General features: G+C 36.7%; 6 protein-coding genes, 1 long non-coding RNA gene, 1 other non-coding gene and 1 pseudogene across 10 annotated transcripts; 3 read left to right on the top strand and 6 right to left on the bottom strand.

Moving 5' to 3' along the window:
- Nucleotides 1-1041: 1041 nt before the first annotated feature.
- LOC103932608 (ras-related protein RABH1e) lies at nt 1042-3843 on the bottom strand. Its single transcript, XM_009342236.3, has 6 exons — nt 3653-3843; nt 3456-3526; nt 2591-2679; nt 2090-2201; nt 1615-1705; nt 1042-1443 (listed from the first exon to the last, which is right to left on the bottom strand). The coding sequence occupies exons 1-6, from the start codon at nt 3767-3769 to the stop codon at nt 1300-1302; spliced, it is 624 nt and encodes a 207-aa protein (XP_009340511.1). The 5' UTR covers nt 3770-3843; the 3' UTR covers nt 1042-1299.
- An 11642-nt stretch (nt 3844-15485) lies between these two features.
- On the bottom strand, nt 15486-16966 carry LOC103932606. The gene is made up of 3 exons (XR_665021.2): nt 16828-16966; nt 16378-16566; nt 15486-16277 (listed from the first exon to the last, which is right to left on the bottom strand). It is a non-coding gene; the product is annotated as an uncharacterized LOC103932606 (long non-coding RNA).
- LOC103930472 (BTB/POZ domain-containing protein DOT3-like) lies at nt 15649-19599 on the top strand. Its single transcript, XM_048581940.1, is given in 8 exon segments — nt 15649-15708; nt 15710-15825; nt 15943-16012; nt 16118-16786; nt 16788-17014; nt 17122-17380; nt 17451-17579; nt 18637-19599. Coding segments are annotated over 8 exon segments (1899 nt in total). The 3' UTR covers nt 19006-19599.
- A 97-nt stretch (nt 19600-19696) lies between these two features.
- LOC103930484 lies at nt 19697-20397 on the bottom strand. Its single transcript, XM_018643300.2, has one exon. The coding sequence runs from the start codon at nt 20213-20215 to the stop codon at nt 19697-19699; it is 519 nt and encodes a 172-aa protein (XP_018498816.2). The 5' UTR covers nt 20216-20397.
- Nucleotides 20398-20872: 475 nt separating this feature from the next.
- On the bottom strand, nt 20873-24248 carry LOC103932604 (UDP-N-acetylglucosamine transporter ROCK1). Its single transcript, XM_009342233.3, has 6 exons — nt 24026-24248; nt 23652-23927; nt 23191-23389; nt 22963-23106; nt 21903-21977; nt 20873-21400 (listed from the first exon to the last, which is right to left on the bottom strand). Exons 1-6 carry the CDS (start codon nt 24154-24156, stop codon nt 21239-21241), a joined length of 987 nt encoding a protein of 328 aa, XP_009340508.1. The 5' UTR covers nt 24157-24248; the 3' UTR covers nt 20873-21238.
- A 20065-nt stretch (nt 24249-44313) lies between these two features.
- On the top strand, nt 44314-50962 carry LOC103932603 (annotated as a pseudogene).
- A 2836-nt stretch (nt 50963-53798) lies between these two features.
- LOC103932602 (oxidation resistance protein 1) lies at nt 53799-57422 on the bottom strand. 2 transcript variants are annotated; one of them, XM_009342231.3, is made up of 8 exons: nt 56974-57418; nt 55962-56491; nt 55784-55856; nt 55382-55459; nt 55233-55296; nt 54403-54490; nt 54169-54253; nt 53799-54051 (listed from the first exon to the last, which is right to left on the bottom strand). In XM_009342231.3, exons 1-8 carry the CDS (start codon nt 57106-57108, stop codon nt 53968-53970), a joined length of 1137 nt encoding a protein of 378 aa, XP_009340506.1. In that variant the 5' UTR covers nt 57109-57418; the 3' UTR covers nt 53799-53967. The 2 variants fall into 2 exon arrangements, with proteins under 2 accessions (XP_009340506.1, XP_048437896.1); XM_048581939.1 differs by lacking the exons at nt 53799-54051; nt 54169-54253 and having other exon boundaries at nt 54433-54515; nt 56974-57422.
- Nucleotides 57423-57475: 53 nt separating this feature from the next.
- Nucleotides 57476-57548, top strand: TRNAR-ACG. Its single transcript has one exon. It is a non-coding gene; the product is annotated as a tRNA-Arg (tRNA).
- A 1876-nt stretch (nt 57549-59424) lies between these two features.
- On the bottom strand, nt 59425-61759 carry LOC103932601. Of its 2 annotated transcripts, none has more exons than XM_009342230.3 (4): nt 61470-61735; nt 61280-61353; nt 60386-60827; nt 59425-59983 (listed from the first exon to the last, which is right to left on the bottom strand). In XM_009342230.3, the coding sequence occupies exons 1-4, from the start codon at nt 61584-61586 to the stop codon at nt 59711-59713; spliced, it is 906 nt and encodes a 301-aa protein (XP_009340505.1). In that variant the 5' UTR covers nt 61587-61735; the 3' UTR covers nt 59425-59710. The 2 variants fall into 2 exon arrangements, with proteins under 2 accessions (XP_009340505.1, XP_048437895.1); XM_048581938.1 differs by having other exon boundaries at nt 59925-60103; nt 61470-61759.
- Between the last annotated feature and the right edge of the window lie 9471 nt (nt 61760-71230).

Below are 71230 nucleotides of genomic sequence, written 5' to 3'. Positions count from 1 at the left end.
GTCATAAAAACCTTTGTCGATAAATAATTCTTCACATGTATTCCAAATATTTCTTCGGCTGATTTGCCAACAATGATGGCATTGGTTTCGTCTATGCCATGGAGAAAGGTCATCGGTGATGCTAATTTCTCCCAACCGCCCTTTTACAACTACATTGCACTTCTGTGGCACATATCTTACTGACAATAGTTCCTATTTGTGCCACATAAACAATTTTAACGTATCTATTAATGGATTCTGACGGTAGAGAGTAATATGAGACACAAATTTAGATTTCAAGAGAATGAAGTGACAATTTGAATTTCAAATAGTTAAGTGAGGCTCGAATTGAATTTCAAGAATGTAGATGTGATTAAGCCAATTCATTAACTATTCTTGGCCGCAACCATTCTTCTTCTTCTTCTTTTTTTTTTTTTTTTTTTTTTTTTTCTTCTGATAAATTTAGGTTTTCCTTTTCTAAGTCATGTTCTCCTAGATTCTAAGGTTTAAAGAAATCGTGGTTACCCACTATTCGATCTTAATTCAATGGTAGATAAAAAGTATAGCAAAAAAGTTAAATGATGATCTACTGTTAAATTAAGTTCGAACAATGAGTGACAACTATTTCTTTGAACCCTAAGGTCTAAAGAGACTTTGCATTTCTACAATTTCTATGTTTAATTTGTACTTAGTTAAACCCATTGCACCATATATCCCTATCAAAGATATTGCCAAGTCAACTATCTAATCATTCTTTTAATTTAGAGTTTGTCTTTAGTAGTCCGGACTACTGAGTAGTCTAGCTTGTTATCCATAAAATTGGCAAGACAAAATAGTATTTCCTCAATTCATTCATTCATGATCGTTCATTTCTACTATCGAGTAGTTCGTACCATTGAAAAAAAATGGCGTAATTTATTAGAACAATAGTTTCATTTTCAATATATCTTTTCGAAAACCGCAATTTGACACGGGTTCTGGCATGCTTATAGACGATTTCCTTTCTTAATCTCTCGATATTTCTACTCCAAAACAGACAGGGAGCATTTCGCAATTCGCATATACTGCAAGAAAAAATATATGTTGTAGGAAATATAACAAACAATCCAAGCTCTCATATACTAAGTAGGTTAGAACAGAAGAATTGCTACCTCTAGTTTCCTATGAACACTTAAGAAAACCGCCTGATACATGACGGAACAGAAAGCATCGACGCCACTTCACACTGCTGTAAATATATCTGTTACTTGATCACCACGTTGGCTGGATTTTGATTATGCTACTTGCTTTCTCTTTTCCTTCGAATAAATGAACGGCCGCCTAGCACGCACAGCCTCCCCCTTGCTGCTCTGTTTGGGATGAGTTAACAGTCGCCCTTAGATTTACATCGACCATGTCTTCCTGTTTTGTGGAAGAAAGGGTTTCCATCCCTGGCAATGCAGCCGCAATTTTACGGAACAGAGGCTGCAATTTTGCAATTGTAGTAGTCAAACAAAAATGTGGGAAACCAAGAATACTTGTATCAGAAGAAATCACACTAAATAAGTTAAGACAATTATCATGTCAATGTAGTATAAAAATCCTCCTGGGAAATATACCTCAAATAAAATTGATCAGTAATTTATTTATCTTTACCTTGATGTTAAATCCTGCTTTTGCACTAGTTTCAATGAACATGACTCCGAACTCACGAGATTTTGAATCTCCTTCCTCTATCGAGACTTGCCTGTTCGATCAACAAAACCGTATAGTCAGAACAATTTTGAAAATTTAATAAATTAAAACAAACGAACTACTTAGTATTGTTTAAGTGACTGGATAAACTCAACAAATCACTCCAACGTCTATTCCATATGCATTGTAATAAAGCAAGAATTGTATTGTATTCAAAATACAACATCAAATGGTGGCCTGGATTTCTTATCGCCTTAGAAAGATTGAATGGTAATGGTTCACTTGCAGAAGAAACACCTATATGGACCGTGTAGGTTTTGGTTCTGTACATATGTCTAAGTGCTTAAGATGGACTGAAACTAAAATTGTTTAATCAGCACAAGTACAACATTACTGTTTGCAAAATGAAGGGGAAGGGAATAATTTTAGCCCTCACCTTTTATCAACGAGATCAGTCTTGTTCCCCACAAGCACGATGATGACATCAGTCCCCCGTTCTGTCCGTACTTCCTCGATCCACTTATTGGTGTTCAGAAATGACTGTCTATCTGCATGTAACGGTTCAGCAAGGAGTTCAGAAAACAAAATGCGTCTGTATGAGGAGTAGAAAGTAAGGGCAAATGATGAATTGATCAACGAGTTTAATGCTCCATGTTGTAAGGGCTGTGCAACGAGACAAGAGTGCCCACATACATGGATGTGCAACCGCACAGAGGCAGAAGGAAAGAAAGTTGGTTTTTCTGTGTATCTGATTTCCAACCATCCAATTTTTTTTAACACCGAAACAAAATTGTTTAGTGTTTACCAACTAAGAGGCTCAGTCATGACAAACGAGCTCTATAGTTTTCCGGGTGAAACTGAATTCAGATTGAAAGAGGAAACTTTTGAATTGACTATATGATTCTAAAAAACCCAACTTCTCTTGATCAATACTCACTGGCTACATCATAGACGATTACAGCAACAGAAGAATCCCTGATATAGCTTGGAATCAGACTCCTAAATCTTTCTTGCCCTGCAGTATCCCTGTAAAGTAACAATACCATGGTTCAGAAATATGAAGACCCTAAACAAACATATTATGTACATCATGTAAACAAAAACAAACTAACAAAGCAACGAGTGAGTTACATTAACAAGCCCTAACATTTTCTTCACCAAATACTCATAGAAAGAAACACGAAATAGGACAATATATTTGCTTGTCAACTTAGACGTACCTACACATTTAGAGTCAAGCAACAAAAACCACTATGATCAGGTCTTATCAGGTGTGCAGGAAACAAAACATTACAAACCGACGGCGGTATAAATGAAAAAACAAACATCTAATTTTGAAGAAAGCACTAATTCGTTACAAATAAGTGAATGGAAACCGTGTTAAGAATGCTTAACACGGTTTCCATTCACTTATTTGGCTCCAAATGATGCAGCACAATCAAGATCTTAATCACTGTCATCCCCATCGGATCCGAGCTTAATATACGTATTTTAGGATACATGCCACATCCACCCTATCTCTCCCTCACGCAGAGCAACATCCAATACATCAAAATTACTCTTATAAACAAATTAAAACACTACAAAGACACAATTATTCGTATCGTAATGTGTACGTATGGATGGCACGCAATCACATCGCAATCGACAAACAATCGGGTCAGCCTCAAACAAATTGACATGTACATTATTTTGATTACAATCAACGTCCCCCTAATTAACTAAATAATCATTTATTTAATCAACCCATAAATCACAATCTTAATTCCAAAATCAACCGCAAATTACACAGGAATCTGTACCAGAGCTGCAAACGAACTGTCCGATCTTCAAGGTACATCGTTTTTGACAGAAAATCGATTCCAATCGTAGCCTGCAAGCAAATAAAAACAACATTACACGAAAATATAAAAAAGAAAAAAAGAAAAAAAAACTGATCGATCGATCGATCGAGACGAAGACGAACAAATTGGAAAACTGCAAAAAATTGGGAATTGACCTGATAAGTGGTGTCGAATTTGTCGTACATGAAGCGGGTGATGATGCTGGTTTTGCCGACGGACTGGTCGCCGAGGAAGACGAGCTTGTATTTGGCCAGAGGGGATACCGTCGCCATTTTCTAGATTGATTTGATTAATTTTGTTTCAGCTCCCTCAATTCGTTTTCGTTTTCGTTTTCTTCCGACTGCTTTTTTGGATCTGAATCCAAAATATTGACTCTGCGTTATGTTATTTTTTTCGATTTTTTGAGTTGAACGTGTTTATATAGGGGGCGAGGGGAAACCGCCAACCACGACGAAACCGGCAAAAGTCAGAAATCTTTGATATTTTGTTTACTACCCGAATTTGCCCCTCATCTCTTCTTAAATTTACGTACCTACCCGTCACCACTCGATGACTGTTAACTACTCTAAAGACTCTTGTGAACAGGCGACATTGGGTGCAAGGTAAACGTTGTTGCAACCATGCGACTAATAATTTGAGTGTGTCATGCCTCTTGTTTTAGTTATGTAAGAATTTTTTTTATCTTAAATGCATTTCAAATTCTACTTCATTTAGAATTGTGTATATTCAATATTTCCGAATGATACATTGTTTATCTCTACTCGAGAAGAGATTTTTTTGTTCAATGGTCAAACTACGGCCAAGAGAGAATGTGGGACCAGAAAAAGGGTTTGGTGAGCTTGAAAATAAAGAAGATAGAGCATGTGTGATTAAGCGTCTCTTGTATTATTGAAGTGAGATTTTGCCTTCCCCTTTCACCTGCATTGAAAAAGCAATGAAGATTCACCAACTCAAGTGGGGTGGCACCGGACTATTCACATATCGGCACTAAAGTCTAAAGAAATGCCAACAAAATGTTGGCCTTTTCGTGCATATACCTTCAATTTCTTTAGTTCAAATTGAAAAGGTGATGTATATTTTACACCAAACCGCATGTATGCATGTGCATGAACGAGTCGCAAAGACTCGCAACGTGCAAACACGACGTTGTCCATGGAAGTAGGATCTCAAATTAAGATCCAACATCGAAAACGAGCAATAAGCTTGAATGCTGCTTTGTAAATTAAGCTAAGCTTTTGAAAAACCAATGAGACCCAGCATTTAACAATCTAACAGTATAATGTGCCAAACCTAGCATTTTTTAAACTAAACAAAATTAATAAAGGAGAAAGTTGCAGAAACCTTTAAGGTTAATCAGCATCTCTGCCTCTTACCGATAAGGTCTATAGTAAGGGTGATCACGGTTAGGCTTGACATAAAAAATATAACCCAATCAATTAGTATTTAACGGTTTAATTTGATTTGGTTTGACTAATACCCCTATTGAAACCAAACCAAATCAAACTATTGTTAATCAATTTGGTTTGGTTGGTTTAAGCCCATTCCAACCGACAATAAAAGACGTCCAAAATTTGAAGAGTGCTAATGTAATTTTTCTAAACATCCACACATCACACACATCCTACCCGATGGTGGTACCTATAATAGGGTGTGGTAGCGCCAATATTAGGGTATGGTGGTTAAGGTAAAGGTAGCAATGCTAGTGGTGGTTGGGGTGTAGAGGTAGTAGTGATGGTGGTGGTGGTGGTGGTGGCGGTAGAGACATTGTTGGGTTGGCGGTTGCAACGATGGTGGTGGTGATGGTAGCAATGGTGGTGTTGGTGGTTGTAGTCGTAGGTGGTGGCGACTATGGCAGTGGTGGGGGCAGTAATGGTGAGGGTAGCTACAACGATGGTGATAGTGGGGTGTGGTGGTTAGGATGCAGATCTAGGTAACAATGATATTAGGGGTGACGTCAACCAATGACGGTGGTGGTCGTGGTGGAGGTGACGATTATGGCAGCGGCGGCGGCAACGATGGTGGTGGTAATGCAAGTGGTTGCGATGGTTGTTGTGGTGGATGTGATGTTGGGGGCAATGGTGGTGGTAACGATTGTGGTGGCGGTGATGGTGGCAACAATGGTGGTGATAATAGTGTGGTGGTGTCAGATCAGTGGTTATAGTAGTAGGCATTGCCGATCACTTTGCTTTCCAAAGGAAATTTTTTTTGTAGAAGGATATATAATGTCATTTTAAACACTAATAACGCTATATGAGGAATTTAAAATATTCATAAAATGCTCACTCTACTGTTTACGAAAAAAGCTTTTCAAAGCAACCTAAAACTGTTTTTAAAAATTGTTGTTTAGAGGTCATTACTTTTAATATATGCCGACAATTTATTTTTTTACCAAACACTTTTTTTTTATATAATAACTTTTAAGTAAAACACTTTTTGGTGAAAAGGTAAAACAATTATAATAATAGTTTGTGTAATTTTAAATTAATTAAAATTATAGAAAAGTAGTTTGATCAAATCTCTAAGACTATCTCCAACTATTGGGATAAAACCTAAAATTTAGGTTTTAAATTGACCCAATCCTTCTCTAATGGTTAGGCCTAAACTAACTCAATCATTCTCCAATAGTTGGGTCTAAAGTAACCAAATCTTTCTCCAATGGTTAAAACCTAAAGGCCTTAATATTTGGTCTAAGAAATTCCAAAACCAAGCATCTAGATCAAAATGCCCCTAATTTTTTTACTGGTGCCTCCTTTTGGATTTCATCTTGCTTATTTCATTTTCCTTGACCAAAGGTTATTTGAACATACTCCACATAAATATTTAGGGAAATGATAAAAGCACACTTTTTTTAACTCCTTACACATTTTAGTTTAATTTTGGCTCTTATTTTTGTTTGATTTGTTCTATCTAACGACCAAAAATAAAGAGAGGTTGTGTTAAAAGCTAAAATAAGTGTGTGAAAATCACCTTTCAAATACTCAATGTGAAGGGTCTATTTTATCTTACTATACAATTATGCTTAAAGACTAATGAATTTAGTATAAAAAAAAATTCAATTAATTCAACATCTGAAATAACATAAACCCTAACCCTATCTTTGCAACCCTTGTTACATTCGTGTTAAAGCCCTTAACCACTCTTCTTCTTACCATAATAACCCTAACTATATTAAAGACACTTTTAGAGTGAATAACAAAGTAACAACTATTCTTTACGAATAGTGGGTCAGTTTGAAGTTTTGGAACCTCCCGCATGAGTCGACTTTTTGAGTTTCATTTTTTCACTCATTTGGTTGTGTGGTAATTGTGAATAGAGGTGACATTTTCGACCCAACCCGTTAATCTGATCTAACCCAATCTAACCTGTTAAACTTAATATTTGGGTGGATGCTCAATAGGTTGGGTCATTAACGGATGGACTCATTAATCACCCATTATTTTATGGATTATTCTGGTCTACTCGCGAACCCATTAACACCCATTAGTTGAGGATATGTATGTGATTTCATTAAAAGAAAAACTAATCTCAATTTCCTTCTTAGATCCATACTCCTCCCGCAGTCACTCATCCCTCTTCCGAGCAAACTCAACCTCCACGTGGTGGTGCAAGCAGGGACGAAGTCAAAGATGTGTATGGATGGGGGCATCCATTTCTGTTTTCCTTCAAATAGTATCTTTGTAGGCGAAGTCAGGCATATTGATACTATAGGGTTCATATGTAATTTAGAGAATTCATAAAAATTTATAAATTAGTAGTTAAATTCAAAATTGTAATGCCCAAAACGAATTAATGAAGTATACTCATATATATATGTATGTAATTTAGAGAATTCATAGAAGAAAAATTTATAAATTAGTAGTTGAATTCAAAATTGTAATGCCCAAAACGAATTAATGAAGTATACTCACACACACACACACACACTTTGTGGAGTGAAGTTTTTATGTCAAATTCTGATACTTGATTAGTTGAACTCCAACTATTATGAAACTCCCAATTTTAATTGAGTTTGGTTGAAAGGGGAGGAGAAGAACATGAAGAAGACGAAAACAAAAAATTGCTTTGCGGTGGTGGGGATGAGTTTTGGGGGCATTAGGGACCTAGGTTAGGAAACAGGGGATCCAAAACTATTAATTATTATTTTAGTTGTCATCACGTGGTCCATCTCGGCCTATTTTTTTTAAGGAAATTTTAACAAAAAGCTTCCAGTACTGTTCATTTTAATGAAAAACCACATTTTTACACTAAAAAGTCAATCTTGGTACTATTCACTTTACCCTTTATTTTGTCTTTATCGTTAAAACTCAAAGTTTTCAAGCCCTTTTCATTAGTTTTCCTTTTTTTTTAGTTGTAGCTTAATTAGAGCTGATAACTTAGGATGTAAAATTGTACACTTTTTTTTCTAAAAAAACTGCCCCTCTAGGCCTATAGTAGCTCCGTTCATGTGTGTAAGAACCTAACTCATGACCCAACCACCATTCTCATCATTTGCGGCTCTTTAGCACACGATTCCGCCTTCCTGTTCTTATAGCAGCTGAAGCGCCACCACTCGACCGTGATAGGAAATGTAATAAGTGATCGGCTTAATCATTTAGTAGAGGCTTAATCATTTAAGATGGGAGTTTAGTTGTTAATTAGATAATTAGTAGAAGTGCGAAATGGCACTAGTGGAATAGTGGACTTGTGTTAAAGGCTCATATGGAGCTTGTGGGACTAATGGTCATTTGAATTGAAAAATATTATTACAAAAAAATATCAGGAGCTCAGCTTCCTCTTCCTCCTTATTTTGCCATTATTCCATTCCAATTCTCTAAGCTACTTGCAAGTTTGAGATAGGGTATATGAGGTTGATCCTTATCATTGGTATCAGCCTTCTGATCCTGGTTTCCTTCTTGTCTGCCCTGCCACACCACCAATTCCAAGTTTTCTACCATGGATTCTCATATAAGTACAGTGGAAGCTACCATCACTGACCTGCCTCAGATTATTCAGATTGCTATTTCCACCAACAATGCTTCCTTATCGGCGTCGTGGGAGCTCAAATTGCAAGCGTTCTTCGAGCAATTTCGCTGGAAGCAAGTTTTTATCGGTGAGGGGGGTGGCAGGGCAACCTTCAGATCCGTTATCGTAATCCGCCATTCTAGTTGCTCCTTCTTAGATCTTCACTGATGATGTTGATTTTCGTAGTATTGAGACACTTCGCCATCATAGACGAGACACTTGTGATAGGGGAGGCCTTAATCCTTGTCCTTAATGGCAACAATGACTGGATTTCCCTCGTTTCAGTGACGGCAATGATCCACTAGCCTGGATCTACAAAGCTAAACAATATTTTTCCAACTATGCCATTCCGGAGCACCGAAGGTAGTTACAATCTCAATCCATTTGGATGGTGAACCACTACAATGGTTTCGATGGAGGATTTGTTTGCATTTAACACCTACTTGATCGGAGTTCACCAAGGCCTTTTGCCAAGAGTTTGGTCCCACTGAATTCAAAGATAGCATTGAGTCTCTTTCAAACTTCAGCAATTAGGTACTCTGAAGGATTACATTATTGAATTCTGTAAACTTACAACTAGATCTGGTGATGTTGGTCCTGTGATGCTTAAAAGTTGTTTCTTAAGAGGTTTAAAACGAGAAATGTAGTATGATGTTAAGTTGTTAAGGCCTTCTACTGTGCATGATACTATTTCTATTACTCTTCAAGTTGATGCTAAATTCAATGCACTCAAACCAATGTTCCCTAGACCTGCAACTATTTTGAAACCACATGCTCCAGTGTTACCCGAACTCCCTGCCCCTTAACCTAGAACTCCTACCTTGCCTTATAAGAAACTCACTCCTGAAGAGGTTCTGTGCAAGAAGGAAAGGGGAGACTGTTGGTTCTGTGAAGAAAAATGGGTTAGAGGTCATAAATGTCTCTATAAACTATTATTGATGTTGGATGTAGTTGATGAAGAGTTAAGGACTGACAATGAAGAAGGTGTTGTAGCTCTTGAGTTGTTGCACATGGAGTTAAGTGAATGTGCATTCTATGGCACACCTGCCAAGCAATCAGTGCAAACAATGAAAGTTGAGGGTCTTGTGAGGAACCAAACAGTGAGAATTTTGCTTGATTAAGGAAGTACTCATAATTTCTTAGACTCTAGATTAGCTAAGAAATGGACTTGAGTAGCTAAAGGTACTCAAGCATTTGAAGTAATGATTGCCAATGGGGGAAAGATTAAGGGTAGTGGTTGTTATAAAGATGTCCCTCTATTATTGGGTGGTTATGAATGCTTCGCTGAATTATTTTCCTTACCACTGGGAGGTTGTGACATGGTTTTGAGGGTCCAATGACATACAAGTTGCATCACAATGTTCCTCCTACACCTTTGGTACAAGAAATTTCAATGCAGTAGCTTGATAAGGAATCTTATAACTTTAATTTGGGAATGTTATTGTACTCTATGTCCCGGGAAAAACTAGAAGCCTCTAACCTCACTCTTCTTCAATTGCAGTAGTTGGAGGAGATTTTGAGGCAATTTGAGAAAGTTTTTGCAGTGCCTACTACCTTACCACCTCCTAGAGACCATGACCATAAAATCCCATTAATTCCTGGTGCAAAACCACCCAACATATGACCATATCACTATGGCCCGATTCAAAAGTCTGAGATTGAGAAGGCAGTTCAAGAAGTTCTAGATGCAGGATTCATAAGGGCAAGTCATAACCCCTTTTCATTTCCAGTTTTCTTAGTAAGAAAGAAAGAGGGTAGACGGAGAATGTGTATGGACTATAGGGAGTTGAATGCCATTACTATGAATGACAGATATCCAATCCCATTCATTGATGATCTACTGGATGAATTGTTTGGGGCCAGATACTTCACTAAGTTGGATTTAAGGTCCGGCTGTCATCAAATTTGGATGCACCCATCAGATGTTGAGAAAATTGCATTTAGAACTCATGCAGGTCACTATGAATTTCTGGTTATGCCATCTGGACTCACCAATGCTCCTACTACCTTCTAAAACCTCATGAATGATCTTTTCAGGCCCTTTCTTAGAAAATTTATCTTGGTCTTCTTCGATGACATTTTGATCTATAGTAAAACATGGGAGGACTACTTGCTTCACTTGCAAGAAACCTTTGCAATTTTGCATCAAAATCAACTATATGTGAAAAAGAAAAATGTGTTTTTGGTCAAAGCACAATGGAGTACTTAGGCCATATTGTGTCTAGAGAAGGAGTATTAGTTGACCCTAGAAAGGTTAAGGCTATACTTGATTGGTCAGCTCCCACCACTGTGAAACAATTGAGAGGGTTCTTGGGACTAACGAGCTATTACAGAAAATTTGTGCCAGGATATAGGAAAATTTGTCAACCTTTATATTATCTTACTAAGAAGGATAGCTTTGTATAGTCTCCCTCAGCTAATGAGGCTTTTGAGCACTTGAAGAGGGTAATGGCTTCACCATAGGTCTTGACTTTTCGTAATTTTTCAAAGCCATTCGAGTTGGAGTGTGATGCTTCTAGTAATGGGATAGAAGTTGTCTTGCAACAAAGGGGTAGACCAATGGCTTTCACTAGCTAAGCATTGAGGCCAAGGAACCAAGCTCTTTTTACATACGAAAGAGAACTCATTGCTATAGTGCATGCTATAAAGAAATGGCAGAACTACTTGCAAGGAAGACACTTTATCATTAAGACTGATCACATTAGCTTTAAATATTTCTTGCAGCACAGAGCTAACACTGCTTTCCAGCAAAAATGGGCTTCAAAATTGCTTGATTATGATTACGAGATTCAGTACAAACATGGCTAGGATGATGTGGTTGCTAATGCCCTATCTAGGGTTCCAACACCCAATAAATTCTCTGATGTGCCTGTGGAAGTGTTACTTAATATGCTAGAGTGTAAGGATATCACATATCCATATTTTGGATGGCTAGATGAACTATGCAGAGGGTTGGAGCCTAATCTATGGGTTAAAAGTAAGTCGCAAGAGGTGGCATACTCCATCACAGATCTTTCACAGGGCACTAATTCCAAGTTAAGCACATTTCACATTGATAATGGGTTTCTGAAGTACAAAGGCAGAATTGTTCTAAGACCTACCTCTAGTTGGAAGTCCAAAATCTTGGAGGAACACCATTGCACTCCCACTTTTGGTCACCAAGGTGCTCAAAACGTATCAAAGGCTCAAAAGGTGCTTTTATTGGTAGGGAATAAAGCAAAATATTAGAAATATGTATCTAAGTGTGCTATCTGTCAACAAAATAAATATGAAACCATAGCTCCACCAGTTTTACTTTAACCTCTTCCCATTCCAAAGAAAATATGGACTAGCATCCGCATGGATTTCATTGTGGGGTTACCTAACTGGAAGGGCAAGACAGTGATCATGGTTATGGTAGACATATTATCTAAGTTTGCCCACTTTGTTACTCTATCCCATCCATACACAGCAGCTAGTGTAGCCCAATTATTTGTGGACCATGTGTTTAAACTCCATGGCATCAGTTAGTGACAGACTCTGTGTTCCTCAGTCAGTTCTTGCAAGAGTTCTTCAAATTGCAAGGCTCAAAACTGAGCATGAGTTCTGGATACCATCCCCAAAGTGATGGACAAACTGAAGTTATGAATCGGTGCTTAGAAACCTCCTTAGGCTGAGTGGAGTTATAACGCACCTATACCACACATCTACCAAAGTCACTCCCTTTGAAGTTGTTTATGGTATTCCTCCTCCACTCATTACTACCTATGAAAGGGGGGCACAACTAAGTTGAAAGTGGTGGAACAAGCATTACTAGAAAGGGATAAGATGTTGGCATTGCTGAAATCTAATTTGGAATGGGCTCAAACTCGGATGAAGCATCAAGCAAATAAACATCGAACTGAGAGGGAATTTATTGTGGGAGATTGCGTATATTTGATATTGATACCTTATTAGTTGCAGTCATTAAACTCCATGCCTTTCACAAGTTGCACCCTAAGTTCTATGGTCCATTTGAAGTGTTGGAAAGAATTGGCAAGGTAGCATATAAACTCAGGCTTCTAGAGGGCACAAAAATTCATCATGTTTTCCATGTGAGCTGCTTGAACAAGAAGTTGGGTTCTCAGACCATTCCTATTGCTGCTTTACCAGAGCTAGTCATAGATAACTTGGAAGCTAAGAAACTAAACGAAGCGCTGCAGAGGCGCATGTACAAGAAGGGAAATGTTGCAAGAGTTCAAGTCTTGATGCTTTGGGAGGGTTTGACAACCTAATGAAGCCACTTAGGCAGACTTTGATGAATTCACTGCCAAATTTCGAGATTTTGTTTGTTAAACCTTGGGGACAAGGTTGTTCTTCAAGGGAGGGGTTAATGATATGAAATGTAATAAGTGATCGGCTTAATCACTTCGTAGAGGTTAATATGGGAGTTTAGTTGTTAATTAGATAATTAGTAGAAGTGCCAGATGGCATTAGTGGAATTGTGAAGTTGTATTAAAGGCTCACATGGAGCTTATGGGACTAACGGTCATTTGAATTAAAAAATATTATTACAAAAAAATATTGGGAGCTCAGCTTCCTCTTCCTCCTTCCGTCACTGTTCCATTCCAATTGTCTAAGACTTGCAAGTTTGAGATAGGGTATCTGAGGTTGATCCATATTAGACCGGTGGCCAGGAAGTACTTGCTAACCATCAAGAGAAAGTAGTTAGGACATTCTCAAGTCGGTACACCTCCCCATTTTTCATTTTCTTCATCCATTTATATCAAATATTTTTTTTTTCAATTATATAAAAATTGAAAATTTTGAGTTATATGATGGTTGGAGTTTTTTTATTGTGCAGATTGGGACCAAGATAGTGGGAAGATTCTGAATGTTGGTGATTGTTTGGGAAGCTTCACAATGTTTGACTAGAACTCATCACATGTATCAATCCTTGAAAAATAAACTAAAAACCATTATTCTCCACCAGCAAACTTTGCAAGTAAACATGGAAGAACTTTTGCGCCATCGAACATCCGCTCTACTTTTCTTTTAACTCTTTCACTTTTAATTCATTTATGCAAAATTTAAAAAAAAAATGTTAATGGGTGAAATGGGTGACCCATTAGCTTAATAAATTAGGTTTGGACGACCCATTAAGTTAATGGGTCGTGTTGAAATCAAGCAAACCTAATAAAACCGACCTGTTTACAAGTCTAAGAGGGAATGCATTTGGTCAACCAACATAAAAAAATGTCAACCTAATTCCATAGGTAGTTATTGAAATACCTTGAAAAAGTCTAAGATTTTGACATAGTACGAAGCTAGTAAGGATTACAAGCGTAAATCCTTGAAGGATAAAGTTCTGGAGTGCACCAGTTTGATAGAAATCCCAAAGAATAATTTGATTAATTGATTAAAAGCTTGAAAGATCATTACAAATGAGAAGCCAAATGACTTAAATAAACAAATTACCACCTGCCATTTCATAAGGTTTAGGTAATTAAAATGAAAGCAAATGACATTAATCAGACGAAAAACCAAAAGTCCAATTTTAATTACAAACATTAAAATGTTGTTTTGGAAGCTGAATACATTGTTTTTTACCTTAAACTTGACAGGCTTATGGTTACCATTAGTCTTATTCTTCTTGCCATTCTCTTTGAATCCATATTTTACGGCCCCATAACAGACACAACAAACCAAAGTTGCGTCAATCCAGATGATACAAAAAATTCAAAACATCCACTTTCGGGATATGGCAAGAGCAAATAATCTATTAACACATAAATTACCAATTCTCCAATTACTTTTCTCGATTTCTTGCCGCTTCTTTTTTAATTTTATTGCATGTGAACTAATCTAATAGAAGACGTGACACATAATTGAGCGCAATGACGTTTTATGATTCATACAGCTAACCCACTTAGTTGGATAAGGCTTTGTTGTTGTTTTATCAAATTTTTTGGCAAACCATCACCGGACTAAACATTCGACACCCAGATTCCAACTCTACCAAGCACCTTCACTCTCAAATATGACTTTAAGCACAAGATTAAGAGTTAAATTTGTTGATAGGAAAGTTTACTTTTGGGAATATATTGTGATGGTGGCGATTTCAGTGGTGTGCCGATTTCTTGCTTGACATGGGGTCGGTTGACTTATCTGTTTTTTATGTGGCTGTATTGTTGAAAAGGAAATTAGTACAACTTGTTGGCATAGATCTGGACAAGTTAAATACAATCCACAAGGCATCCACATGGAACCCTTAAGTAGATCGGATGTTACATCAACACTTACAATCATTCTCTGTAAACATGAGATTCACAAAAGTTATACAAGATATTTGCGTAACTCTTATTTTGATCTCTGATTTAAAATTGATATAACTGATCTTTGAGCTTGTCCGCTATCAATTATTTTGGTTATTCTATGGAAAGTTTTTGTTAAATAAGGAGAAAATGACAAAAAATATTCTCAACTTTTGTCACATGATTTTGACTCATTGTTTATTCAATTGAGGGTAACTTTGTCATTTTGGTCCTCATTTAACAAAGATTATTCATGAAATGACCAAAATTATTAACAATGGACAAACTCAAGGATTAGTTCTATCGATTTCAAATCTCAATGACCAAAGTGAGGAGTTATGCCAATTTTAAGGACTATTTTGACCAAATATTTATATGTGTGTGTGTGTGTGAATGGGTAGTAAGAAAGTTTGTCAAAAAAATGTGTCCCCCGATTCTTACTAATATATTGATGGAGTAAGATTCTCTCCCCTCTTATTCCTCTTCTCTCCCCTCTTCTCACATTTTGTTTTTTATCTTTTATCTCTATAAAAATTAATATAAGATATTAACGTGACTTAACCGTAGCCATTCAAATAGGAGACATAGAAAGGAAGAGAGATTAGGAGAGAGACGATTCCTCCTATATTGATAGCCACACAACCATCTGTTGGTCGCTTCCATGATTACATGGCAGATAATAGACCGGTCAGAGCTGATAAACTCACATTCTCCATCTCTTTCAAACAACATAACATTTAGAAATTGTTAGTCCCAAGCCAGCAACAATTAGAGAACGGCACTCCACCAACCCTCATAAGGAGTAGATCTACATTCTTCACAACCACATACTCACTTCTCATTCATTTATTCACATCACATCCCCACTCTCTTATATCATGTTATTCCATCCAAATCTCTCTACCGTCTCTCATAACATATCTGGCCAAAAGCGTCGCCGTGAACATGTCCCTAAATCCACCGCAAATTCCAGAGGCCGAGGCCGATTACGAGGGCTCCGATGAACTTCACGACCAGCGCATCGTTGTTCCTACCAAACACATCACTATAGCCTGGTAGCTTCGAAAAGAAACACACTGTCATGGTACAAGGAGAGAAAGTCTTGTCTAAATTCTAACTCTGCATATATTCCATAACGAGTAAAGACATATTTATTTGGTGGATTCGTGCAGGTTTATCAATTCTCATGTCCCGACAGACCTAACCATTCAAGTTCAAGGCATCACCTTCGACGTCCACAAGGTAAACTTACAGAGCAATACAAACATGCACGGCTCGAGTCATAACTTCAACACACAACTACACAGTAGTCATAAGTTCATGGTTCATTTCTCTTTGTTTTTGCAGTATCCTTTGGTATCGAAATGTGGCTACATAGGTCGATTGGAAATTCATCCTTCACCTTCAAATTTCAGTTATGACCTCAAGCTTGAAAACTTCCCCGGCGGATCAGAAACCTTTGAAATCATTTTAAAATTCTGTTATGGTCTTCCAGTGGACTTGAACCCTAACAATATAGCTCCGTTAAGATGCGCCTCGGAATTTCTAGAAATGACTGAAGAAGTTCAAGATGGAAATCTCATTTCTAAGACTGAAGCTTTTCTCACCTTGGTTGTCCTTTCTTCACGGAAAGACACCATTTCTGTGCTTAAATCTTGTGAAACTCTCTCTCCGTGGGCTGAAAATCTTCAAATTGTCAGACGCTGCTGTGACTCAATCGCTTGGAAGGCTTCCAGAGAAAACGCCATTGGGGATGCAGATGGTCAAGAAGGCTGGTGGCTTAGCGAAGTGTCTACCTTTCGAATAGATCATTTCATGAGGACTATAGCAGCAATAAAGGCAAAGAGTAACAGACCAGAGTTTGTTGGTAAATGTATCGTGCACTATGCAGAAAGATGGTTGACAGGCGTGGATATAGAGTTTGAAGGACTAAGAGGATATGGGCTTGGAAAAAATGACATGCAGTTTAGTGTATTGAATAGGAGGAAGGAGGACAGGGGTTACGAATACAGCAAGGCAGCAAAAAGCAATTATTGAAAGCATAGTAAGCATACTACCTCCTCAAAACAAAGCTCTTCCATGTAAGTTCTTATTGCAGATGTTAAAGTTGGCCATGCTGTACTCTGCATCGCCAGCGTTGATTTCAGAGCTTGAAAAGAGAGCCGGGATGATGTTAGAAGATGCCAATGTGAACGATTTGCTGATTCCTAGGTACTACAATGCAGATCAAGGGAAACTGGTTGAGTGAGTATTCTGCATTCTTTATTTACTATGAATTGGAAACATACAATAGATCCTACCGGCGTAACCAACCTTCATGTTCTTGTTAATTATCATAATGTGTAGTACAGTTCACCTGAAGAATGCACATTGCATGACATTGAAGTTGTGCAACGGATTGTGGAATATTTCTTGATGCATGAGCATCAAGAACAGCAACAGAAGACTGGTGAAATTGCTGTTAGTAAGCTGTTAGACAACTACCTATCAGAGATTGCAGGAGACCCGAAACTCTCCATAATCAAGTTTCATGTAATGGCGGAATTACTGCCAGAAAATGCTCGAACATGTGATGATGGACTTTACGGAGCCATTGATACCTATCTAAAGGTTACCTTCTCACCTGTTTCTCTAGTTTTACCTTATTTATAACCTAAAATCTTAACCCTTTTTCTTTCAGACTCATCCTACGCTGCCTGAGCATGACCGGAGAAGGCTATGCAGAATAATGAACTGCAATAAACTATCACTTGATGCGTGCATGCACGCTGCACAAAATGATCGACTGCCTATGAGAACCATTGTCCAGGTAACATTTTTCAAGTTTCGAATTGGCCCATGCTGAAACTTAGTCTAAAATGTTATGATATCATTTATATCCTTAAGGAATCTAGACCTTCTACCATGACAGATCTAAACGCTTGCATTCCAATTAAATTCAAAAATATGTATATTTAAAGTTTATCATGTAGTAACAAGAAAATGAAATGTAACCCAAGAACCTCCACCAACCAGAGACTAAGGGACTTGTAGTTTATAAGCAGCACAATCAATGAAGCTAATTAGAGACCTTTGAGAAGATGAAAATACATGGCAAGAGAAAACTAAAAAAAAAAAAAAACATTAACTACGACTACAAATTGAAATAAGTGCCTCATTTTTTGTTGCTTAGCACAATTTTTATGCACGCTGAATTCAAAGAGTAAACATATAGGCATCCGGCTAAGTGATGAAAACATGAGATGGGGCTCAGGCAGGTCTCAGGTTGAATAATCTAGCAATTGGAAGGAAAGACTTCAATGTCACACAAAACATGCTAGAAACAGAGTATTGTATAACAAAGTAACCGAACAAATTTCAAACTAAGAGTTCTCTAGTGAAATTTGAATTACACTGTAACCAGAAGAAAAAAATTGAATTACACCAGCGTGATTAAATATATAGCAGCAAAGACCATCCAAATATAAATTCCAATCTGAATCTCTAATACGAACCCTAATTAGATATTTAAATCTTGTATTGGCTAAATTGATTGATGCATGTCAAAGATCACTCAACTGTTGCCCCTTTGAAATGAAAGAAAAATTACATCATTTGAATAGAATACCTAAAATCATCAAATAAACAGAAAATTTCAAAAACCTTAATTCTAATAGCATTCCTACAAACAGGGAAAATACCGTTCTATATATACCCTTATCATAATGGAGAAGTAAAATCCTCACAAAGGCGTAGACGCTTAACTGAGAACTTCGGCAACCATTACATTTATCACACATGGAACCCATAATCTCAGAGCCAACTAGAACGTGGTCCATCAAAATTGACATCTCTTACTGTAGAAAGCAGTTATGTAACATGTGCAGGTTCTGTTCTCAGAGCAAGTAAAGATGAGGACAGTGATGCAAGATAAGGAATCACCAAGTGGCGATAACTCTGAACAGGAGAGGAACCACTCATCAACAGATGCAGAGATTAAAAATCTTAAAGCAGAACTTGAGAATGTAAAAGTAACGATGGCAGAGCTGCAGAGGGACTACTCTGAACTGCAACACGAGTATGAAAGGATAATAAGCAAAAAGCAAAAGAATGTATCAGGTTGGAGTTTGGGATGGAGAAAAATCAAGAACTCTTTCCATACAAAAGTTGAGGAAAATGAAACTGGAAACAACCAACAAAGAACCAACCCATCTAGACGCAGAACCACCTCCATACAAAGGTCGTCAATGTCCTAAACTGCATTAGCCTAAGAGGCACAGACATTCCACACGATGTGGGAGTTACGCCTTCAAGACCATCATTTGTATCAGCTAGTTTGTTTACGAGCACTTGGGGATAGTTGATAATTCGTAATTGCATACCTATACGTAATGTATCAAATATACATTAAAAGAAATAAAGAGAACATGTCTGAAGTTTTCCTATCATTACACCTTACTTTTCCCTACAATAATCCTGGCTCCCATAGAACACCTGGCTCACTATATCCTTTGCTACAACTAGAAACCTGCAAATTTTCAGAACTGGATCGCAAAAGGCGACGAAACATTTTTATGGACAAATATAATAAACTTGTTGAGTAGCAGCCGTCATTTTTTTACACCTTACACCGATTGCCAACCAAACAAAACACATTTCTTTCATATCATATGTCATAATAATCCCATTAAATTCCGTCCTCGACAATTTCAAACCTTATGAACAACTACCAGGTTAAGTAAAACACATAACCGCGCAATATAAGACAAGATTAACAATAAACATAACACCGAAATGCTCCTTTAATCGAACACCAAATGCTGCAGTCCTAGCAAAGAGAGGTTCACTAGCAAAATAGCCACTAAATGGCCATATAATTCATCAAACCCTAAAATATCACAAATTCGAAATCTCCAAATAAAAACCCTAAAATCTCATCAAACCTGCCTAGCGAAATCTCATGTTGCTCCAGGGAAACTTGGCGGCACCCTCGCCGAAAACAGCCGAACCCTTATCGCCGCTCTTACCCCTGCGAGCGCTCTGCGGCTGCTGCTGCCATTCCTTGTTCCCGTAAAGCCAATGCTTCTCGGTGTCGCCCTCTTCAACGACAGCAGACTTGGACTGGTTGACCGCCTGCTGCTTGCGGTCTTGCTGGACGATTCCGATGGGATAGAGGTCCCGGGAGAGGGAGAGGGGGGCCTTGAGGGTGACGTAGGCCTTCTTGTAGTCGGGCTTTGCGATGAGAAGTCCGCCGCGCTTCTTCTTCTTGCCCTCCATGTTTAGGGTGCGGACCTTGTCGACCTGGAAGCCGTAGAGGGACTCCATGACGCGCTTGATTTCGATCTTGGAGGCCGATGGGATGGTTTTGAGAGCGATTTCTGTGATGTTGGTGAAATCGTTGGGCATCAAAAGCTTGATGGGTAGGTTCGCGAAGTGGACTACCCTCCTTCCCAATCTGCTTCCCATGTCGAATTTCTCTCCTCTCTGAATTTGGTACGATGGAGCAGCCGCGGGTGAAGAGCTTTGTGTGCGTGAGAGGAGCTCCGTGCTTCACTTTTCATTTCTCAGTGGAAGTGGGCCTCAGTTGACGACGGAGCCTAAAACAAGGTTGCAACGGCCCAATAATACACGCATGAATCACCTGCCGACGGTCAGATATGATCATTGGATGTCGTTACAACATATCTTAGTGTTAATGGGTTGTGTACTAAGTCATTACCAATCTTGTATTACAAACAAATAATAACAACGAAGTCTTATCCCATTAAGTGAGATCATTTATATAAATTCTAGAACGTTATTGCGCTCCAAGTATCCCATGTCTTTTCTTAAAGTGTCTGTTTATATCTTCTGATGCCTTCCTCTACCCTTTTTACCAGGAGTCTCTGTCTCATAATCGTATTTTCTAATTGAAGTATATGGAGGTCTTCGTTTTACATGTCCAAAACGACCTTAACCAATTTTCTTTCATTTTATCATTAATTGCGACCACTTCTATTTTATTTCAGATATTCTCGTTCTTAATCTTATCACTTATTGTGTGGCCACACATCCAACAAAGCATTCTCGTCCCTAGCCAATACTGGGCATTTCATTCGCTGTAACCAACAATCTTGTGGGGAATAAAACATAAAAAGGTAACAATTTTATTGATCTCCAGCGTCCACACTATTACATATCCCATAGAAGCATAATCTTGCAATGATAAATCATCATCTCAAAAATCTTCATTCATCTGTTGGACTATTACAACAAGAAAACATTACAATTACCTTCGTATCAGTTGCGACACCGGTCAAAGAGGTATCTGACCAAACGAGAACCCGGGTCAAATATTTAACCCGAAAACAATGCGTGATTGTATTTGGAATCAAAAAATTCCAATACCTCTCCACCGTTCTGGAATCAACTAACTCCAATATGTCCAAACCATTTAAAGCCGTTTTGATCAGGGGGGCTAAAACAACTCCCCCGATGTTGCAACAGGGCTTACGCTTCTTTCTTTTTAACACGGTATGGATACTTCTGGTATATCGAAATGCTGCTGGCCACGAGAGGAAGCGCCAGGAGACAATACAGTGAAGGTGGTTTCCCTTCAAAAATGAACTGCAGCATAGCAGTAACAAGAAGGGCAGAAACAATAACAAACCCCTGCAACCATGTTAGATAGAGCTTCTGCGGTAAGTACATTTAAAACTGAATTGGCCCTTGCAAGAATGAAACTGTATAAGAAATTTGTTTATGGCTGGAGCGAGTTATCTTCCAGCCATTCGCACCAAAATGATCACTCAGAAACTATAAGTGCATGCCAAAGGATAGATTTAACTTACCAAACCATTTGGCATATTTTGTCAGATTTTGAAAGAAATTTCAATGAAGAACAGGATGAAACTTCAGAACTACGGAGAACTTATTCAGCTGAGATGTTCTGTGAATAAAGAAGATCAAGGTAACCTAGCTATTGTTTTCTTAAAGTAGGTAGCATGTTGATTCTAGTGATCAAGCATAGCAGTGAATTAATAAACTATGTAGGTTTTAACCCTTTCTCTTCTCTTTCAGCCTCAGTTTGCAACAAAATATCAAAAAAAAAGCTAATAGTAAGCTTGAGAGCAACAAGCAACCGCTCTTGTAATCCTTATTTTGTCAAACTTACCTTTTTAACGCCGCCAGCATAACTTGTGACTAGGCCAACAAGAATTCCACCAAGGGCATTGGACATAACTGGGATCTGAGAAAAAAATAATAATGATTATTATTATTTGAAAAGGCACACCATAACTCATGCAACGCATAGTTAACAGAGAATAACATTACATTTGTTTTCTTTGCCAAGTACTATTAATTAAAAAGTTATATCTTCTCAATAATAATTTGGATGGATGGTACAGATAACTTTTATTCTTTTAGTTATTTTATTTTGTTGATGAAGCAGGATGCTTCAAATACAGAAAAGTAAACCCCAGTATGCACCACTTTTCTTAACATAAGATAATTACTGCCACAGATTTAATCCTATGATATAAAAAAAATACAAAGTTTTTGCACACAAATAGAATTAGACCCAACTCGGGAGCAACCTAAGATTGGAAAAACTGGGATAAAACAGGCCTACTATATAATTGTGTTTTGAACAGGGACTATATAGTTTCTATGGTTACTACTTACAAATCAGACTCAAGTAAACAGCAAAGGAGAGCCGGAAAAAAAAACACAACACCAAGAATGAAAGAAAGAGGAAAACAGATGTTATGCGGACAGATATCTAAACAATAACAGCTGACCAGAGAGGAGCAGCATGACCATCCAAAAATTTTTTTTATCTGCCTTCGAAACTAAACCAATGGTTGTGGTGGTTTTGAGTATTGCATGTGTGTGTTACTAAGCAATTAAAGAAACTCCAGGTATGTTTGGATGAGAGATTTAAGTTAAATTAGTTAGAAACGCACTACAAAAGTTTTGGTAGAGGCATTTGCATGGACAAGACACAATGCATTTAAACGCCTTTGTAAATGACTAATTGAAATTGTTTATGCCTTGTAATGATCATCTACTGCATTTAAAATCCCTCCATGCAATGCCTTGGGGTTCATTTGTAACCAATTTATCCTAAAGTCCCTTGGTAGTTGCAAATTCCTCATCCGTGTATAGCCCCAAGGGAGTCAAACAAATATTCAAAACTCAAGGAAAATGTCAAATATCATAATGGTCATTACCAAAGTCGTCAAAGTCCATCCATAAAAATAGCCATGTTTTCTGATAGCTTCTCCATCTGGAGACTTAGAGGTACTAACCAACAAGCATAAACTTCCCACAATAGACATCTCTATGGTCATCAAATACGATGAGTGTTTCTTAACCTGGAATATAAGAGCAATAAAGTTAAATTGACCAGACTAGGGAATAGCATCTTCAAACTACAAAAACCGAAACGTTTTGCTCACCTGGGAAGCCCATTGACACAAAGAGGACGCCAAACCTGATAGCACAGAGGCCACCAAAACGGGAATAATCCCACTAAACAATATCTGGTCAGAACTGCCGCTACTAGTCCCTTTTTTGGAGCCTTCCCCAAAACTTAAAAGGACAGCGGCCATAATCAACAAGAAGAGCGCCCCAATCTGTTGAATTGATTGCTTCTGCCTACACACAACAGATTTGCACTCAAAGATCAATCTAATGGGTAATCTCAGACACCTCAGAACTCACCGAATCATCTCACATTACGTTAATCCATCAAGTAGAAACCAAAAACCAATACATTGCAGGCTCAAACCACACCAAAACCAGTCTAATGGGTACCATACCATCAACATTCAAACGCCTTAGAGCTCTTTAAAAACTACCATAGCTACTTAACCCAACATGAACATTTCGGAGTTTACAATGTGTTCATCCCACATACCTCAAAATCAAATACGTAAAGAGGGCAGTGAAAATGATTTTAGTCTGGTTGAGCATTGAGAAGGTGAGGGAATCAAGGTTCTTGTAAGAAATCTGCAGCAAACTATTCTGCAATGCGTAAATGGCGGCAGGGAGCCCCGAGGCGGTCAACGCACCAACCAAAGTCCACTCTCTGTACACCTTCTTCAAGCTGCCGTCTCTGGCCATGAAAATTAGGGCACAGATAACCTTGGCTATCTCGCACGTCAGAACCGACGACGTTACGATCACTTCCCTACTGCGAGAAGAAATTCCAGACGAAACGTACAAGTTTCAGAGAATTAATGGATGATTTGGGGTGAAAATGTTAGGGATCGAGGAAGGGGGCGGGAGTACCTGGTGAAGCGTTTCGAGATGAGGGGCTGAACTCCGTATTGGAGTGTGAGTAGGAGGGAAAAGAGCCAGACCCTTGAGTTCATTTGCTCAGAGTTCGGCGGCGCCGGAATTTTTTTCTTGGCGGCCGCCATTTTTGGCGGCGAACTTGAGAGAGAGAGACCGTTGGAGATTTTTCCTGTAATTTGCTTGACGTTATTTTTTCCGTATGTTTCTGTTCAGAATCGTCTTTTGCTTCTACTTTCGGTAGACTCGGGGGCTGGGGCGGTCCCGACTCATAGTAAAATGGCGTCGTTTGGATGCACGGTTTTTTTTTTTTTTTTTTTTTTTAATACATTGATATTTTTACATTAAACGGAGAGAGATTTCAGGAAAACCACACAATAAGCAGTCTAATTTGGTATCGAATTCGCTATCCACGAGATTCAAACATAATATCTTTCACTTTCTTGTGAAAAAGAATACCACCAAACCCTAATACTGAGTGGCTATAAGATTCTATCTTGCTTAACATTTTTACAAGGAAACTAACCTTTAGGGCTATGCCCAACAAAATAGGAAATTTTAACGAAAAACTCCTGGTATTGTTTATTTTAATGAAAAATCACATTTTTACACTAAAAAGTCAATCATGGTACTATTCACTTTACCTTTTATTTTGTCCTTATCGTTAAAACTCAAAGTTTTCAAGCTTTTTTCATTAGTTTTCCTAACAAAATAACTTAATTAGGGAACAGTAAGTTAAAATAAGTATTTTTTAAGGAAAAAAATCAAGGTAAGTGGCCATTTACCACAGTAATGAAAAGGTGTTCAGCATTTATGTGACGGCGTGAGTTCAAACCCCGTTAGTAGTTAATCTAATATCTAATCTAACAAAATCTATCGTTTGACAAAAAAAAAAAAAAAAAAAAAAATCAGATTTTGAAGAAGTGGAAAAGGAGAAAAAAAATTATGGATATAATAAAGAGGTAAACGGTTTTATATATACTATAGTTTGGTGGTATTTCTCTTCACTTAGAAATGAGAGGTCTTAAGTTCGAATCTCGTGAATGACGAATTCGATACCAAATTAGGCTACCCATTGTATGGCTTAACCGAACTCCCCCTTTTTTTAATGTAAAAATATCGTTGTACTAAAAAAATAAAAAAAATCTGATTCAAGAGTATTTGGTAAATAGATTTTATGGAATAAGTATCATTCCTACTCTAATTGCAGACAGTATAGTAAATAACTTCCATAAGAATTCAATTTTGATTTTTGCTCGATTTAATTCCTCCTCAATTCATTTCTTTTCAATAGGAATATGGATTAGCAAATGTGTCATTAATCAAACCCAAATATTGATCACAATCATAACCCTAAACAATGTTTATAACCCTTCTTTAGCTAACAAACATTTTTTTGTGAACAGAAATATCACTAAATCGCAACCCTAAGTGACACTTATGCATTTTAATATTAGTTTTTAGTCTTTAAGTTAGGTGAAACAATATATGGAGTGCCAATATTACAACTGTTTTTTTATTACAAGCGATATTTTACAATAATTTATACTAAGGGAAGAGAGTTTTCAAAGAATGGCCTAACCATCAAAACACTAAACCGTTCTTAAATTTGTTCAAATATGTTATAGGAGGACGAAGTTTGTAACCACGTGAACAGAAAAAGATTCATTTACACCAAACCAAAATCTAGAATCTATGAGTTAAAACCAGTCACAAGGCCACCCAGTACTACGATCTGGTAGTATTCATATTTGCTTAGAAGTGAGAGGTCTTATGTTCGAATCTCGTGGATCACAAATTAGATACCAAATTAGGGTGCCCATTATATGGCTTAGCCAAACTCCTCCTCCCCTAGTATAAAAATTTCGATGTACTAAAAAAATAATAATAAAATAAAATAAACAGCCACAATCTCAAAAATGAGAATCTTTATGAGGTGGCAAGGAGCCCATGTAGAATTTCACTTTGAGAAAATCTCCATAGCATCTCTCATTAGAGGAATGTGAACTTGGTACCAGGTGGAATAACCTGCAATTTAAAATCTATATACATGTTTGTCTGACTAGTCAGCAACACTCATCGACTAAGATCAAATATGTTAGTTTACTCACAATGGAAGTAGTCAATTCAAGGCTCAGTTTACTGAAGTGTTCCTAGTTAACTAAGATCCAGTTCAGTGCACATTTTAACTCTTACAATCTTAGTTAAATGGACTTATTTGTTTGCCAATAATGATAAACATATATCACAAGCAAAGCGTAAAATAAGTAAACTTGAAAAACGATATATTGCACATGATGTTTTTGGCCGAAAAAACCCACCTCTGGGTTAAAAAAATCGAGAACTCTCCATTGAGTCCAATCCACTAGTATAAATAAGGTTCATACAAAGACCACACAAGCTCAATTCCTAGATCCCTATCTACGGAGCAGCTTTACCTTTGTGCAACCTTGCTTTACATGAGATGAACTCATTCGGTCTTCACTAAGTGGCAGCTCCTCCTGAGCTCTTCACCTTGTGGTACCGAGATCAACACGATCAATAATATAATATGATTTTATGATATGCATAAGAAATCTGGATTCAAATGACCAGTCAAACAGTTGAAGAAAAAACCTAACTTCAATCCAAAAGCTTGGTCTAAAAACGAATTTAAAGCTTAAAACCAGACCAAGACATAAATGCAAAACCTTAAAACAATGCAACCCTAATATAAATGATTGAGTGCTTAATGCATAAGGAAGGTTTGGCAACTAGGGTTTCATGTATGGATAAGATGCAAGGTCAAAGCCTTAAAGCAACTCTCTCTAAAAATAAACTCTAAACCCCCCTCCCAAAGAACAATCTGCAACCCTAGAAGCAAATATACCAAAGGAAATCAGATTTTCCATTAGCCAAATTATCACAAGGACACTTGTCAGCTGCAAAAAAAATCTAGGCAGATCAATGGCCAGAAATTAACTACTAGCATAAAGGTGTCAGTCAGCCCATATGGGCTGTCTTAATTTGTGTGCCTAGACAGCTAGAAGTCAGTGCGCTAAACTGACTAGACAATTAAACTAGAGAGAATGCAACACGAATAAAGATATGAAATGCACATGCATGAACAAACCTTTTGAAGTGAGGTGAGCCACGACTTCGAATGTTTAATCCCAGTAGTAGCATCCTATAATCAGAGAATGTAGTCTAAAACTAAATTGAGCATGTGGTACACAAATACAATATTTGTCAAGGAAAACTAAAACCTTAAGACTAGACTTCACAATGTCCCCCTTTGGGTTTCCTTGAAAAAATAACCCAAGCCTAGAATTAATTTCACTCACCCACACTCAAGAGAAGAGCCAAGGAATGAATCCTGCATATGAACTTGCATATGAACAACTCTTGACAAGAACAAGTGAAATTTATCATGGGTAAGAAAAGGCTTGCAAGGTATGAAGCATAACAAAATTTTTTCTCCCCCATTTTGTCATGGTAAGACAAAGACAAGGTGAAAAATCACATAGAATAGTCAACTTTGCTACAAATACATAGAACAAGAACAATAAAAGCACAACGGATAAACAATATGCACTTGATCATATGGATATGCCCAAGCAAAGTGTAGCAACAATTAGACTTGCAACAAGTAAGCCCAAAAAGATACATGAGTTGTGATTGAACTCCCCCATAAAGGAAACTCCCCCAGAATTGATGCGCTTCATGAAAATACACTCCCCCATAATTCTAAATTATAACTTCATTTATCTGATGAGGGATAGTGACTCAACAGAAATAAGAGATGACCATTGAAACATTATTTGAGCATAGGCATAGACAAATGTACCCAAACAACCGAAGACAACTCATTAAGATGATAGAGATCAAGATAACATTTGAATCTTTGCACCAGTAAACTACAGCTAAAGCACAAGCCAAGAAAGGGATATAATAGTTTGAATATCGATGCTTCCAAGAGATATTGATAAGACAAGTGTTTGACAAGATAATATGCAATGCAATTCTCAAGTGACAACTCTTCAAGGGCATACAAAGATAGAAATACAGAGATGAACACTTGCTCATGATGCAACTATGATGTGTCAAGGTAAGGGGATAGGATTGGTGATAGCCATCTTGAATTCATAGAACCAAGCACATAATGTCAAAAGCATTTCCAAAGTTAACCCAGCTTTTAATAATCCATTGACTTTAAGAAACAACACTTTCTACATAATATAGACAATTGACAAAACTCGCAAAAAGCAAGGCATAAGCCTTGGAAGAAAAGCTAACTTTGGTGCAAAACTTTAAGTGAGGCACCAATTTGAGAAATGTCCAGGTCATTTAAATAAAGGTGAAATTTTGATGGCTCACCATTGATATTTAAGAGAAATGTATACATGACCTATGGAGGGGGATCTTGAAGCACTACACATGACATTGCATGGAAGGGCAAATGAAGGGATTTTTGAATTTGATAGTATATACTTTCTTTTGAAGATACCCCTTTCATAAAACACTCTCCCAATTGACTTTTTGTTTTGATTTTGGGGAGAGGACAAAAAGAAGAGAATTGACACATGGTTCATATTATAGAGTAAGTAAAATTACTATGACTTAATTAGGACCAAAGCAACATTAAATTCAAAAACACCATTAGATTTGTATGATTGGAAAAATGATTTTTCGGAGGCCATCAAAGAAAGATGGGAGAACCTTTGACATCACAAAAGATTATCCAAGGCTAGTCCATATATTACTAACAATGTATGACAGATAAGAGATGCATATAGAGAGCAAAATGAGGTTATCTGATGAGATAACTGTCTATACAAAACATGCACATAGACTAGACAAAAATATTCAACTCTTGGAAGCAAGGCTATACAACCTATTCAAATCATATCACAAAGACCAATAGACCGTCGAAGATCCTTGTACCTTCGATTAACTAGTGCTTTAGTGAATATGTCAACTAGCTGTTTTTCAGTTGGCACAAAGGTTAAGGTAAGAATTTTACCTTCCATAAGATCTCTAATGAAATGATGCCTTATATCAATATGTTTGGTTCTTGAATGTTGGACAGGGTTCTAGGAAATATTAATAGCACTCATAGTGTCACAATAAACAAGGAAGGTGGATTGAGAGATACCATAGTCACTAAGATATCATAGTCATTGAGCATTTGCTTCATCCAGATTAATTGAGTGCAACAACCCCCGATACCCATATACTTTGCCTTGGCAGTAGACAAAGAGACACAATTTTGCATTTTGTTGTGCCAAGCAACTAAATTGTTCCCAACGAAGAAAGCTCCTCCTGAAATACTCTTTCAATCATCAATACATCCAGCCCAATTGGCATCTTCAATATTCTTGGGCACAATCTGGGAGACAAAGCAAACATTTGCAACTTCATCAGCTAGTTGTCTTTGAGTTCTAACACCTTGGTTATTGGGATCTACAATTTCCTCACCTCGATGACCCGGGCCCATTTTGGCTTATCCCTAAACACGATACAAGAATCTTGATTTGAGCTAAACTAACTTTCTATGTCACTTTCTAACTGCTTTCCTGACTAACCTAAAGCACCACCATTATCGTTCGAGGGAAGAGATAATAAATCAACATTTTCAACATTAGGAGCATGAGGAATAACAGAATCATCAACTTTAACATTTATGGACTCCATGATGATTTTTGTTCGTAGGTTGTAGACCATATATGCCATGTTGGTGTTGAAGTACCCCCAAGAAGATTCCTTCATCATAGTTAGTATCAAATTTGGCTAGGTGTTCTTGATCTCTCATAATATAGCAAACATTTCCATACACTTTGAAGTGCTTGAGCATTGGCTTTTTACCTCTCCATAGTTCATAAGGAGTCACATCAGTTCCTGGCTTGAGAAACACGCAGTTAGAGATGTAACATTCAATATTCATAGCTTTAGCCCAAAAGTGTTCTGCCAGGTTCTTGCTATTCAACATTACTCTAGTTATCGTAATCAGGACACGATTTTTCCTTTTAACAACCCCATTTTGTTGAGGAGTGATAGGAGCAGAATATTCATGTTTGATGCCATTGGTTGAACATAATTCATCAAAAAGAGCATTCTCAAACACACCCAGGTATATCTGGCGTAGTCATCCACAATTACCAAAACATACTTCTTCCCTCAAATAGATAATGTTTGAATTGGACCAACAAGATCCATATGCACTAATTGTAGAGGCTTGGTGGTTACAATATCATTTAGTCTCTTGTGAGCCACTTTGGTTTGCTTTCTTAGTTGACAAGATCCACAAACATAGGAGTCAGAAATTGAAGATAAGGTAAGCCTCTAACTGTTAGGAGTAAAGCTCCAAATTAGTACCTAGCTTGTTAAATAAATTTGTATGCAATATGTGTTAGTTATGTAAGTTAGTTCGTCAGTAAGTATTGTGGGCATATTGTTATTTGTGTATAAATACTCCACATGTACATTCTTCAAGAGTTAATGAAATACAATCTTCAGAATCTCTCTCTCTCTCTCTCTCTAACTTTCCCTTTCTCTCTAATTAATTCTCTCATACTAGTCACACTTTCTACATGGTATCTTCGCCGAAGTCCACCGATGTCGGTCCTCTCGTCTTGACTTTTCTCCTTAGCCAAATGGGTCTTACCTCTCAATTTCGTGTAATTTCTCTGCAATTTTCTCTCTTCTCATCATGGTCACGGCTTCAAATTCCTCCGATGCTGCTTCTCCTGGAAATTCTTCTGATGCAGTTGTCAATCTTACAATTACTTCTCTAACCTCTGTCACGATTCAAAGCATTGCCGGCATGGTTCTGACGAAACTTAATCGTCAGAACTACATCACTTGGCGCAGTCTATTTCTTCTTGTTCTCAAGTGTTTCAAGCTTTTAGGGGTTATCAATGGCGAGGATCTCTGACCGTCTCAATTTGTTCGCAATTTTTCTGGTGTTCGTGCTCTTAATGCCGATTATAAGATCTGGTGTGAGCGAGATCAAATCTTGATGATATGGATCAACTCCACTCTCTCTGAAGAACTTCTCCCTCTTATTATTGGTATGGAAGATTCAAGATCTTTTTGGCAATCGCTTGAATGACGGTTTTCTGGTGCTTCACACACATATGTTCACAGTCTTCGCTCGAAGATCCAAACAATCCAGAAAGGCAAATCCTCAATGATTGATTATCTGAATTCTATCAAGGAAATTTCAGATAAATTGGTTGCTGTTCATGAATCACTTTCTGAGTCTGACCTAGTTGCTTACATTCTTGCTGGTCTTTCTAATGACTATGAATCATTCATTGATTCCACTGAAACCAGAACGGAATCAGTCGCTACAGATGAACTTCATAGTCTACTTGTGAGTAAGGAAATTTCTCTTCAGAAACGCAAAACTAGAACGTCAGCTTCCTCTTCTTCCATGCCTTTTCATGCCTATACCACTCAATCACATGGCAAATTTGGTTCAAATAATTCTAAAGGTAATTTTCGAGGTCGCTATCAAAATCACAATAGTTACAACAACAATTATGGCACCAATCGCTTCAACAACAACTATGGAGTTTATCAATCTGGCAATATTCTTGGTGCTTATCCATCATCATCTGGAGGCTAGGCTAGAGTTATAAGGCCATCTCCAATCGAAGGCTGGCCAGAGGGTCTGGAGGCTAGGCTAGAGTTATAAAGCCATCTCCAACAGAAGACTGGCCAGATGGCTCATTTTAGCCCTCTGGCCCTCCAAGAAATTAATCCTTTTAGCCCTCCAAGAAATTAATATTTTAATGAACCGTACATGGCCATATTTCTTACCATCTCTAACCGAGGGCCATAGAGCTTGTTTTAGCCTTGTCACAAAAAACCGTCTCCAACCGAGGGTCAAAGGGTTATAGTATGGAATGTGAAAAATTAAAATAAAATGAGGTAAAATAATATAGAATGGTGAAAAATATGTGAGAAATGGTGTAAGAAAAAATTAGAAATTTAAAATAAAATAAAATAAAAACGTCCAAAAAATAAAAAATAAAAAAAGTGGGATGGGCATAAAAAACAAAAAATTGGTTGGGACCAAAAAAAAAAAAAAAACCCTAAGCCCTAAACCCTAAAGTGGGCTAGGCAAATGGAAAAGAACCAAAAAAAAAAAAAAAAAAAAAAAAAAAGGAAATTAGGCTAGCTCATTTAGGCCAGCTATTGGACCTTTTTTGTCCAGTGGAGCCTATGAGCCTTTTGCCTTAGCCCTCGGTTGGAGACGGTTTTAGGGCTATTTTCAGCCTTCTGGCCCTCTGGACCCTTCGGTTAGAGATGGCCTAACACCCTTTATATAGTCCCTTTCCTTTAAGTGACTAAAGAAAAAAACTATCACACTGCGATTGGCGAATAAGGACTATTCACGAGTTAGGGTATAACTCATATTTTAGCTATAGAAATAAATTCTATAACCAAGACACGATGAGAAAAAATTACAGTAAAATAATAATTTGTAGCAGAAACATAATACATCGTATAACACTGGTTAGTAACTTTTACATAATAAACGTTTGAGTTTACTACATAAAGTTTATTGAATAAGCAGTTGAATAACATTAGTGCATACATTAATTCACAACAAAAAGTACCAACTAAATAATAGTTAGAATGTAACAATTTTTTCAAATGCATAAAATATATGTAAAATGAGATGGAGGAATGTACTCACTCCTTTCTAATCTCGGTGACACATATTTAAAACACCCAAGCTTGCACGTCCCATACCATGCTGTACCACTTAGTTCTGAATACCTTAGAATATGAGTTAATACCCGTTCATCCCTTAAGTGCAATTTTTATAATTTAATTATCAACTTTCACTTTATTATATAGGCACTACCCTGACACTCATTTATATACCCAAGCGTTTCCCCAACACTTGACATAAACAAGGTTTCATTATTTCATAATCAACTAATATTCAAGCTCTTCCCCCGACACCTGTCATAAAAGGTTCATTAGTTTATATGCAAGACATTCTCCAACCTTTGAATACCCTCACAACTCAAATACTTTACACAATTCAACATTTTTTCTTGCTTTGCCTTTGCATGAATGCTTATGTATATACAATGTAACATTATACAATCTACAACCCTAATCAAAATAGATAGTAACCAAAATATATCATACTATCAGTAAATAAAGTATCAATAATATCCAACAGTATAATTGATAAATATTACTATTACCATTTCCATTTGCTTCCTTTGTCGTCCTCCTTTAGATGACAATAACCATTTTCTTATATTAAAAATTTAAATCATTATTCTCCTTTTTATTTTAAATGATAAGTTAATTTTAACTATTCTTTTAGTAAACCCATTTCACTGCCAAGTCCATTCCTTGTCAATTTTGCAACTAATATGGACATCTTGCTCCACAATGCGGTCGTCTTTCTCAATTTGCTTCATCCTTGTCATAACTCTCATGCTCCTTCACATATGGCTATGTCTGCAACAACTGCATCTCCTCCTAGCTATTGGCTCACACATAGTGGTGCCTCGCATCATGTCACTCATGATGCTGCTTCTCTCAATTATGATATTCTTTACAATGGCACTGAGCAACTCTTTGTTGGAGATGGCAAAGGTCTGTGCATCTCTCACACTAGACATGCCTTAATTCGTACTTTTAATGCCACTTTTCGACTCAATGATGTTTTACATGTTCCTAAAGCATCTCATAACTTGTTTTCTATATACAAGTTTGTTTATGATAATTGGTGCTCTCTAACTTTTGATCCCTTTGGATTCTATATAAAGGATCTAAGAACTGGGATGATGTTTTTCCAGGGCCCCAGTGAAGGTGGTTTGTATCCCTTCTACTGGAATGCCTCTAATGGTGTCTCTAGAATAGCTGTATCACCTCGTGCTTTGATGGTTGCAAAGGCTGATATTCACATTTGGCACAAAAGGCTTGGCCATCCTTCTAGTGGAATTTTACATAGTGTTCTAAATAAAAGCCATTTACCTATAATTGGTTCTATCAATAAGCTTTCTGTTTGTCTAGCTTGTCAAATGGGAAAGGCATCTAGACTTCCATTTTCTACTTTACCCTGTACTTCCACTAGGTTTTTTCACTTGATTCATGCTGATGTTTAGGGTCTCTCTCCCACTCCTTCTTGTACTGGTTACATATATTATCTCATATTAGTGGATGATTTTACTATATACCCTTGGCTATATCCATTGTCTCTAAAGTCTGATGTTTGCTCAATTCTCAAGAACTTTATTTTAAAGGTTCCAACATTGTTTGAGTTCAAAATCCAATGTTTGAGATCAGATTCAGGGGGTGAATTTCTCAGTCATGCTTTTCAGAATTTCTTAATGAACAAGGCATCACTCACCAACTTAGTTGTCCTCATACACCTGAACAGAATAGGTGTGCAGAACGAAAGCACAGACATGTTGTGGAGATGGGTAAAACCTCACTTTCTCAGAGTGGTGTACCACCAAAATTTTGGGTTGAAGTTTTCCAAACTGTAGTCTATCTTATTAATAGACTCCCATTTCAGGCTTCTTCACTCAGTTCTTAGGAAATGTTACTTCATGCTAAGCCTCAGTATCACACCTTGAAGACCTTTGGTTATGCTTGCTACCCATGGTTGCAACTCTATTCTACAAGTAAATTGGACTCCAAAAGCATACTATGTATTTTTCTGGGCTACAGTTTGAACCATAGTGGTTACAGATGCTATGATCCCCTCACTAACATATTGTATGTGTCCAGATATGTAGTATTTGATGAGTCTCTTTTTCCTTATCTCACCAACAATTTTTCCTCCCCTTCACGACCATCATTCTCTTATCCTATAAGTACTTCACCTCCTATTTCATTGACCATGCTTATTCCTCCACCTTTATCACAACTTGAGTCTTCACAACTTGAGTCTTCACAACCTGCACCTACTTTGGAGTCTTCTCCCGTATCAATTGTTCCTGATGTCTCCCAATCCTCATCACCCTCTCCTCCCACCATTCCTATTAACACTCATCCAATGATTACTAGAGCCAAAGTTGTTATTCATAAACCCAAAATGTTCACAACCACCAAACATCAACTCCCTTCATCTGTTGATCCATTAACTAAAATCCCACATATACCTTCCACATTTTTATAAGCTTCAAAGCATCCTCAGTGGATGGTAGCTATGAAACCTAAATTTCAGGCTCTGAAAACATTGGCACGTGGGATCTAGTACCTTTTGATCCTAATTACAACCTTGTAGAATGCAAGTGGGTTTTAAAGTCCAACACAAACCTGATGGTTCTATAGAACGTTATAAAGTAAGACTTGTTGCTAAGGGTTTTCATCGACAAGAAGAGCTAGACTTCTCAGAAACATTTTGTCCAGTTGCCAAACCTACTACTATCAAGATTCTTCTTTCCATTGTTGTGAATTATGATTGGTTTATGCATCAACTAGATGTAAGTAATGCATTTCTACATGCCCATTTGAAAGAAAATGTGTATACGAGTCAACCTATTGGCTTTGTGGATCCCTCTCAACCTCATCATGTGTGTAAACTTAGAAAAAGTCTCTATCGTCTTAAGCAGGTACCTCGAGCCTGGTATGAAGCCTTTTGTACTACCATTCTCTCTTTGGGATTTTGTCCTTCCAACTCTGATACAAGTCTTTTCATCAAAAGGGATTCTACCGTCACATTTATTCTCGTATATGTTGATAATATAATCATCATTGGTAGTTCCTTTTTTGTTTGTCAGCTTATCATTTCACAATTACGAGCCATGTTTCTTGTGAAAGATTTGGGGGATCTTCATTATTTTCTGGGCATTAAGGTTCAAAGATCATCTAAGGGCCTATTTCTACATCAATCCAAGTATGCATTGGATTTACTTAAAAAGACAAATATGTTTGGTGTCAAGCACTGCACTACTTCTGTTAGTTCTTCTAAATTGGATCACTCTATCTGATCCTATTTTTTACAGATCCACAGTGCGTGCTATTCAATACCTTATTTGGACTCGACTTGACCTTGCCTTTGCTGTCAACCAAGTTTGTCCATGCATGCAATCCCCTCAGACTATTCATTTACAAGCTGTCAAAGGGATCCTAAGGTATCTTAAAGGCACAGTTGATTCAGGGATATGGTTCATTAAAGTTCCGTTACATCTCACTGCTTGGTTTGATACTGATTGGGCAGGTTGCCCTGTTGATAGACAATCTACCAGTGGGTATTGTGTTTTCTTAAGTCCTAATCTTGTCTCATAGAGTGCTAAGAAACAGAATACCATCGCACGGTCCTCAACTGAAGCAGAATATTGTTCTTTGGCCAACACTGTTGTAGAACTCACTTGGGTTTGCAAAGTTCTTCAGGACATTTCTTTTCCTCTTCTCCGAACTCCTCTTATATTTTGTGATAATGGCCTTCGATCCTGTGTTCCATGCCAGGACTAAACACGTGGAGATTGATTATCATTTTATTTGAGAAAAAGTACTTCTTGGTCACATTGTTGTTCAACATGTTGCCTCTCTACTTCAAATTGCAGATATTTTTACTAAGTCCCTTCTTGCTGACAGATTTGCTGCATTATCTCACAAGCTCTCAATTTGTTCCCCTTCCTTTAGCTTGAGGGGGTGTGTTAGGAGTAAAGCACCAGATTAGTACCTAGCTTGTTAGATAAGTTTGTATGCAATATGTGTTAGTTATGTAAGTTATTTAGTTAGTAAGTATTGTGGGCATATTGTTATTTGTGTATAAATACTCCACATGTACATTCTTCAAGAGTTAATGAAATACAATCTTTAGAATCTCTCTCTCCTCTCTCTAACTTTCCCTTTCTCTCTCTAATTGATTCTCTCAAATTTGTCACACTTTCTACACTAATAGCCTCACAATTAAACTGGTTGCAATATCATTTAGTTTCTTGTAAGCCACTTTGGTATGCTTTCCCAATTAACAAGATCCATAAACATAGGAGTTAGAAACTGAAAGATGAGGTAAGCCTCTAACAGCCTTATGATTAAACAATTTTTGAAGATCTTTGAAGTTAACATGACCAAGTCTTCTATGCCATAACACACTAACATCATCAAAATCTTTGTTGCACCTTAGGGTATCACCAACCTTTGAAGCATCAATAATGTAACAATTGTCTCCAGATTTAGGAAGAACCAAAATATTATTTCCATATTCGTCCACAATTCGACAGCCTTTCTTGGAGAAGCAAACTTCATCTGCCACTTAATCACATAACTGGCTAATGCAATGAGACTCGACTTTAACCCTTCTACATAACTAACATTCTTGAGCTGAAGAAGACTGGAAATATTAACAATACTTTTTTCCAATGATTTGGGACTTGTCTCCACTACCAAAAATAATGCCACCGCCACTGAAAGGTGAAAGAGATAAGAAAGCATCTTTATCCCTAAACATGTGATGAGAGCACTCACTATCAAGATACCATACAATTGGATTGGTGGTAGAGAGAACGTTGAGAATAACAAGGCACATGTTAGAGACTTTCTAAACCCATTTGGAGCGAGGCTTCACATTTTCCATACTGGATAACTGCGCAAGTTGAGCAATTCTGTTGACTTCATTGATCAGTCGATCCATCTGATTCTTCAAAGTATCATTCTTCCCAGAGTGAAGTTTCCTACACTTAGGACGAATGTGGCCGAATTCACCACATTGATGACATGTGGGAATAAATCTAGATTTCGAGCTTAGATTAACTTTAGGTGCCATAGGAAAAAATTCTCTCACAAATCTTGATTTGGTACCCGTTGAGCTTGAGCTGTTTTCCACATAGCTAATGCCACTTTTGTCACATGAAGTTTCCCAAGACTTATCATCTTGTCAATTTTTTCAGCCCCAATGGTAAGATGAGTAACCTTGTCATTTGCATCATTTAGCTCAAATAGCTGTTTTTTATTAGCCTTATGATACAAAATATTATTTTCTTTCAACATATGAATTTGATTCATCAAGTTTTCTGGAGATTTCAGAAATTTTTGAACTTGAGTTTCAAGAGCAGTAATAGCATCATCTTTTTCCCCTTTGTCATTGTAATGAAAATCTTTCTCATTCAGCTCCTCGATATGTGCCTCAAGATAACCAATCTTTTCATCCAGTTTAGTTCTGACTAGATGAAGAGACTTGTTTTCTTTCTGCAACTCAACAACTTTCTTGGTCAGCTCAATCTTCTCCACTTTTGTAGCATAAGTCTAATCAAAGAGAGTATCATAGTTAATGCTTAACTCATCATAAGTCATCTCCTCATTGTCATTCAACACAAGATCATCATCACATGGAGACATTTCCTCAATTGGAGCAACAATTTTTTCTTTATCATTTGACGACTCGTCAGAATGCAATAGACTCTTCAACTTCACTTTCACTCCAAGTAGCCATGATTGCTTTGTCCCTTTTCTGACTTGATTCCCTGTTGTTTGTACACTCAGCAGCACGATGTCCACTACCACCACAAGAAAAACATAGACCGGATTCTCTTGAGGGAGATTTGTCATTTTCTACTCGTAAATTTTCCTTGTTTTCTACCAAAAATGAATTTTCTATATGATTAGTGATTTGAGTTTCTAGAGGATTCCCCAATCTTTTAGAAATCTCTTCCTTTATTGTTCATAATCTTTCTAAATTGTTTGACAAGTAGGTCAAGATCATCTTCTGAGGTTTGTCCACACAAGTCACTTGCACCCTCACTGTTCATAACACTTTGAATGGCCACTTATTTTCTCTTCTTGGAGTCATTTTCATCCATATCAAGCTCCATCTCATAGGTAATGAGTTTCCCAATCAATTTTTCAGGTTTGATATCATTTAGGTCCAAAAACTCTTGAATGACAGTCTTCTTTGCGTGAAATCTCTTGGGTAAGGATCTCAAAATCTTTTGACAATGATTGTTTCATTAATAGGTTTCCCTAACCCCAAGGCTTTATTTGTCAACATTTCAACTTTCTCATGGAAGGCGGAGTAAGTTTTAGACTCCAGCATTCTCAAATCCTAAAATTTTGAAAAAGTCATCTAGAGCTTTAGTTCTCTCACTTGTTTATCACCCTCATGAAGAATTAGAAGTTTGTCTCAAGCTTGCTTGGCAGTTGTGCAATATCAAACATGAGCAAACTGATTAGACAAAATGACAAAAACAATAGTATTCTTTGCTTTCCTATTAGTCATGGCTGAAGAAATTTCTCATTGAGTCCATTCACCTTTTGACTTAATCTTAAACTCTCCATTGACTAGCCTCGATGAAGCCTTCCACTTAAATGTGAGATAATCAACATCTATAAGATCTTGAGCCTCGTGAAAGATTTGAAACTTCTTTTTCCAAGCATCATAATTTGTACCATCAAAGAATGGAAGAGAGTTGCAAGATCTCTCAACATGATCACAATTCATGGTGAGATTCCATCCACTACTAATAGCTCACAGAGATCACTCTATGTATATCTAGAGCAAAGCTCTGATACCAATTGAAATTGGTACCAAGTGGAATAACCTGCAATTTAAAATCTATATACGTGTTTGTTTGACAAGTTAGCAACACTCATCAACTAAGATTAGATATTTAAGTTTACTCACAGTGAAAGTAGTCAATTCAAGGCTCAATTTACTGAAGTGTTCCTAGTTAACTAATATCTGATTCAATGCACATTTTAACTCTGAAAATCTTAGTTGCATGGACTTATCTATTTGCCAATAATGATGAACATATATCACAAGCAAAAAGTAAGATAAGTAAACTTGAAAAACGATAAATTGCGCATGATGTTTTTGGCCGGAAAAACCCACCTTTGGGTTAAAAAATCGGGACTCTCCACTGAGTCAAATCCATTAGTGTAAACAAGGTTTATATAAAGGCCATACAAACTCAATTCCTAGATTCCTATCTACAGAGCAACTTTATCTTTGTGCAACGTTGCTTTACACGAGATGAACTCATTCAATCTTCACTAAGTGGCAGCTCTTTCTGAACTCTTCACCTTGTGGCACAGAGATCAACATGATCAATAATATGATATGCACATGAAATCTGGATTTAAATAACCAGTTTGATTGTTCAGTCAAATGGTTGAAGGACGAATCTAACTTGAATCCAAAAACTTGGTCTAAAAACGAATTTAAAACTTAAAACCAGACTAAGACATAAGTGCAAAACCTTGAAACAATGCAATCCTAATATACAATAATTGAGTGTTTAATGCATGAGGAAGGTTTGGCAGCTAGGGTTTCATAAATGGAGAAGATGCAAGCACAAAGCCTTAAAGCAACTATCTTTAAAAACAAACTCTAAACCGTCAAAGAACAATCTGCAACCCTAGAAGCAAATGTACCAAAGGAAATCAAATTTTCTGTCAACCAACTTGTCCCAAGAACACTTGTTAGCTGCAAAATAAATCTAGGTAGATCAATGGCCATAAACTAACTACCAGCAAAAAGGTGTCAGTCAGCCCATGTGGGCTGTCTTAATTTGTGTGCCTAGACTGCTGAAAGTCAATGCACTAAACTGATTAAGGCGCCAAGAGTTCAATTAACATGGTAAAAAATTAACACATTCAGATAGAACACATAATCATTACAAGAACTGCTAGTAGTTATTAACACTTCCCATCAAAGCATTAGAAGAAATACCATTACACAATCCAAAATAAAGGAAATAAAAAATTCAAACAATATTGTACAATTCAAAAAATTCAAGTTTGCAACCGAGACGGTCACAGATGAACGTGAAAGGAAATCAGGTTGGTAGGTTCTATGTTTGAAAGAAAATGGAGAGTGAGAAAGAAAGATCGAGTTGTAGAATGGAGAGAGAGAGAGAGAGAGATAGTGAGTGAGGGGGTTGAAAAGAAATCCTAGGTGTAGAGATAGGATTTTGTTATGCTCTATAATCCCTTTTCAAATCCTACAAAATCTCTTATTGAAAGAAATCCTTCAAAATCTATGAATTTTTAAATACCTATAGATGTGCATGGACTATATAAAAATCCTTTAAAATCTCAGTTGACTACATCAGAATTCTAAATTCTTTTAAAATCTTTTAATTGACTATCCCTGTATTTGAATGGATTCTTTTACAGTTTTTAAAAGGGAGTTTTAACAAAATACTCCTGATATTGTTCATTTTTAACAAAAAACCACATTTATACATTTCCCTGGTACTATTCATTATACATTTAAAAAGGACTTTTCATTAAAAGGAAAGTTTTTTTGGAATTTTCGTTAGTTTTCTTTTTCTTTTTTTAAAAAGGAAAACAAATAAAAAAGGCTTGAAAAGTTTTAGTTTTAATAAAAAAAACCATGTTATAAGTTTTGTTTAATGATTAGTACAAGGTCCATATTAAAATAGTCCAACTAAAAATGACCCAACTATAATAAATTATGATTTGTCGATTTTACCCCTAACGTTTTTAGGTTGAGTTCCAAATTTTCATTGTTAATGGAGTTCATCATTGTTTTGCAAACCTTCTTCTTTTTCTTTGAAACAAAAATATAGATCCTCATGCTATTTAATTTATATTTTGTATTATTTCGTTGAAATGTGATCGTCGTTATTATTCATAGTGGATTTGAGGTAATGTTTTTCATTTTTTCTTCGTCAGTTGAGTTCATCGTTTGTTTCTTCAGAAAATAAATTTGAGAACTGCATGTTATTCAATAACAACGATGAGTCACTATTTCTGAATTGTAAAAATAAACTGTTTCTGAATTTTAAGTAACATGGTTTCTGGAATCTAAGCCACTGTTTCCAGAGACAATGTTAGTTTTTCCAGAGATAGTGTTAATTTTTCTAGAGACAGTGTTTTTTCAGAGACAATGTTAGTTTTTCCAGAGACAGTGCTAGTTTTTTCAGAGACAATGTTAGTTTTTCCAAAGACAATATTAATTTTTCCAAAGACAATATTAATTTTTCCAGAGACAGTGTTAGTTTTTCCAAAGATAGTATTAGTTTTTCCAGAAACAGTGTTAGTTTTTTCAGAGATAGTGTTAGTTTTTGCAGAGACAGTGTTAGTTTTTCTAGAAACAGTTACAGATTCAAAACATAACGGGTCGCATTGTTTTCTAAAAAAGTGGCAAAAAAATCATACTATTTCCTAGAAATGTTTAATATTAACAGTGTTATGGAAGTTGAACACCATGATTGAAGTCACTTTTCTCTCTCTTTCTCGTCTACTTTTTCTATTTTCTTTTCCAGATTTTGTAATTGGGGAAAGTGGTTCTATCATTTGCAGAGACAGTATTAGTTTTTCTAGAAACAGTTACGGATTCAAAACATAACAGGTCACATTGTTTTCTAAAAAAGTGGCAAAAAAATCATACTATTTCCTAGAAATGTTTAACATTAACAGTGTTAGGAAAGTTGAACACCATGATTGAAGTCACTTTTCTCTCTCTTTCTCGTCTACTTTTTCTATTTTCTTTTCCAAATTTTGTAATTGGGGAAAGTGGTTCTATCACAGGTAGAGATATATTTTTCTTTCTAGTTTTATGGAGAAATGGGTGCAAGAGATTGGAATTTTTGGTTTTTTCCTATTCCATGGAAAATGGATTGAATTACACACTCTTTTCTTGTTCGTTTCTTTTTAATTGTACTTTTGGAGATTGGATTCAATAATTTGGGATTTTTTTCTTCTCAAAGTCTGGTTATTCTCCAAATCTGAATCTAATTTGGACAAGGAAATTCAAAAACAAACCCAGAAAACGAAACGCTGATCGACACTCTGCTTTGAGCTGACGTGAGTTTTCTCCTTCATGAGAACAAACGAGTTTCAGACCTGTGCCTCCTTGTTGGAGTAATTTTGGAAACTTATTTTTGTTTTTGTTGGGCTCTGTAATTCAGCCCATGTAGAACTGGAGGTCTTTGTCTTTATGGTTAATTTTGAAGTGTTTTTTTATTAAAGAAAACTATAGGGTGGTTTTTTATTAAAATAATCTTGATCTAAACCCTTTTCATTAAAGGGGGTGTAGTCAAATTAAGATTTGAAATGATTTTAAAAGACTTTAGAATCAGCTTGTAATCAATTAGGATTTTAATTAGGATTTTAAAGGACTTTAAAATCATGGTGTAGTCAAAGTAAGATTTAACAGGATTTGAAAGAATACATCCAAATCTAGGTGTAGTCAATTAAGATTTAAAATTCTTGGTACTAATCTGTAGGTATTCAAAATGTTATGGATTTTAATGGATTTCATTAAGTAATGGATTTTGGAGGATTTGAGAGCCAATTTATGAATAAAAAGGGCTGTGAAGAATCCCATTCACACCCCTAGGATTTCTTTCTTCAAACTGACTTCTCTTTTATCATGCTCTCGATGCTGTACTCGTGCAACATCTCGTTCTTTCTTTCTTCAAACTGACTTCTCTTTTATCATGCTCTCGATGCTGTACTCGTGCAACATCTCGTTCTTTCTTTCTTCAAACTGACTTCTCTTTTATCATGCTCTCGATGCTATACTCGTGCAACATCTCGTTCTGCTCCTTGGCTTGGCAAAAGTACATCTTTGCGCTTAAGCTTGGTGGCTACCCGTCACGGGGTTTCAAGGCCTGGTAGTGTCCACACCACGGCGCTGGCTTTAAACCCTCATCATTTTCATCAGGATTTAATAGCACTTTGAGCTCCTATTTTGTGCTGTCTAATAAGAGCCAAATGGCAATTAAAACCCGTTTAAATTTTCGGCACAAAGTTGTTAGCTTCTGATTGCTTCCTTTGTTGAAATTTTGAAATCGTCAGCAGCTGCTTTTGCTTTCTTATCTTTCATTTTCTTCTATTTTCTCAAATTGAGAGAGAGAGAGAGAGAGATTCTAATGGTGGAGAGAGATTTTCACATTGACCAGCAATTAACTCAAAACATCTTTCACATTTAATTGTTGATTGTGTATTTATTTATTTAGCATTTTCATTAACAAATATTGGGTGATGAGGATATTGATGCGTAGTACTATAGTATAGTAAACTAGTACATGACCTTGAGCTTTTACAATGCGTTTTTGTTGTGGTTGCTTTATCTGAATTTTTACTTTGTATGTTAGATTTCTATATCATTTATGTTGTAGGAATCAACTATAAATCTATAGAAATTCATGAAACAAGTCCATACAAATCCATAGAAATCTATAATAAAAACCCATATAAATCTACCAAAATCCATATAAATTTATAAAGTCTATTAAAATCCTTTAGAATTTGTCACTTAAAAAAAAATCCTTTAAAATCCTCTAAAATCCATCCCCTAAACTCTCTTTTTAAAATCCTCAGACTACACCCCCTAAACTCTCTTTTTAAAATCCTACACCCCCTAAACTCTCTTTTTAAAATCCTCAGACTACACCCCCTAAATTCACCCGATTCCTCTGATTCCGCAGCCACAACTTGCACTCTTTGCTATTCCCTCCTCCGCTCCTCCACGCCTGGCCGTCGCCAACATGTGTGGGATTCTGGCATTGCTCGGCTGCATGACAACTCCCAGGCCAAGCGCTCCCGCATCATCGAGCTCTCTCGCAGGTACCGCATTTCTATTTCTTGTTTTTCTTTCCCGAGTTTTTTTTATTTTGTTTGATTTCTCCTGGATGGATGAGAGATGGGGAAATGTTTGAGTGTGGATGAATGGATTGTAGGTTGAGGCATCGAGGTCCAGATTGGAGTGGATTGCACTGCCATGGAAATTGTTATCTTGCTCATCAACGTTTGGCGATTGTCGACCCTGCTTCTGGTGATCAGCCGCTTTGCAATGAAGACAAGACCGTTATTGTCACTGTACTCTTTCTCTCTCTTTAGCATTGCGTTGTTCGTATTATTATTTCGTTGCATTACGTTGAGCTTATTGGTGATTGATGGGGAGTTTTCGATTGAATGAAGATTAGTTTGTAAACTTTGTATTGGGCAAAAGTTGAAATTTTCAATTTGGTTCGTTGGAGTGAAACTAGAAACTGGAATTTTTATCGTTGGGTATCACATATAGATTGGAAGTTATTGAAATGTAACTCATTAAATGCATACCCGTAGACGTCTCACATACTATGAAGGAATGTATTATTTTAGAAACACCATAGGACTTGAAAGGTGGTGAACCATGCATGAGCAAGGTGGAGCCAGAGGAAACTTTGGTGGAGGCCCTGTAGGGATACTGACGTGCAAATCATTTGTCTGGAGAATTTTTCCTTTTCCTACAAATTCTCATTCTATTCCATGGCCAAAGATAAAGTTAGTAGGATTGTCATCAGTTGCACAAAAGTGTTCCCTACTTTTCTCTCCCCACACCCCCTTTGATGATACTCCTGGTAATTTGTGTAGTGAAATAAAGGATTTCATGTTCTCGTCACAACTCTGTAATTTTGAACTTCGATTGATCTTGAATTGGCTGCAACCATATCCAGTTCAGATTTTTTGTAGTTTTTTATGTTGGATTATTTTGTTTTCCTCTTTTTTACCTTTTATCCAACTACATTGACTTAAACTTCTGCTTGATTGTTGGAACTGTGTGTTTAGGTCAATGGTGAGATATATAACCATAAGCAATTGAGAGAAAATCTGAAGTCGCACCAGTTCCGAACTGGCAGTGACTGTGAAGTGATTGCACATCTTGTAAGTAAATGAGCATTGCTTTGAGATCTGGTAATCTGTGATTAAATTACTTTCTTTAAATTGGAATAACATAAATGGTTCTCTCTTGCATTAATTTATGTAAATTATTTTCGTATTTTATCACGAACGTTTATCTTTGGCAGTATGAAGAACATGGAGAGGAGTTTGTAGACATGTTGGACGGCATGTTTTCCATTTTCCTTCACACGAGACCAAAGTCTTATCGCAGCTTGAGATGCAATTGGTATCACCCCACTTTACATGGGCTGGGGTCTTGATGGTATGTACCATGTCAGTTACTTAAAAGAAAAGAAGAAACAGTTTTGTTCTAGACCCTTCTGACCAAAACAAGAAAAATATATATTATTTGCTATACTGCTGCTTTATTTTATTATTTTACTGTTAAGAGGTATTTGTAATCACCGTCCAGATTTGAGCCTTATTTATACACATATAACCTACAATCGTTATCATTTTTAAGCTTTAATTATTTCTCAGACACACTTTTAAGGAGTTCATATTTCTTGGCAGGATCAATTTGGTTTGCTTCAGAAATGAAAGCTTTAAGTGATGATTCGAAAGATTCATATCTTTTCCTCCTGGGCATATTTACTCTAGCAAGCAAGGTATGTATATGTTGAGCTCTTATTAGTAGCAATGACTTGTGTTGGTGAATCATAGGAGTTCTGCATACAGCCCTCTTATAATGTCCTTGTCCTATTTAAGAAAAAAGTAGAAGGAATAATCCTATTATACTTGAGGATGGAAAGACATTTTGCACATACTTGGAGGGGTAGGACATGTTTTTTTATCTTATTACCTTAAAAAGTTAAGAACTTGTGAACTGAGTGTTGTCTTTCTAGATTCGTAGAACATGCATGTAAATTGTTGACCAAAACAAAATATGCATGTAAAATTCTCAAGTTGTGTGCCATTTAGATTTTGTATGCACTGTAAATTTTATTTATCCACTATATGTTTGCAGGAGAACTTAGAAGGTGGTACAATCCACCCTGGTTTCTGGAACAGACACCATCGGCTTCTTAAGATCCCCTAGTTTTACGTAAGGCTTTTGAGAGGGTATGCAATGAACTACTTTACATTGTGTTTTCTTTATTATGATTGATGAAATAGTGGCAATATTTGCAAAGAATCAAACTCCATTTTTGCATTTTTGTTTTGTTTTTGTTTTTGTTTTTGTTTTGAGAAGCATGTTACTTGGACAAATAACCTACCATATAAGTTATTCCTTTTATATACCCATAACCTTGTCCGTACATTTGGTTATGCTAATGCTGGGTGGGTTGAGATGAATTGGAAAAAAAAATAGAGTATCATATTTGTGCTATGTATTCCCTTCTCCCTAGCAGAGCCTCATGTCAAGGCTAGGAATGGCTTTCAGATATATGGTTTGTTTAGATGAATTTAAGAGCTCGTTTGTATGTACTTTTAAAGTGACTAAAAGCGCTTTTAGAGAAAATGTTTATGGGTTTCAAAAGCACTTGAAGTGCTTTCTACAAGAAGCACCAGTTATGTGCTGCTTCTAGGAAGCACTTTAAGTGCTTTTCCAGGATTTACTAGCATTTTTACTAAAGATTGTTTCCAAAAATATTTTCACCAAAAGCACTTTCAGTCATTTTAAAAGCACATCCAAACAAGCTCTAAATCTATTTAAACCCAGGTAGTAGGTCAAATTGGCTTCCGCATCTCACTCTTATACCACGTTAAGTGTACAATTTCTAATTTTATCTTATACTTTGGTACTGAAATCTTGTAGGCCGTGGTTAAGAGACTTATGACAGATGTACCATTTGGTGTTCTTTTGTCTGGAGGACTGGACTCATCACTTGTTGCTGCTGTGGCTAGTCGCTATTTGGCTGATTCAGAAGCTGCATGTCAGTGGGGATCACAGTTGCACACGTTTTGCATTGGCTTGGAGGTAATCATTTTAGATAGCCAAAATTGGTGCTTACTTAGTGTAGTGCTATCTTGTTTAGATAGCCACATGTGATGCTCTCTCAAGGTCCCCAACCCTTCCCCTTTGTTTCCAGTTTTCTTGACAGTGCAGCTTGGTCAATTCAAGTACCACATTTGTTCATTTTTTGTGCAAAGGACGTCCATTTAGATATAATGCTATAACTTCACACTGCCAATATGTTTATTATCCTTTCAAAAACTTAGAAAGGACACCTGATTTCCAGTTTGAAATAAGTATGTATTACACTTTGTGGTAAAATTTTCAGACAAGGGTGGGCTTCGTCCATTTCTATTGACGTCAAAATCTCACTAATAACAAGTTGTCCATTTATTATTCCTAATGACGTCTCACTGATAAAAAGTTGTACTCCGACACATTTATGTCTATAATGAAGCAATTGAACTGTTAATACGTTTATGATATCTACATACTTGTATGGTTAGTTAAAGTGGCAAGTTCAAAGAAATAAAAGGACCTTGTTGTAGATGTGCAATCATCATTCCCATGTAAATTCTGTCACCTGAGAGATTTAGGTGTATTTTATTGCAATCAATCTTTATGAGACATTATCTACTGATGGTTTTTCTCTACATTTAAATGCTACATTTTCAATCTTCAGAGCTCACCAGATTTGAAAGCAGCGAGAGAAGTTGCAGATTATCTTGGGACTCGTCATCATGAGTTTCACTTTACTGTCCAGGTAATTGATGAAGGATGCAAGAAGAATAATTCTACTTAGGCTTAAGTTATGTCTGAAATTTAGGAATCAGGTGATCTGTTTGGTATTTCTTTTAAAATTTAGGGATTGAATTTAAAGATTAATTTGCTATTCCGAAAATTTATTATCTTTGGCATTTAATGATTTTGAATTGCTTGTGATAGCCTTCACACTGTTGGTATATTGATTAAAAAAACAATATTGTGTTTATACCGATTTTGTTTCTCTGTAAAATCTTCTGTCTTTGTCTTGCTTTCCTTGTATTCATTTCTACACGTTCTTCTATTTTCTATGTTAATTGATTCTTGAGGAAACTTTGTCCTACATCAGTAATTTGAGGAAAAATCATGGATCTACGTTCCCAGGATTCATACAAATAATTCATTTCTTTACTTTGATGTTTCAGGAAGGCATAGATGCACTTGAGGAAGTTATTTACATATTGAAACATATGATGTAACGACTATCAGAGCTAGCACTCCCATGTTTCTTATGTCTCGAAAAATTAAATCTTTGGGAGTAAAGATGGTTATTTCTGGGGAAGGTTCAGATGAAATTTTTGGAGGTTACTTGTATTTCCACAAGGCACCAACAAGGAGGAGTTTCACCAAGAAACATGTCAGAAGGTACCCCATGAACTATCTGTTCCCCTAGTTGTTTCTTTTTTGTTTTATTTGCACAAATGGTTATGTACTTTCAATATTTCAGGGTTCTTTTTCTTCCTTTCTTCTACTTATTGATGGCCATTTTAACATTTGCTTTAGTTTTTTTCCCCTTATTGAACTGTTGTAACTACTCGACAGATTAAAGCTCTTCATCTGTATGACTGTCTGAGGGCCAATAAATCAACTTCAGCTTGGGGTGTTGAGGCTCGTGTGCCCTTTTTGGATAAAGAATTCATCAATATTGCCATGAACATTGATCCAGAATGGAAGATGGTATAGCACATATACCGTTGGTATTTCCTTCTATTTCTCAGTTTTGTATGAAGCATCTCATATAAAATATAATTCCAAGTTTACTACTGTCATTTGGCATATAGTGGCTCCCATCCATGACACAAATTAAGAAATGGCTCGGTCTCATTGTCCTCTAAGTACTTGCACTTATAACGGCAGATCAGGCCTGGGAGAATTGAGAAGTGGGTCTTACGCAATGCATTTGATGATGATCAGAAGCCATATTTGCAGAAGGTTTGTAACTTTTTATTTTTGTGCCAGTAATCATGTTATACATGATTATTATTGTACTCGTTTTATTGTTGTCAGTAAGGTGTCTTGTATTCAAATTTCATATGTTGTTGAGAACCCAGCCTCTCACAGTCCGTACTTGAATATTTTTTGGTTATATATATACATTGTTTCAAAACCAGCTAGGCTCTCAACAATGTATGGTCAATCAACCGGCCACTCACTCCGTGGTGTGGAGGTGCCCAATTTGTGCAATATATAGCTAAATTGTTTGCACCTTGTGTTGGTTGGGTAATAGCACATATTGTACAGGCAGAAGGAACACTTCACTGATGGCGTAGGCTACAGTTGGATTGATGGCTTGAAAGATCATGCAAACAGTCAAGTAAGCATCACCTTTAACTTGAAGTGATATTTTTTATGGAAATATTCTGTTGTCTGTGTTGTCTGCCACTTTCCAGGTTATTAATTTGGACTCTTGATTAGGCATGTCCTTTTTGAATTTGTGGTCCAAATCAAGAGTTTGGCGGTAGAACATGTCATTGCAATTCAATTTAGAGTTCCATCTGTACTTTGTTCCAAAACCAGCGTCAGAATACATTAGAGATGCTTCTTCTTTATCTCCATATAGTTAATTAGTCATCTTTGCTGATCCAATGCTGATCAATGAATATACCCTGAAAATACTCTTTACCACAAAAGAAGCATACTATTACCGGACAATATTTGAGAAATTCTTTCCAAAGGTGACATACAAATTCTATGAATAGCCAAGGAAGGCGGGCTACATGAAAGAGATTTTATACACTTGCCTTGTCATTATATCTTGCTTCATTTTTTTGTTCATCACGATGGAGTTGGTGAAAGATTTCTGTGCACGCTGTATTCTTGTACTAAGCAGGCAAATAGTATCTAATGAAATTATGATGGGCATGCTATTTCTTTGCTCTCATGTTTAATAGTGCACCTTGATGAAAAATGGTTAAGGGTTGGTTTAATTAAGTGTGTTCAATCTGCTATCTCTTAACAGATTGCTGCCAGATCAACAGTTCCGGGTGGTCCAAGTGTGGCATGCAGTACAGCAAAAAGCTGTGGAATGGGATGCAGAATGGTCAAAAAATCCTGATCCATCTGGTCGGGCTGCACTTGGTATTCATGCAGCTGCGTACGAGGAGGCAGCAGGGAATGCAAGTAATGGAAATGTTCTCAGTGGCTCTCAAAAAGTACAAGAAGGGATTGTAGCGAAAGCTGCCGCAGTTGTTTGAGTTCAACTCAATTTCAAAATGATGGGTTCAGGTCTTAGTTGCAGTTGGGTTATACTTTTTATAGGTTGCTAATTAACTAGTTAGTATTGGTTTCTTTTCCTACATGTGGATCAGTTCAAATTTTCTTGGATGAGACTGGACTTGTAATTATGTGTATGGTTCTACATGTCTATTCAAAGTCGGATAACAGAAAAATTTCACTTGGAGAAGCGCATGATGATTGTTTTGGAGTGCCAATCACAGCTCTCTAATTGAAGGGAAAAGCTTGGCACCTTAAGATTGAGGAGTTACAATCATGTCCAACCGTCGGTTTCGGTCATAAGCTGATGAGCATCACTGGACTTTTGAGCCTGGTTTTGAGACGGTCTGTTTGGGGAGTGAAGTTCTGCCACTGCAGTATCAACAAACCCCACCAACAAAATGTAGCACAAAGTTTAAGCAAATACCAAATAGATGTTGTAAGAGATTACATTCGTTCAAGATGGTCTACGTACACCTACTACTTCGTCGGAACGCATCCTTTACTCTCATCATAAGCTGAAGTATTTACGATATACTATGTCATAATTTCCAAACAATACATAGGTGTGAAATACATACTCTCAACACATTTAACCAGATTACAGTTTTTAATTACTCCCACGCAGATTTCCTGTATACATACATACATACATATACCAAATATGGCCCAGAGACGTCAGGGAAGTTAAAAACGTCTAATTTACTTTGCTTTATAATTTAATTTATAAACAGGCAAAGAATATGTATAAAGATAATAACACTGATTAAAAATTGGAATGAACAAACATGAAGGATAATAAAAACTGCAATTAGAAAAGATAAGATATGTTAAAGCTGAATTTTGATGGATTGGTGTCCAAGGACAAGGCGGCTGCGACTTTTGTTCTCATAAATTGTGATGGCCATGTTGTGAGAGCGGGTGTTTTAAACCATGATGGGGCCACTATTACTTTCGCTGAATTTATGGGCTTAAAAGAATGCCTTAAGTTTGCTTGGTCCAAGGGTTTCCAGAGGGTGGTTGTGGAGGGGGACTCCAAAATTTTATCAAAGCAATGAAGGGAAGTTGGGAGGTCCCCTGAAACGATCAAAACGTTAATCGAGGATGCCCGTGGTAGTGCTTGCTCCTTTAGGCAGGTCGATTGGAATCATATTTACCGTGAGGCTAATTTTGTCGCTGATGCCTTGACCCACATTGGTCTTTCTCTAGAATCTCCACATGTTTGGGGTCATTGTATACCTACTAGTGCCCTTCTTGCTTTTAACTTTGATTTATTGAAAACGGTTGTACTCGTGGTTTTTCGCTTTAATGCCTTATTTTATGGATCCCAAAAATAAATAAATAAATAAATAAAGATAAAGTAAACTCACATTTATTTTTTGATGTTCAAATTTAGAGGGAAGCACTTCAGAGTTCTGATACAAAGATAGCACTCAAAAGGAAAGCACGAAAGAGAATATTTTACCAAGTGAAAATAATTATGTACACACAACTAAGCCAAGAAGCCCTATAAACAGAAAACCAAAAGAAAATTGGAAGTCCACGTGTCGTAAAAACAGAGAGGCACCATAAAGCAGCTTTGCACATTGGGGGGCATCTTCACTTTATGGAGTGGATTTGACTCAACTTCACGTGGTTGAACAGAAAGATTCTTGAAAAAGAAGCATACTACAGAAAGATTCTTGAAAAAGAAGCACACTCACAAAAACTACAAGAACCAAGGACAATTATTCAAAGAAAAGATAATTGTCAGCATTTAGTTATCAGACAACACATTTTCTTGTCTATATCACTTTATCTTTTCTCAGAGAAAAGCATTTCAGGCTTTATTTCTTTGGACGAATAGGAGGACAGATCCCATAAAAGTCGTCTTTGTTATCATCTCCGAAGTCTTCATCCATGCGATGTTGGGATGACGCGACTTCTGATTCTATATCCTCATCATCTAAGCCGTCGAGTTCAAGAATTTTCAAAACCTTTTCTTTCAAATTCTTTTTTTGAACAGAAAGGGCTGGACTCAATTAAAGACAGTTTTTCAGTCTTTTTGAATGAATCAAGGGTAGATCAAGGTAACTCAGCAACAGGATGCCTATCAGGCAGGATTCTCCGGGCTTTGAGAGCTGATGACTTTAAATGATCAAGATGAAATTTACACGCAAGAGCTATAGATCTTTCAGTGCTTCTTATGCCAGTGATAATGATATTATACACTAATTTTGGGATCATATAAATCTTTCTGTGGAGATGTGCATCCTTCCATGAGCGTGACAAGTCGAGGTGTAGGCTGAACATGAAAGTACGTGGAGTGAGGGTCTTCAAAATCACATGTGATTTACAGGTGGACAGATGATTTGGTAATTGTATGGGAGTCCTGAACTCGAATCTTGACTCCTACCTGCAGTTGAGGAGGTTTGACACCTTCAGGAGCATGCCAGTGGGGATCAAATTTACACTTTTTGCATTGGCTTGGAAGAAACAAAAACTCTGCCTCTCTTTAGATAGCCAAAATTGGTCCCCACCCCTTCCCCTTTTCCCAGTTCTGGCCGTGCTGCGTGGTCAATGCAAGTCCCGCAAATGTTCACTTCTGTATACAAGAGACGTCTGTTTAGTAGTGCTTTAACGTCACGCTGCCGACCTGTTTATTATCCATTCAAAACTGGTACAGAACCTGAATTCCAGTATGAAATAAGTACGTTTTACACTTTGTAGTTAAAAAATCAGACAAATGCCACTGATAAAAAGTTGTAGTCCGAGTCTGAGTCCGAGTCCGAGTCCGGCACGTTTATGTTTGCTGGGGCAATTGAGCTGCTAATACGTTTATGATCTCTGTATACTTGTATAGTTCCATTAATGTGGCAAATTTAAAGAAATAGAAGGTCCTTGCTGTAGATGTTCATTCGTCCTTCCCACGTAGAGATCCGAAGAGCAATATATCGTACGATCACGGTCCAGCCTAGGTTTCGAAGAAGAGCAATACACCCTAGTGTTTTTGTTACGTGTATAAGAAAGGCATTGGCAACCAGCATACTATTCACAATCATTACTACCTAATCAAAACCGTCGTACAATGCCAAGGTGGTGTTTATGTACATGGAGGACTAGCTCCAGCAACAGTAATAAACCTGTTGTTATGGTGATGATACAGCAACCATCAGAGAAAAATGCGGTCTAAATTATGCATTCACCAACGGCAAATCCCAGGTGACTCCATACGGCTTAGAGCAAGTACTTCCTCATACTTGGTAGCATATACGAAGCCCCATAACTGCATTACACAAAAGTATATGACTTCATAATATTTTCATCTATTTTCCTCGGAAACAATCCGAATTCACTACGAATACACACACGCACACATCTCTCAGAGAGAATTTGTGCATACCTCAACTTCTTTCACCTCAAAGTCTTCTGAGTTTGCAAGACAAGGATTCCCATAGGTTTCGGAGCATGAGCTTGATCCACTCAATCTGAGACCAAAAAAGCAAAAATTGAACAAAAGAGCAAAAAAGCAACTGAACAAAATTCTAAATCACTTTATAAAGAAGGATTGCTAAATAAGAAAAGAGTTCTACAATGAAAAGAAAAAATATTAAAAAAACGAAGGCAAAATTCTCACAGCTCACTGTCCAAATATAGCGCAAAATGACCACCCCCGCCAATTGCTAAAAAGTCATTGGAGCACAATGTGAAATAGCGATTTGCACCTGCTTGTACATTTTGCAGTTAATTCTAGCATAATTAGTTTAATATATTCCACTCAGGTATTTAAAAAAGACGAAGAAGAAGAAAAAGAAGAGAACATAATATTTTAATACTTACACAGTGGTTTTCCTCTCTTAAGATGGTTTCATGAATGATAAACTATAACATATTCCAAATGCAATACTCAAGCCTTCCCCAACAGAAAGAAAACAACCATCGTATAATATTTCAAATGGTATATTTAGCATTGAACATCGATCATACAATTGGTTCTGTGCAGTTGCTTATGGAATCAAAAGTGCCAGGACTGCAATTGGGCATTAGGACCCGAACCAGATAAAGTCCATAAAACTAAGAATATGAGAGTTAAAGAAAGCAATCACATAATACAAAAGCTACATCAGAAGAATGAAGGCTACAAAAAAGGTTTAACCTAATAGAAATTATAAGATTACATTGGTTCAAAACGCTCCACTACTACTACTACAAATACTATTGCTACTACTACTACTATATGTTGGACCGCGTGCTTTATACATTTTCAACATATTTAATTACGAGACATATTTTAGTTACTCCCTCACAGAATATTTATTGCAAGCAAAAGTATTCAAGTTTCTATCTCTATCTAATATGAATAAGAAAACAATTTTAAGGCATGAAAAGGACCAGGCCCGCCACCTAAATAAGTTGATGAAAAGTTAGAAACTTTATACCCTGGAAGTAAATAGGATAAATTGGTACCTGTAGGGCGAAATATAACAGGATGGCCAGGTGTATTTGTGAAAACAAATGTATCATTTGTTCCCTGTTTAAAATGTCAGCATGATTACCAGACATAGAATGAAATCTTTGTAGATGAACTCAATAGACAAAATGCTTTTTAGCAGGACCTGATACTTCTTGTTGGTTGGTCTAAGAGGTGCCTCCACCAAGCCGCCAAAAACTGCACCTTTACGGTCTCCAACAACCTGTGAAAAAATAAAAAAATAAAGTAGAACATTTTTATTTGGAGAATATGCATCGATATGAACTATGAACTTAAAAACCAGCAACTTTGATAACGAGTTACAGAAGCAATCCAAACAAATAATTAAGGCAATTGTTCATTATACTTTCCCAAACTGCATGAGCTCAAGGAATCTTATTGATAATTGTTCAGTTTGTGTCACGTCCTGTTGCTTATTAGATGATTTGAACTTAACACGGTACTATAAACAAATTTAGTTGGTCTAAAAATGGTCATATAGAAATTTGTTGAAATGAATGATGCTAATAGTTTGGTTAATAATTACCAGCAAACTGAGGCCAGGCCAAAGCATGCTTCTTCTGTATAGGGTTGACAATGATATGCCATGCCTCCATGTACTGCAGGACACGAGGAATACATTTGTACAATGTTGCATAGGAATGATAAAATAAAAACTTTCAAAAGATCTAACTGTAATGCTGCAAATGAATATTCCTGTGTACCTATACAGCAACAACCATTTCCGTCCTTGAACAAGCGCTGGCATTGAAGCATAAAGAGCAGTTCTAGTTATTTCTGTAAGAAGTAAAGAAGGTTCAGAAATGTCTGGGTGATCAACCAAAGGCACAGGCGTTGGGGCTTTCTGCATAGGCCTAATCTCAACTCTAGTGAAGTTCGAATCATTTGCATCATCAACTTTCATGTCAGGGTTACCCTTGCGCTCTTGACTCCGATACCCACCAAATCTAGCAGCCTGGAACATAACTTTACTAAGCGACTGTTTCCCCTTCGAAAGCAAACTTCTCTTTCCACCATTTCCTTTCATTGCGGAATCAGATGATGGGTTGCTCCTATCCATCTGATCATCAATCTGCTCATCTGAATTTTTATTAGTATCTCCAGACTCTGAAGACGACAATAGTGAGTAGAGGAATGCACTAAAGGAAGACGTGTCGGGCCCATCAACAACATTAGCGGGATTCTCTTCGCTGATTGATCCATTTTGACTTCTTTTGGAGTCATCCACATCTTCCTGCGGAAACAAGAACTATCCAATCAGAGCTCAAACGACTACTTTTAAAGGCTAATTGAACACACAGAGTCTGATGTTTTCCAATAAATAACAAAATGCCTCCATACTCCTCCTAACCCAACTATAAATTGATCTTAGTTTTCCATGGACATGATTTTATCCAGACTTCAAGATTTTATCCAAAACTGCTAAGTTCCTAACCATTAGTATTGAATTTTGGTTGTAACATACAGTTCGGTTGCAAAAACTAATCAAAGCAAAATTGAAATCCCTAATAACAGAAGTCTCTAAACAATCATATGTAGCTCCAGAAGAAAAGATCCAAGAAAACCCATAATCCAAGTTAAAGACAGAGATTCAGCATGAACTGGGTTTGCAGCCAAATGATCAGAAGACTAAATACCACAAAACACCAAACCATTTATATCATAAAACCCAAAAAAAACCCAGAAAGCATTGAGAGAGAGAGAGAGAGGACTTACAGAGAGAGGAGGAGGAGGAGAGGGTTTGGAGGGTTTGTCAGAAATGGGGTTGAGGAAGACAGTGGTGAGATCAGATACAAAGTGGGCAGCCTTGCTCCGAAACGACCGTGGCCTACCCATCTCTTCCTTTGACATCTATAATCTATCCAACCAATCAAGCATCATCTCTATCAATCATCTGACTGACTCCATTGATTCTGAGTCAGACAAAATACTCCCGATTTCTTGATTTTCCTTTTTTCCGACCAGTTCGTCAAAGGGTCGATCCAAAAAGAAGGAAACTTTGAGCTTTATCTGATTCAGGGAAAAGGGTTTTTTAGATTGATGAATAAAAGATGGGTAGAGGAAAGAGTGAGCTCGAAGCTAATCAGCTATGGCCTTTCTTTTTCGTACTTTGTTGGGGTCGCTGGTCTGCTGGCGACTCACCTACGCCAAGGCTAAGAAGTACGCCAGCGGTAGTAGTATAATTTTGATAAAGACATACGAAAGGTAGAATAACAAGGACTTCATGGCCCAATGGATAAGGCGCTGGTCTACGAAACCAGAGATTCTGGGTTCGATCCCCAGTGAAGTCGGTTTCTATGTTTTTATTCAAATTTTTATGGTTTGCTTACTTATGCGGCGTTGGTTGACTTGAAGCATCGTCGGCTTTTATGGACAGTGGTAGACAGCTACACATACTCCGCGACACGGCAAAAAGCAAAAGAAAAGTACAAGAAATCCCTCGAAGAAGATTACATCGATTGAATTTGTGGAAAAAAAATAAAAAGTTTAAATATCCTACTTTCATTTTAACTAAAATTCAAGCTTTTTGTAATGAAACCTCTTATTTGACGGATCATACAGGTGATAGTTAACAAGTTGAAGATAGTATCAGTGTTGAAGTGGACCTTCGGCTAGTCTCTATGATAATTTTCACATGGTATCAGAGACAAGGAGTGGGCTCATACAACTACATGATAGGTTTGTCCCGTTGACCCCGCGTGAGGGTGGTCGGTCCGTTGGCCCGCGCGTAGGGTGAGTCCCTTTGACTCCACATGGTTGATGATGTGTGGATCTTCCACGTGTGATCCACTAATTGAATCCCCACATGAGGAGACGTGTTGAAATATCCACGTCGACATAATTTATGAAAGAAGGAGAGTTTAAATATCCTGATCCTATTTCAACTAATACCGAGGTTTTTTGTGATAAAACCCCACACATAGAGATGGTAATTACCAAAACACCTAACGGAATTGTGTAGATGATAATTACCAATACATCAAACAAGTGCGTGACCATTACATGTCCGATACGCAGGATTTGAAGGCTGACAAAGATGATGAGTTCCTCAAACTACTGAGACAAACAACCAAAAGCTTGACCTTCCCTTAGAAATACTTTGAGAAGGTTCTTCGACAGGCCATCAACAAGCTTGGGACAGATGGAGGAGCACTTACTAGAGTTCTTACCACTCGGGCTGAGGTGACTTGCAGCGCATCAAAGAAGAATACTACCGGAGAAACAAGGTTCGTTTGGACCATGCGATTGTCAAGGACACTCGCGGGGACTATGAGAAGTTTCTTGTGTAACTGATCGGACATGAAGATGCTTGAGTAACGCTGCTGATCCCATAAGGGTTATTTTCCATGAGTTATTATTATTGTTTCGTTTCTCTTTTCTTTCTTTCTTTCTTTCTTTCTTAGATTGGTAGCGAGTTTAGGGTGAGTTTAGGGTTCGATTATCTCTAGTTTAACAAAATAACTTCACTAATTTAGTAAATTAAGATTTTGTTGTTCACTGCGAATCTATGAAGACCTCAAACTACTGCTCTTGAGACCAAACCCGCAACTCCTTTCAGGAGAAACTTTCATAGATTCGCCCTCAAACTACTGCTCTTGAGACCAAACTTGCAACTCCCTTCAGGAGAAACCTTCATGTCACGTCCCGACGCCACGGGGTGTATACACACCACACCAATGAGTGCTTCATTGGCTTCGTTTTTTTGTGCTTCAAGAGCCACATTAAGGTGCAAATTAAACACAACTTATTTTTTCACAAACTAGCCCCTTTAGGTCCATTTTCTTTCAGAAGGATCTAATAAGCTAGAGTTGGAACTGTAAACTTTCTTCAAGTAATGAAAATTGGAAAATCATTTTCGCATTCTCGTTTTCTCCACTTCTTAATTTATTTCTAAACTATCCATCACTTGACGTCCCTTGATTTATTCAATCCAGTGACTAGGACAAAAAAAATGAGAGAGTAGCGCATGGGGAGAAAAAGAAAGTGCGGAAATAATTTCCCTTAAAATTAACCTAAATTACGAACTTTTCCACCTTTTTCAATCCAAAAAACAGCATCTCAACCAGATTTTCTTGACACCAATGGCTGGACCAAGCAAGTAGAAGAAGAGTGTAAAAATTCTTAAATTATCATCTATTTTGTAAATGAAATAGGCCCAGAAACAAGTGAACACAAACTTGAAACTGAGATAAACATGCTTGTAATAACCAATTAGTCAAAACCTCCTGCATATTTTTCTGACTACATTTCATGCACTACCCACATATAACTGTATGGCTACAACTCAGTCTCACATCCAACGCCCCAAAACCCTAGAGATCGAAGATGCTCATCTCATCAGGGCGGGCAAGAAGGGTTTTACAAGTCAGAACACAGAGTCCGCTATGGGAAATCATATGATGGGACCGACTTTATTGATGATAAAGGAAAGTAACAAGTCAGGGATTATGAGTTAAACCAAGGCAATGCTGCTCTCTCCACCGGGGGGCTTGCGAACACCACCCAGATAGTCTCTGGATGATGCCTTTCCATCAGCAAAGATGTTGCTGCCATTCATCTCTCTCAGCTTAGCCGTGCTTAGGGGCTTTTCAGCAGACCCTGGAGCAACATCACCTTTAAATATATCATTCCCTGTCAGCTCTGCAAACTTCTGGTTATGTATTTTCCTAGAAGTCTTGGAAACAGGTTCCTCACTGAACATAATATTACTCTGACCTCCAGCAGGCTGTGTGACAAAAAGTAAATTTCAATACAACAATTCAAGAAATGTTACTTCGCAAGATAGTCTAGGATTACTCGGCAGAGTAATACATACCTGGATTACAGGAAAGCGTTCTCCAGCAGGCTATCTTTCTAGGCTATCAATTTTGAAACTTTGATCCAATTAATTCTTGTTGGAAAGAATGGTCCAAACTAACAGTCTGACAACCTAACATACTAGACGACTATTTGACAACAAACCCTAAACAGGAGAACCCTCAATTGCATACTTAAAACCAAAATTATGGAAGTCTAATTTATCTAGTGTTATATTTCCTAATTGATTAATTATCATAACTAAAGCTGAGAAAAGAAGATATGAATGAAAACATTCATTCACAAAAACAAAATGAATCAGTAAACTCACATTTGAAACTTTGACAGAGGTGCGTAGATTTCGGGGTGCAGGCTCCCCAATGTCTCTGGTTTCTCTAGTTTGCAGGGTGTGAGCAGCAGCCAATGATCGAGGCACGACTTCAGGAGGAGGGCCAAAGATGTCATTTCCAGTGAGCTCCTTTGACTTGGCATTTGATCCACTCTTCTTGGATTTTAAATCGGAGTTGGACTGCAATGTCCCACTCAATTCACGCTGCTTGGCAACCTCAGGAACAGTGACAGGCTTCTTAGGCGTGACACGTTCATCAACACTGAATGAGATTTGGCTGATTCCATTGAGTGCTTGCTGATAAATACGAAGCCCTGTTTTGTTACTAGCATTATTAGATTCTGGTGCAGCATCCTTGCCTGAACCTGCTGCAAATATGCCATTTCCAGTAATCTCCTTCAGTTTATAGCCTGAACAAGGCTTCCTGTACCACATTTCATCTGGGTTTTAGATTTTCAATATTGACCATTAACCATATACTTTAAACTTAAAGTAGTGATTTTTTTTACCAAAAAAAAAAAAGTACTGATTTCTTGGTGGATCTAAGATGGGCAAATTTGAAAAAAAAAGAGAAGGAAAAAAATTGGGTTTCATTGCAAGCATTTGTAGACATACGTGGGTTAGGCTAGTCGGGCAAGGCAGTGAACTGCCTCGGATATTAGAGTAGTTTAGAATATCGTCTTATCAGAAAACATAAATTAGGATCACATGAATATAAAACAATCAAAGTAAATATTCTTCAGATCAGAAAACAGAAAATTTTGTCGCCTTCATTCAGCAGTTTGAGCAGGTTAATGGGTAATTAGCAGAAAATTATAGTAATGAAGCATGCACCACTAAATTAATAGCTAGATCTGAGTTGAGAGGAGATCTCACTGTTTGTTGAGGCTCTGAGCTTCTTCATCAGTGATCTGACCGCCATGGAGCACCTTGCTGATTCCATCCGACGGCTGAAAATGCACCTCTTGAGCTTGATTAGCTTTCTTAATTCACCATCACCAAGAAAGAAAGCAAGAAGAAATTTACATTGACTACTGAGTAATGTTGAAGTGGAAAGTAAAGGAACCTGATGAGAGCGGTGGGCGGAGGAGGCGGTGGGCGGAGAGTCGGAGTGTGGGACCTCTTTCCACGTCAGCATATCGGCAGTGTCTCTGCGAGGCTTTCTCAGTGGTGTTGTCTCCATTGTTTTCGGTCTCTCCCTCTCCCTCTGGTCTGAGTCTCTCTTCGTCCTTTGGCCGGCTATTTGGGGTTTTGAGATAATTTTGAATTTTGAATGAATAGAAAATAGTATTCATAAATAAATAAAGCAAAAGTAATAAAATCCCATAACATTTTGTCATTTTCGAAACAGGAGAAGAGAAAGGTCTCGGACCATCATCATGTCAAAGTTCAAAGGGAGTTCGACTTTGAGACGGTAGATGATTAAATGTTTTTCTTTAGAAAAAAGGACAAGTGCCTTGAGAGCAAGCCCAGCGTGGGCTATAGCTCGGGGGACAGGGAACAGAACAAGGGCCCGAGGCCCGATGGATCAGCTCCAGCGTGGGCTAGCCCGAGGGAAGGTGGAGGCCCGAGCTCCGGGCTCGTGGGGAATTGCCAGCTCGAGAGCCTGAGGCCATGTGACGTCAGCCTGGCGTCAGCGCAATATTTAATTTTTTTTGTGTCAGGTGCGTGCACCCCACTAGCATGTGGGGGCGCGTCGCCGACACAAAATCAAAAAAAAAAAAAAAAAAAAATTTGTCAGTTACCGTTGGGAAGCCACGTGGCTTCCCACGGTCCGTTAGATCTCAACGGTTATTTAATTTGGACCGTTCGATCTCAACGGTCAAAAAAAATAAAAAAGTCAGATTTAATATCCACCGTTCAATCTGAGATCAACGGTGGATATTAATATTCTTTATAAATAAAAAAATAAAAGAAAAAATAGTTTTAAAAATAAGAAAAGTTACCGTTGTGACACGTGGCACAATCTGGAGTGTTGGAATTCAAATTTTTTTATATCCAACGGCAGAGATTAATTAATTGAATAAAAATTTAAAAAAATTGTAAAAAATTCAAAAAAATTCAAAAAAAAATCTGAAAACTCTGAAAAAAATTGTAAAAAAAATTGTTTTTACTTTTCTATAAATACCTTCTCATTATCATCTACCTTACACAACAATTTCATATTTTCTCAACTACTTTCAATCACATTCCTTTCTTTGTCTCAAAGTTTGAATCCAATTTTTTTCAACAAAATGACCACTGGTGCAGGTACGAATTAGTCGCTTATTGAAGATGTTGCGTTGTGTACTAGCTGGGTTGAAGTTACTCATAGTTCGCTTACGGGTAATGAGATGCAGTTGCGAGAAATGTGGAGTCTTATTCATACCAATTATCTTGAGAAAATTGGTGGGCAAAGAACCAAAAAATCAATGTCCAGTCGTTGGAAATTACTTAGCCAATCGTTTAGTACGTGGAGAGACGCCTTGGCACAAGCTAGTAGTAATATTCGAAGTGGGGAAAATTACTCGGATCAGGTAACAATATGTGCTTTTTTTTTTATACCCAAATTTACATTATAATTATTTGTTTGTATTATTTATTTGTTACCTACATAATTTATTATTTATTGTTTGTATTATTTATTTGTTACCTACATTATTTTATTATTTATTGTCTGTATTATTTATTTGTTACCTACTTACATTATAATTATGTTGTTTGTATTATTTATTTGTTACTTATTTTCATTATAATTATTTATTTGTATTATTTATTTGTTACTTATTTTCATTATAATTATTTATTTGTTACTTATTTTCATTATGATTATTTATTTGTATTATTTATTTGTTACTTATTTTCATTGTGTAGGAACTTCAAGCACAAGCTTGGTACGCTGCCAAAACCAAAAGCAAAAATAAATCATTCAACCGGTGCAAAAAATAAATCATTTTTTACCCCCTATTGATTGAACATTGCTTCTGATTGGTTAAACAATTCTTCCTCTTCCTGATCGAATTCCCACATCATCCTTGAGGAAGAAGAAGACATTGTAAGAAAGAAGCAGAAACTATGAATAATGATACAGATTTTTGTGAAGAAGGAAGCAGAAACTATGAATAATGATAGAGATCTTGAGAAAATTGGTGTGAGATTTGTAAGGATGGATGGTGGATTATATAGAAGATTCAGAAAGGATTAGGTTGTACATAATGCCACATGGCATGCTGTCATTCGTTAAAAATCTGATGGAAATCTATTCTCAAAGATTGTGAACAGATTATGACACGTGGCATGCTGTCATTCATTAAAAATTTGATGGAACTCTCTCCTCAAAGTTTGTGAACAGATTATGACACGTGACGCGACGTAATTGGTTAATAATCTTATCAGAAATCCATCACCAATAATTGTATTTTCAGATAATGACACGTGGCATAACGAGTACGATTAAAAAATTTATCGGAAATCCATCCCCAATAATTGTCTTTTCGGATTTTATGACAAGTGGCGTAACGACAACGATTAAAAATCTTATCCGAAATTACAAATAAAATTATTTTGTATTATTTAATAATACTTCAGATAATGACACGTAGCGCAACGAAAATAATTAAAAATCTTATCCGATATTACAATTAAAATTATTTTGTATTATTTTATAAATAAAAAAAATACTAATATTTTATTGCCTATTGCCAGGGCTATTGAAGTGTAACGGTGGAGATGCAAATGCTATTGCCAGGGCTATTACTGTTCATTAAGGGCAGTTACTATTCATTAGGTGGATTGAATAGTGCATTGCCTGGGGGGAGGGCTCCAACGCTGGAGTTGCTCTTAATTGGTACAGGGAATTACGTGGGTGAGTTTGTCTCTCAAGATGATAAAATTCAACACAAAGATTTCATGTCGGCTGGTTTGGAATTATAGTGCTTCTAAAAAAATAATTTATTAAAAAATTTTGAACATCAAATTTGTTTAGTAAAAAAAAACGTTTTCTTAAAAATATTGTTGTCAATGACAGTAGAAAAACATAGAAAAGTATATCCCATATATATTACAAAATTAAAATCATTGTCCTACATTATTCCCTTTGACAATTAGTATATCATATAAAATATCATATACTTTTTAGTCATTTAACATGTTTACAACAATTTATATAAAAGTTTACCAAAGATTCAAACACTGTTTTTTTTTTTTTTTGTTAAAAACACTTTTACAAAAAATAAAAAAATATACAAAATTCTCAACAACTTTATTTTACAGTTGCTTGTTCGCACAGCACAACAGAAGCAATTATTTTACAAAGAACAACAATACCAAACTAGCTCTTAGTATGTCGAACTGCTCTGACTATTTTTGTCGAATATACTAATTTGTGCATCAGATACTACTCTCTAAGACCATCTCCAATCCGCCATTTAGTATTACAGTCTAGTGGTATTCCTCTTCACTTGTAAGTGAGATATCTTAAATTTGGTTCTCGCCAAAAACAAAGTTTAACCACATTATTATGGCAAGCCTATTGTAAGACTTGACTTGCTTCCAATCCCATTAGTGTAGATACTATCATTTGCTAAGAAAAAAGAAGACTCTTGCCAACCCTTGGTTAAAAACTAATATTTTTAACCTAAAAACCTTTTTTTTTTTTTTTTTTGCTCCAATAGTTCTAGGTTAAAATATTAACCTGAAATTATTAAAGAATGAATTTAAGTTAAATTTTTTTTTTCAGTAACTTTTTTCAAAATAAAATTTAGGGACATAAAAATATTTAGATTTCGAGAAAAGTTGAAAATTCACTAAACCAACCAATGAAACATATACTTACAAAGTTTTTGGATGAATTTTGATTTAAATATTTTTTTTATAATTGTTTTAGCTGTTGGATCTAACTCGACCGTTTTAGATTTTTTTTTACCATTAGATTGCTCATATTTGATCTCAGTCCTTGAATTCAATGTATTTAAAATTTTAAAATGACCCAAATTTTAGATTTTAACCCAAAACTTATTTTAGATCTAACCATTGGAGAATGATTTGAATAGTTTAAAATCTAAATTTGGTGGGCCAACCTTTTAACCTGGCCTAAATTCTTGGTTAAATTTGCTCAAATTTTAGGTTTTAACCCAAAACTCAATTTAGGTCTAACCATTGGACAAAGATTGGATTAGTTTACAACCTACATTTTAGGTTTTGACCTAACGGTTAGAGATAGTCTAAATACTCATGTTTGGTGTAGTATGAACTAAAGACCATATTATCTACCCACCTTTAAAAAAATTTCGTTCCCAAAATTTGAAATAAGTTCCTAAACATAAAATACTCAAGGATAGAAAGAAAATATATAAAGAAGAAATCAAGCTAGAGCGGTTGCATAAAAGAGACTGTCATTCCGTCGCAATCGGATTGCAATGATTCCTCTTTCATGCCTCCAAACTGAAATTTTCCCACTTCTTCAGTACAATACTATACTATAATCCCTTCATAAGAACATAAAGTAAATAAAGAAAAAAAAAAAATATATATATATATATATATATATGAGGATTAGGTGTGGGACCCACTCCACATCGAATTTCAACGATCCGAACCGCCATCTATTTTGTTAGTCTCGATTAATAGATCATCCTTGTAAAAATTCAATTCAATCAGAAATTATTTACCAATTTAATTATTAAGATCAAATTTCATTGTTTCTTATATAACAAAGTACACGTTCATTTCTTTGAACCCAATTAGATGTCTTAAATATTTCCGATTTGGCTAATATTTTGCAAGGATGATCTATGCGGTACAACTTGAAAAATGGATGGTTTTGATCGTTAAAATTCGATGTGGTGTGGACCCCACAACTAATTCCCATTTAAAAAAAAAAAATGGGGATCCCTTCCCTTAAAAGCATCCTATATATAATAATAATAATAATAATAATAACAACAACAACAACAACATAACGTCAAAATTATAATAATGTAAAATTAAAATAGTTATACTAAAATCAAAACTAAACATAGAAATGATTTTTCAATTACACACTCGTAGCGTCACGTACACTGAAGATATGTGTGTAGTAACTTGGGTCAAGTCCAAACAATAAATAAATAATGAATAAATAAATAGCAATACTAACGTAGACGAACCTACTCATCCACTTGCTTAACGAATCCAATGAATAATTTAGCGGTAGCTCGCAATACCAACAACTCATTGTCGTCACGATAAGCAAGCAAATAATTTCCGATGGTGCAATATAAATCAACCAAATATTGGGAAATACACATAAATCAACCAAATATTGCATTGATCGCGCTCACGTACTACCTTCTAGGGTGACATCGTCAAAAGTAAGCAATTTCCTATACCATAAACTCGATCCTTCGAATACCTGTTCGCAATACTCTTATGCCAATTGTGTATTATGCATATACCCTATATACCACGTCTCGAACGGAGCTATACCAAAAATTGAAATAGTAACCGTAGTTATACACAACTATAACAGGGATAAGTGTTTGTTATAATCTTACTAAAACTGTAGAACGGATAAAAGCAACATGTTCACTAAGGTCTGGATAGTTCGTTCAGACTAGCCGTTAGTCTGAGGGTGAAATGTGGTACTAAACAAAAACTTAGTACTCATAACGTTCAAGTAGGCTTCCAATGACTTGGAAGTAAACCGCACATCATGACGAAATACAATAGTCACATGCAAACCATGTAACCGAACAATGTAGTTCATAACGCCTTAAAGAGCAGATTCATAGTGAATTTCTCTCGAATTTAGCAAAAAAATTATGTTAAGAATGTTAAAAGAACAATCACGGATTTGAGGGTCAAAACAAGTCCATCAAATCTAGAATACAAGGTAACTGGAATTAATGCATGACATCTCACTACAACGGTAGCTTCCGAGAGATTCAATCACCAACAATAAGGATTCGTTTAGCAAAGTATTTGTTGGGTAATTGATGAATTAATGGTCACAACTAAAACTTCAATGTCCAAGCGATTCTCCCAGAGATAATATGAAGTGCAGTAGGGTAGATGCGTACTCAAGGTTGACTGGAATGCTTTCAGGCACAAGGAGGTGACTATGGAATCACGGTTGAAGTAGATGTCGATTGAAATGCCAGAAAATCCGATAAATTCAAAAATGAGAAAATTCACCAAGTGGTCTAAAATGTAGTCCCTCTGGACCAACGAAAAGTGAGTTAACTTATCAAGTCGATCAATATTCACCGAAACATCCCCATAACCTCCATACATACAAGATACCTCATATCGGAACTTTATGGTGATATTCCCCATTTCCATTTGGATACAGAAAGTGATTATAACCACTCGGATGATTTCCTGATGATTTGTAGGTAACGTCATATCAATAGTCATGAATTTTCAATTGAAATGAGGTAGGACAAAATGAAGGTGTTCAAGGGTAGATATGTCTTTTGCTGTGGTAAATAGTAACTACGTTTACATAACCAGGGTAATACACAATAATGCAATTGTAGACATTCATTTGGTTCTTCCATCGCTGCTATCAGAAATTTAGCTTATTTCAAGTGAAGATGTATTTGAGAAGTCTATGGTTGGTAAAGGTTTTGGACACGTTCTCCACAAAGAAGTGTCTTCTGGTTTTCAAATAAAGATTGTAACGGTTGACTCTAAGTCATGGGTAAGATGGTTCATTTCGTACGGTTCCAACTGTTGGAAAATATAAGTGATAATCCATCATGCTGCATCTACATAGCCAAACATCCAGAGAAAACATCATCGTGGATTTCAAAATGATCAATGTCATCGAAAGATGTAAAACAAATGTGGGGTGAGACAATAGTTTGGTTGTTAGAACTTTATTCATAATCAACATCACAAACTAGACTACCTTTCCTCGATCAACAAGTGGGGAAAAACGCTATAGCTGAGAAATCGCTAATAAACTGTCGACAAAATCGACAAGACCAAAGATATCTCGAATTTCACAACACTTCGTGAGGATTTCAACTTCCTTCCGTTACAACCTTTTGGGAAAAATAAAAGAATATTGTCTACTGAGATCACGTGTCACGCCCCGATCCTGACATACATTAAAGATCGACACATGATGTCAACAGATCCCTGTTTATTTATCATGTCTCTTCTTCGAGACAAGACCAAAACTAATCAATGATTTAACCACACATTCATTTTCTTTTATTTCATGACTACATCTAACCTTAGCGTTAGACTGCCTACGTACCCTAAGATGGGGTCAAGCCATTCGTAGTTCATCATTCACTAAACTTAGACATTTATCCCAGTGCGTTCTAATAAAAAGGCATTGCATTCCTCAATCAATTATTGGGACTTGACAAGCATGAATTACTAGATTCAGGGCTACATAACAAACCCTCATGACCATCAAGATTTCCATTTCATCCATCTCATAAATCACTATGTTTCAACACAATACCGCAATTTATAGCATGCAACATCTCAAAGAACAACCAACGAAGCACAACATTATTTTCTAGCCACATTGGTCAATGAATCTGATCATAGTAATAACAATCATACCCAACATCATTCCACAATAACTTTCCAATTAATCAATTGCAAGAATCAAAGATGCCCGATATTAACATTTAACTACGTTAATCAATCAATAAGATCACATATCAATTCATGAAATTTAATAAAGGAATTATACATAATTCCCTACTAGATTCCAAGTAATAACATGATAAAACTAATTTATCAACACAACATCTACTGTGAGCAATTCCTATTCACTCGAATCTAGGATCAGACTAACCTTATGGAAATGAGCAAGAGTAAGGGTTCCTGACCACTCAACTGAATCTAACTAAAATATGGTCGCATATTGAAATGTACCTAGTACAACTAATCCTCATCACCCCTAGAATGCGTATGGTCCCTCATTGCGGATATACCAAGCAGAACCATATGCACAATCCAATCGTGCAGGCAGTGATCACCCATCACAAATATACCAAGCATGATCATCCCTAAAATACGTATGGTCCCCTATCGCAGATATACCAAGTAGGACCACATCCTAACTCTAGGTAGTAATCACTCATCGCAGATTTACGAAGCATGATCACTCCTAGAATGCGTATGGTCCTTCATTGGGGATATATCATGCAAAACTATATGCATAGTCTACTAACGTAGATAGTGATCACCCATCGCGGATATACCAAGCATGATCACCCCTAACAGTCTCCTATAGCGGATATACCAAGTAGGACTGTATCTTATAGCTCTAGGTAGTAATCACCCATCGCAGATATACCAAGCATGATCACTCTTATAATGCGTATGGTCCCTCATTGCGGATAAACCAAGCAGAACCATAGGCATAGTCTAATTGTGCAGGCAGTGATCACTCATCGTAGATATACCAAGCATGATCACCCCTGAAATACGTATGGTCCCCTATTGCGGATATACCAAGCATGATCATCCTTGTACCACTACTTCATGGTGCAGTCACATCATACATTCTATAACATACATCAGTTCATCATGAATCTCAATTTCACGGATATACACTATCGACTCCACTTAACCTAACAATATGTAAATAATAGCATGGTCACGACATAACATTTGTAAAAGTACAACTTTAGAAAACATGGAACATGTAAAAGTCAAATATAAGTAAGCTATCTTCTGAAATTAATTAAATGATAAGTAAATACCATATACAACCTTCTCCATATCGGCCTCTATACATAAAAACCAATAGGCATATAATTGTTACTGTAAATCCCTATTATACAGATCACATATCATGTTATGTGTGTGTGTGTGTGTGTGTGTGTGTAAAGCAATGAATCAAAATAGAAAGAGCCATCGGGTTTCCCTCTAATTACTACTTCCTACTTTTCTGAACCATAAACCATATTAGTTCTGTAAATAACAACTTACAATCAGTCATTAGAAGAATAAAGAAATTTGGAACGTTTACCCATATATGCAAGCTACAGGTTGACCACAAGTGAAGTAGTTTGTTCCCTAATCCTTTCTTGCATTTGAAACCAATCAATTAGCAACCAAAGTAATATCGTATATAAAGCAGTCTTGCAAAGGTAGAAATCTCGTAGGGTTGGATTTGTGAAGCTAATTCCACAATACTAATTCAAAAGAAGTTTTGGTTGATCAACTCCAAACAAATGTTTTACTTGAAATAGCTGAAACAATAAATATAAAAATATACACACGTGTATAGTTTCATGCCGTGAAAGCTAGCTTCGTTTAGTTCCAGTATATACATCCACACACATATACATACATATGCACACACTTGCTAAGAAATATGAATATATACTAGCTATTATGCATATAGCTTTTGACGATGATTAGTAGTTGATGAACCGAACCGTTAAATACAATTGTATGTAATTTATGGAAGAAACTTGGCAACAGCATAATCAAATCAAAAGGACACTTAACAAAAGTGAAAAACCTTACCTCCAATCCCTGAATTGAGCTAATCAGATATCAATTAAACTCTAACAACCCCGATTAAGCCGAAGAACATCCCATTACACAAAATTAAAACCTAACTTGATCAAATCCTCCAATTGATATTTCTATTTGGAATGAAGTTGTATAATAAATATCTGACAGCATCAAGATTCATGATACTGCGGAAGAAGAGTGAGATTTGGGTTGAGAGAATGAATAGAACCTAGGTTGGCTATTGAGAAGAGGCCCACCTACTTGTCAAAAGTATTTGCATCTCTTTCCTCCCAATCCCATCGCAGCTTCCCCTTCTCTCTCCCTTCGTTTTTCCTTTTTGTTCCCCCCAGGAAGAAGGTCGGTTCCCCCTTC

This window comes from the organism of the source record quoted next, unplaced genomic scaffold (genome assembly GCF_019419815.1).
Source record: "Pyrus x bretschneideri cultivar Hongxiangsu unplaced genomic scaffold, Pyrus_bretschneideri_v1 Contig18, whole genome shotgun sequence".
NCBI classification, from domain to species: domain Eukaryota; kingdom Viridiplantae; phylum Streptophyta; class Magnoliopsida; order Rosales; family Rosaceae; genus Pyrus; species Pyrus x bretschneideri.
The sequence above is the reverse complement of the archived record's forward strand: the minus strand, read 5'-3'. Positions and strand labels throughout refer to the sequence as shown.

Coding starts and splice junctions, on each gene's coding strand:
- LOC103932604 (XM_009342233.3), bottom strand. CDS start 24,156: ATGGCGGCCGCCAAGAAAAAAATTCCGGCGCCGCCGAACTCTGAGCAA. Junction 23,390..23,651: donor TTTACGTATTTGATTTTGAG/GTATGTGGGATG, acceptor TGTTGTGTGTAG/GCAGAAGCAATCAATTCAAC. Junction 21,978..22,962: donor GATGGACTTTGACGACTTTG/GTAATGACCATT, acceptor TTTTTTTCTCAG/ATCCCAGTTATGTCCAATGC.
- LOC103932608 (XM_009342236.3), bottom strand. CDS start 3,769: ATGGCGACGGTATCCCCTCTGGCCAAATACAAGCTCGTCTTCCTCGGC. Junction 2,680..3,455: donor ACAGTTCGTTTGCAGCTCTG/GTACAGATTCCT, acceptor GTTACTTTACAG/GGATACTGCAGGGCAAGAAA. Junction 2,202..2,590: donor AATCGTCTATGATGTAGCCA/GTGAGTATTGAT, acceptor CGTTACATGCAG/ATAGACAGTCATTTCTGAAC.
- LOC103932601 (XM_009342230.3), bottom strand. CDS start 61,586: ATGGAGACAACACCACTGAGAAAGCCTCGCAGAGACACTGCCGATATG. Junction 60,828..61,279: donor GCTCAGAGCCTCAACAAACA/GTGAGATCTCCT, acceptor AATGTGGTACAG/GAAGCCTTGTTCAGGCTATA. Junction 59,984..60,385: donor CCTCTGTCAAAGTTTCAAAT/GTGAGTTTACTG, acceptor TTTGTCACACAG/CCTGCTGGAGGTCAGAGTAA.
- LOC103932602 (XM_009342231.3), bottom strand. CDS start 57,108: ATGTCAAAGGAAGAGATGGGTAGGCCACGGTCGTTTCGGAGCAAGGCT. Junction 55,857..55,961: donor AAATGGTTGTTGCTGTATAG/GTACACAGGAAT, acceptor CGTGTCCTGCAG/TACATGGAGGCATGGCATAT. Junction 54,052..54,168: donor TTGAGGTGAAAGAAGTTGAG/GTATGCACAAAT, acceptor TGTGTAATGCAG/TTATGGGGCTTCGTATATGC.
- LOC103930484 (XM_018643300.2), bottom strand. CDS start 20,215: ATGGGAAGCAGATTGGGAAGGAGGGTAGTCCACTTCGCGAACCTACCC.